Below are 56978 nucleotides of genomic sequence, written 5' to 3' on the forward strand. Positions count from 1 at the left end.
CAATCTCACATTTCCATTTTCATCTGGAATTTCCCTCAGGTTTATCCCAATTCCACATATATCATACCTTGCCATCTTGGCGAACTTTTGGTCATGATGGAACCAACACAAGCCACGGAATAAGAAAACTGAAAATTGTTTTAAGTTACAGCAGTATTGTTGTAAGTATAAAAAACCAATTCACAGAAGCAGACACTCAATTAAATAAGAACGCGAAGCATATTTTCCATTGGAAAAAGGAAGCAAAGATGAGAAAATGATCACATCAGCGTGAGGGAGAAAACGCGTGTAAGGGTCTCCCAAGCTCGCCAACATTCGTCTAATGATATCGTGCGCTCTTGATCGCGACTGAATCGAACCGCCTAAAAATCCTCCTTCTTCTTCTACATCACAACAAAATTAAACTCAATCAATCGCAACCTTGTGCAAATAATTGAGAAAAACGGCTGAGATCTTTGGCTGAGATAATCAAGGAAGTTACCATAACAAACTTATTTGTGAATCCCAATTTTGACCTTTTCAATTTTTTTAATCAATTAAATTAAATACATATGGCATTAATTTGGGCCATCTGATCTTGAAATTGAATGGCCAAGATTGAGAAGAACAATAGACCAAAATATGTAAATAGGAAATGAATACATCCCTATATATATATATATATATATATATATATATATATATAAATTTTTTTGTTCGTTTGGATTTACAAAATGGGTGTTGACATTTAATCAATGGGTGTTAACATTTAATCAATGGGTGTTGATAAGTTTTGGATAATGGGTGTTGATAAGTTTTGGATTTACAGAATTCATAAGTTTCTAATTTTGATTGACACAGTTTTTCGATTGAACCAAGATTCAAAATTGTTTCTTCATTTTCATTTTCATTGCAATATTTGTATTTTATTCTCTAGATTATGTATTGTTTAATTTGTGGATTATTATAGCTTGAAAGTTCTGGGGCATTTTCCATTTTCAAACGTTTTTCGTACACTTTTTTTTCTTCTGTTTTTTCGGGGTAAAACCCTAGTTCTTATTGTTGGTGGTTTTTTATTTTGTGGCTATTTGTAAGGTGATGTCGAGGTGTTGTTTTTTGGGTGGTTATTTATGCTGCAAGCAGTATACATAATTGACATAGTTTAGTAGTATTGTGAATTTTTGTGGATGTTGTGTTGCTGACATTCTGAAATATATATGAAAATTAAATTGACATCGTGGTTGTGTCTTTGATAATGGGTGTTGAAATTTGTTGTTGACATTGTTCTAAGACTTTGATGTTGCAATTTTGTGCTGATAATTTGACTGGGAGTGCTTATAACATGTTAGTGAGTTGTTTTGTTTTACGTTTTATTGCTCGTATTGGCATTGCTTGGTTTGGGGTGTATGTTGTTAGGAGGATGATATTTAGCCGGTGGGTGATCTTTGACATTGTTGACTTTGTTCTAAGTCCCTGATCGTTTGCAATTTGCTGTTGACATTGTTGAAATTTGCTATTGACATTGTTCTAAGTCCCTGATCTTTTGCAATTTCGTGGTGACAATAACATGTCGGTGTATTGTTGTTACATGTTGCTATGTTGACATATGAATGGAATGTTATACTTGCGTTCTCCTTGACATTACTTATTGATGTTTTGATATTTGATCAGCAAAACGTCAATCAAAGGGTAAAGCGGTAGATGAAGGGGAGGGGAGTGGGAAGCGGAATAGAACCGCTGGACAATAGCCTACACCTGCCAATAGACCAAACCTACAGATCAAGAGGACAACACATTTTTTCATGCGCATCCTGAAGTCTCTCAATGAAAAATAGAAAACTGTTGTCTGGCAGCTCGGCTTCAGTGGTCTTCTCGAGTACGTCGTGGCGAGTATTCCAGCAATGTTAGCTTATTGGCTACTGAAGCATTTTAACCATCTGCGATGCAATCTTAAGCTGCCTAATGGTGATGAGGTCGCGATTGAGGCGAAAGATGTTGAGATTATTTTTGGTTTACCAAATGGGAGGATTACATTTTGATAGAAGTGACAGAATGACTGGCATCAAATACCTTGAAACTGTACCACTTGAGGAGGATATTGATATACATGCTATGCAGACGTAGGTGTTGGAAAAGAGGATGCTGCAAGAAACTGGGGGGGTCCACTTTTCAAGAAAATATTTTTACTACTGATGGAAACTGCTCTGATAGAAATATCACCCTGCGGCTATGTCAAACCCCGAATTGTTGATATTCTCAATGATTTGCAGAAAATAAAGATGCATAATTGGTGTCAGTACCTGCTTGACCTCATCAGGACACACGAGCTGTGGGAGAAACGCAAGTCCAAAGTTTTCAGCGGTCCAGTTGTTTTCCTAGTTGTATGTTATTCATTTATTGCATTAATGCCATCGACTTGTTGATATTTAGTTGACATTGAGCATATAACATTGTTTGTGAATTAGAATCTGTTGTTGACATGTCATGACATTGTTGTTACATGTCTTGACATTGAGCATATAACATTGTTTGTGAATTAGAATCTGTTGTTGACATATCATTGACATTTTACGATTGTTGATAAAGCTACTTTGTGTTCATTCTCTTTGAAATTTTGTTTAGATTACCGCTGAACTTTTTTGCAGAATTTGGGATAGAAAATGATGGCTTGAAATTTTTTTGGCTTGTGAAGTTGTCATTTTTGTTTAATGAATCGTCAACATTAGGGATTTCTTTCAAGTTATGAAACATGGTATTGGTATTTTCTCGATTTTAATTTGTTAAATGTATTTCATTATGAACAGGTTTCAATATGACATTGTATTGATTGGTTTCATATGACATATTGTTGATATTCAGGTCGAATCTTTGTTGAGGGATATAATATGAAAAAAATTCCTTACTGTCCATATTCAGGTTTCGATCTTTGTTGCTTAAAAAACTTGAAAAAAAATTGAAACTGCATCAATTTGTTGACATTCGTTTCAGATAAAAATTTGAAAAATTTGTCGTGGGCAGAAACAGTCCATAGACGTGTTTGCATGTTGTCCATATCAGCGAAAAGTTGTAGATGTTGTTGTAGACGTGTTGGCATGGTGTTGACATCAACGAAAAACGTAGATATTGTTGTAGACTTTAAAAATGTAGATATTATTGTAGATTTATTGAAGAACTACGTCTCCGAAGAAATTTAATATTTGATGGCTGAATGATTAATACAATTTTTTGGCGGAATGTAATCTAATACAATTTTTTGGCGGAATGTAATCTCTTTCCACAAATGATAATAATGGCAGTTTGAGATATTGGAGATAAATTAGGGACGCATAAATGACTTTTCATGGCTTAAACTATTACATAATATTCTTGTTAATAGTATGGCAGATTGACATGAAATTAGGGAATGTTGTAACTAATGAAAAAATCGAATTCCATATACACCCTTTGTTGACAGATTTGTAGGAAATGTTGACATTTAAAAAATCTTATATCATAATCGTTGATTAATTATATTAAGTAGGTAGGATTAAAGTTTGTATAATTTATATTATAGAGGGTTTGTATTTGATCATACTCCTATGCAAATTAGGCATTTACTATCCTATTGCTTCTTATAAATATATTGATAAGCCCAGATAATGAACCAAAGTTTAGAAGCTCCATATAAAATTGGGCTTTAATTAGGTTAATTAGTCCGGCCCGTTAACCTATCAAACTAACGCAGTTCTATATAAGTTGTGAAAGGCTAGCTGTATCAGATAACCCTAATATTTCTCTCATCCCCTAGAATCTCTCAGTGTTTGTAGCGACGGTTGAAAGTAGCGATGAAGAGAAATACCTATATTGCGATTGCAGCAGATCTTGCTGCGGCGTGAGTTATACTCTTTGGTTCGTATTCACTGAGCAATGTGTTTCATTTCCTACTATTTTTCATTTGTTGAACTTCCAATTTGGATGATAAATTTCCACAATTAGATCGAAGGACCTATAGACGAGAGGCGATTATTAAATGCCGATTCAGTCAAGTTTACCTTCGGAGATAGATATTAATCTTCTGAATTTTGATCGCCGAACCGGATCTGTTTATTCCGTTTAGGTTCTCCATATCTTCAGATATTGCACATTTGTTAATTAATACTGTATGGAAATTTGATAGGTGAAGGTTCCCAGCGGAGAGGAAGCTGTCTCGAACGACACCTCTCTAACACTAAATCTAAACCTTCGCATATGGATTTCGGCCATCTTAAACGACGCTTCTCGAAATTTTAATTTTTGATGCGTTTTGAACCCTTTGGCTATATTTTTATTCTATCCCTAATTTTTCATTTTCAGATGAGCTTTACGCCATTCACAACGCCGGATGGGGAGGATGGGCTGGATCCCACCGGCCCGACTCTTGCGGCGTTAGAGTGTCCACAATGGGGGAGCCGCGGCCTGTGGCTCGGTGCACGGCCGCCCATTGCAGAGAGCCGAGGGTGGGCCGCAGCCTTCACGTGGCTGAGCCGTGTGAGCCGCGGCCCTCCATTGCATCGAGCTGCGTTTCGCGGCTGGGCAGCCGATTATAAATTTTTTTTTAATTTCGAAATTCTTTTATAAATATACACTCTCATTTTCATTTTTTCACTTCTTTCTACACTTCTAATCCCTTCATTTTACATTTCTAAACACTACAAAAAATGCAAGGTGGAGATGATAATTCCTCGGGGTATGGAGATTTGGGATACGGCAACTTCCCAATCAGACTTGGAGTCCGCAATCGCCCCAATTCTGGGTCCAGCCATCCCAGCAGAGGAACTTGGTTCGCCAACCATCGGGGTTTGGTGACTACTGACCGAATATGGACGCGATCAACAACCCGTCCCAGTACTTCCAATCCTCCCAATTTCAATACTCCCCGTCTCCTTTGTTTGAATCTGATAAATACACATGAGAACTAAAATTTAATATAGTTAAATTAATAAATAATATTATTAAAAAAAGAAAATAAATTAAATTTTATTTTTAGAGGGCCACATTTAGTGGCCCTTGTTATTTTTGTTATAATTTTGACTTTTATCATTGCAGAGGGCCACGTAAGAGCCACGAATGGTGGTCGGGCCATATTTAGTGGCCGTCAAGGGCCACCATTGTGGACACTCTTAGGACGCTCCCTTTTGCTGCCCGTCCTGGATAATCCTCCCATTGCGAACTTGCGTAGTGGATTCGAATTAAAATTTCAAAAATCTATAAATACATGCTCCATTTTTCTTTTCAATTCATTCCTCGTTCAATTTCTACCTCATTCAATTGCTGAACTTCACAACTTCATGTTGATCGTACTCAAGAAGAAGCTCGCTGAGAAGCTTAAGTTGAACGATGAATAGTCACTTTTTTCAAACGTTATTTTCTTATGATAAATTTTAACGAATCAATTATGCGTTATGTTATTTTCTACACTCTTACAAATTTGCGAACCCAATAAATTTTCGCTGAGAAGCTTAAGTTGAACGATGAATAGTCACTTTTTTCAAACGTTATTTTCTTATGATAAATTTTAACGAATCAATTATGCGTTATGTTATTTTCTACACTCTTACAAATTTGCGAACCCAATAAATTTTAAGCCTATAGGTCTGTTATTTTTTAAGTGAATTTGAAGTTTTTAATTTATTTATCAATTATTATCTTAATATAAAATCAATATATAATTTGTATATTTAATATAAAATTGAAAGTTATTTTTGTAGTTATCTATATTATAAAATTAATCAATGAAGTGTCGAATTAAGAGTAAAAAATAGAATAATAGAAATTTTATCGGGTTTTCGGGTCTAGCCTAACGGGTCGCGGGTTAATCGGATGTGGGCTAATCGGGTTTTAATTTAATCGGGCTAGAAATTTTCAGCCTTAACCCTATAAATTTAGCGGGCTATTCGGGCCAGTCCACGGGTTGCGGGCTACATTGACATCCCTAGAGCTCATATTAGGCGCTCAGCCTAACATTACTCGATATTTATGTACTACAAATTTAGTCTTAGATATATACTCAAATTTTGCGAAAGCACATTCGTATTTTTTACGAATGAAAAATGTCTTTATGCTTATCTTATTCTTACCAATGCTACATACATAGATTCCAAAAATACTTAACAAAATCAATTTTATTGTATTTGTTGTATGTTGTACGTATGTGGTATGTTGTGGTATTGCCACTGTTTAAATTTCTTAACGACCTACTCTAACTTGGCGGTGACTTCTTTAACTTTAATGAAATTCTAATTCTAATTCTAATTCTAATTCTAATTCTAATTTTGCATAGCTATTCATTTTACATTTTGAAAATATACCGAATTTATCGATTTTCAGTTGGTTGAAATTTATTATGTCTAGTTATATGAGCTGTATTAACCGCGTTCAAGTGATCGAGTCTATAGAATTTCCCATTATTGAACTTCTAATTTATATATTTGTAATCAAAATCCAAAATTAAATTACAATTAGTAAAGCAATCACTGCAAATAAAATTACTCCATTAATTATTTCAATCGTAGAAGCTATAGATAAAACAAGAAAAACTTAATGAATTAGGGAGTGTTGCTCATTTTTACCCATTAATTCTTGAAGAATCTATTGCATAAATAACTTGTACTTATTCCTTTGTTTCTCAAAAGTTTGCTATATTTTCGTCGGGCATTTACTTCCAAAGTCCCACACACCATCAATTATTATTACAATTGATGTGAGAGAGTATTGCTTTTCCTTTGCCCCCTCAAAGATTTAATAGTGACAGTTATCACTTTAAACTAATTTTATTTTATGAATCATATTATGAACTATCAGAAATTATTTTTAATTTTGTATTATCTCATCCTTTTTTCAACACCGGAAAGTTGACATGACTAGTCGAATATATGCCATGAATTGTTGAAAATATTTTTAACCACAGGCTATTGATCGCATAAATTTAGTAATGTGAAATTTCGTAAAGAGGAGTGAATATATTTAAAAAGTTCAGTGTTTCCTGCATTTTCATCACTCAGTGAAAAGCAGGATTTACCAAACACCACTTTATTTCATAAGAAAATACTTTTTGACCACATTCTTGAGCACTTTCTTCAAATTTAAATATATTTTTAGAAATTTCGATCCCTTTGAATGCTCATAATTACTTTTAATCAAATTAACTTTTTTTAGATATTTCCAAGCTTGGTGTTTGAAATTGCTTTTAATTATATTTAAATCTACATTTTAGATATTTTCGAGTATTTTAATACACGCTAAAGGAATTTTTTTTGTAGTGACTATTTATACTTATATTTATAGCTAGGTGCTATATATTTAGTAAATTTGTCTACTCAAATCGTTCTAGTTTCTTTTACGCTTTACTTAATTACTTTTAAGATGAAAAATAGAGCTTAACACTTGAAAACGTGACAAATATATGATAACTTATATAAGTGAAATTAAGGTGCTATAAACTAATAAATCTTTCAAGTAATTTTTTCATCTACATATATATGCTTAAAATCAAACTAATTATGTTTTACATTAATGAAGTATCATTTAACCACGCACATACTGTAAATAAAAAGTAAAAAAAATGCCTTTCTTTGACTATAATCATTTACCATAAGTATACCTAATGTTCCACTTCCACCGCATGCTTTTATTTTATTTTTTCCAATACTACTAACCTAATAAAACTATACCTAATCTTTCCACCAAATGCTATTTTATATTTTTCCAATACAAGCATGATAAAACTATTTAGGGTCCACTTACATTAGTCAAGAACCAATATATATGGTTCTGTTTTCTCACTTCTTTCAATAAGTTCTTTATTTTTGAAAATTTTCCACAGGTCGAATTTTGTTAAATATTTGATTTAATTTCATAAAAAAATCAAATTATTCTCTTTCCTGAGTTGTTTTTACGTGTGTATTGTAAATAGTAATGTTGAAGTGTCAAGACATGCATATTAAAGTTGCCAAGCCAAAAAACATTAATCAGCCCTTTGAAAGCCAAAATGAGACACCACAACATTGAGTAATGGTCCCAAAATGAGTGGACTTAAATTGGTTTTTCATTCTAGTTTCACACACACTCACAAACAAGTGTATGTCTTGAACCTCATGAATCACATCTTCTTGCAGCCTTTTGCTTCATTAGCCTCATTTGTGCCTCTTGGTGTGTTTTTTCAAGTGCAGAAAACAAAGGCTGAACGACGACCTTCTTCGACATGCTTGCTTCTCTGTCTCTGGTCCCCTAATCTCACCCAAGACAAGTCCTTGTTTGCACCAACTCAAAACGTGCAAACTTTGATTTTTCTTTTATAACTTGTCTTCATGTTATCTTGCCTTTTCTTTTGCCCAAATCTCATGAACTCGTTGTGTTTTTTTGTATGAGTTTAACAGTAAAAAAATAGTAGTACTAACATTCTATACAAATCTGATCCAGACTCAAGTTCTGGTCCTCTTACGAGGGAGGGCGTGGGTTCAAATCCCACTTCTGACATTATTATTTTGTTTCTTTTTGTTTATTATTTTTGCCGTTTGCATTTTGTTTATTGCTACTATTCAGGTAAATGTTTGCAACCATTGTCTAATTAAGTCGCAATGCAAATTTGGAAGGATAAATAGAACTACTACTTTATTATCACTTAATTAACCTTGGAGATTGAAAGAAGAACAGAGCATGTGTTCTATAAATTAACAATCCATAAAGTTAAATAATGGTTGGGCCAAGACATAGGCTTGCTCATAAGCTGCCAATTTTTCTAGAGTTTTAGAGTATCCCACACCCAAAATTATCAGAATAAAGTAATATTTTTTTGGTTGAGTTGAGAAAATTGGACCTAGAACTCGATATATCATTGTTAATACATAAAGTTAAAATCGCTTGAATGTTTCTATTCTGGTTAATTGTTGGTTATTTTAGTGTAATTGGATTAACTTGATTGATCAATATTATCATAATGAGACATCATATAAGTTTGGAAGTGCGGAGTGCACGCTTGTTTGAATTCATTATGATTAGACATGGGTTCGGGGGTAGCGCCCCCGAGTAGCGGGGTCCAAGGGGCAGAGAAAATTTTTTATTTCCATTAAAGTTGTTGTACAGAAAATTCATCCTAAAATATAATTTCCGATAATTAAAGGACTAATTTGCAATTTTTGAAACCCGCCAAAAACTGTTAAAAACAGTTATGAAAATGAAGAGACGCGACGTTTCATTTTCAGCCTCTTCTTATTGATCATTTTCTGGTTCAAAGAAGGATCGAAAGATCAACATACGAATCTTCTACAAACCTGAATTGTATCCAATCAAATATTGGTAGAACCACTAAATTGATTTGATCTGAAAGTATTTCACGCCTTTCAATATATCCAATTGTTCACATTTAGTAAATCTCCCTAACATTAATGAGTATGTAAGAAATATAGGTAAAAAAAGGAATGTAGCGTGTGTCTCTCTTCAAAAACTCATGCAAGACTTGAAAAAGGCGATTACAATATATGAAAAGGGCAAAGTTCTTGTATCGACAAACAGTATTTGAAGTTGAAAAACCAAAAGTCTTGACCATTTCCAAGAGACTAATCGACATATAATATACAAGAATATATCTCGAGAGAGAAAATTAACATACAGTGAGTAATGCATAGAAATCTTGACAAAATAAGTTAACTCTCGAAAACTCGATGTTGTGAAATTTTGAAATGCGTACTCTCCAAAAATAAAGTCTGAAGTGAATTTCATTATTTCAGCATGTATTTAGTCTTTCAACATTTTCTTCCTGGTGATTTGCTTTAATTTCCATATTTGTTATATGGAGTAAAATTAGGGCACAATTAAGCCAACGTGAGTGAGAAAATGATGTAATAACATTTAGCTAGGACAAGTAGGATGTATTGGAGGGGCTGGTCCCCCTATCTTATTCATGGCTAGTTTTTAAATACACATGAAACATCAAATCTTAATTAGTAGCTGTCCTGCCCTAATTCCATACATACGGTTGCAGTGAAAGACAATAAAATTTAGACCATATATATATAATATATGCATACAAAATTTGAATCGATGGTATTGTATTGGCATATCATGTCTGCATGGACCCCGCCTAGCTAATTGTCTGTCGTTGTTTTTCTTTCAACCCAATTACTTGATCAAGTTTGTATTGGCTGAGGATTTAGAAATCATTAATCATTAGTCTATCACAATGCTCTAATCATTAATCATTAGTCTATGTATAATTAATTCTTTAATTATTGTTCCTATTTGTAGCTACAACAAAAAGAGTCCCGCCATTTTTTTCTCATATTTTCTAAGCTAGTAATGAGCCAATATGATTCTTCTTATTAATTAGAACCACACATCTCAAATTAATTTGATGATTCTAAGAGTCCCATTTTTCTTTAAAACTGAAACATGTGACCCCTCTCACCATTAATAAATTGCAATATCAACATAGAAAATGCCAATAAATTAACCTATCTGATAAGAAACTGATCCCTTCTTTTCATAAATGGTGATATCCTCCTCCAAAACCATCTCAATTATTTCCGATTCAACAAATGGAAAGGAAAAAATATACTCCATATTCTACTGCTATTAATAGTATTCACATGTGCGAAATAATAAAATAAAATTAGGATCGACGATATATCAATCTCTCGAGTCCCTAATTCTCAATGCATGCATTATCTTAATTCTTACAACTCCGCCTTGCACAATTCTCCTTATTTTTCTGAAAAAAAAGAAAAAAAAACCCATTAATATGATAACGATAAATTGGAGACATGATAACAAGGAGTATATTTTAGAAAAAAACAAACCTATTGATTTTTTGCAATAGAGAATAGCTTCCGTGATTGAGTTGTCATCTACATCACTAGAGCGGCATGGGCTCATTGAAGTCGGACTCTTGTCTATTTTCAGACAATAAAATTCATCACCATAATCAAAATCACCAAACTCCGCAGCTGAATAAGCCGAAGAGCTTCGCCTCGGCGAAGCTTCTAGAACCTTCCGTTGAAGATCATCAACTCGGCTTCTCTTCCTCGAGCAACGTAGTCTCCTATGCACGTACCATAACCACTTGTGCAAGATCTTCTTGGAAGATCTCCGCCACTTTGAGAGGATGTAATAACGGTTTCTACCGGGAACGGAGGCCGCCTCCGTTCTCGGTGATTTGCCCATGGCATACACAGGCTTGATTTGCCCATCCGAGAATATGTCGCCCGCATTCACAAAGTCGGTAGATGTAGGGACGACGAAGCGGAAGTTGTCGTCTTCGATTTGTCTGAGGTTGGGAGATGGTGGTGGTATGTCTGTAAGCCAGCTGTAGGAGAAGCTCTCTGTGGCTAATGAGTTCTCCATTAATGGAAGCTTGATTTGTGTGAAGGGATGATTTGTTGAAGATGAATGATCAAAATGAGACAGGGTCGTGAGGGAGTGATCTTGGTATATATAGTGAGTTGAGCATCACCACATGGCATGTTGATTTGGATTTTTTGCTATTTTTATCGACATTTGACAAAGAGATATTGTCCATGTCAGTAAAAAAATATTTGGAAGTTAATAAAGTAGGCAGGGGTCAAGATCCTAGAAAGGAAATCGAGCCTTGCTAAATGAGGTAATTGAACTACATCATTTGTGCATGGGGTTTAATTAGAAATTGAATATGCCTTTCTTACTTATAGAGTTATAGTATTATACTTTCTTGGTGTGATAAAAAAGTAGAAGTAATATACTTTTTTGTCCCAACTCAATGAAGCATACCTCTATGGATTCTATACGTGATTTTCAAAATTGGCATTAGAAATATGGTCAAGTAGAAAAAAAAAACGTGACCTAATATATGCTATTACGTTAGGTATTACGTTCATTAGTTAATATATCATGAGATAGGTATTACGTTTATCGTTAAGTACTAGTTGAAATTTATAAATATATGTCAGAGCTGGCTGCAAGAAGAACTTCAACTTAAACAATAATACTATATTTTATGATCACACAAAAATAATTGATGGGGCATGGAGAAGATATTTGAATGAGGAGATAGGTGGACATATAAATTATTATTAAAGCCCATTTATAAAATATTAGTAAAACTAAAGGGCCATTGATACGATCATATCCATATCCCAATTATTTAGTTGCATATTTGATTTACCATATCTTTTTCATATTTGTTTAGATATTTGTTTCTTGTTCATTAAGTTAGTAGCATTATAAATAGGAGAGCTTGTTATCATTCTAATCATTCAATGAATATATTATTTTCCACAAACTTGTCTTGAGTAACAAGAATATCATATTTCGTTTCCAAATTGTTGTTCATCGGAGAACGTCCGAAAATCAGCAATTCGTGAGCTTTCCTTCGAGCACGTCGAAGGTTCGATCACCTTATCTCTCTGAGAAGTTAGCCATCCGGCCTCGTTACGGAGAACGTCCGTAACAACTGGTGCTTTCATTGACGTACTCATCCTCCATCTTCGTTCATCTATATTTCCCAAAAAAAAAAAAAAAAAAAAAAAAAATTCAGCCACAGCACTACCATCACAACCGCATCTAATCCACTCCACCGTACTCATGACGTCAACACACCATGGCCAATATACGTCGGAACTGCCGACGAGGGGGGCGACGCCGGCGCTGCAGATCTGCCCGCCGCGACACCCCAACACCGGCGACTATCGACCGGACCAAAGAGATCAATCCGGGAAGTCTTCTGTCGACCCAATCACTTTAGGGTTTGAAAAGTTGAATGCTCGCTTCGACAACTTGGATCGACGGTTGGACAATTTAGCACGGCAACCGTTCAACCGGGAGCCAAGGCAGACTCGTCGTCGCGACAACTGGGACCCACCATGGACCCGTCGGACCACTGCATATCAGCGTTCTTCATCCTACGAGCTAGATATGTACTCGCCATCACCGCCCAAGCGCCGACCTACCTGTTGGGACCCACCTGTCTATCGAGAGACACCAAGGCAACGCCCCTTCAACGAGGTCTCGGTGTATGATCAGCCGTTGGGCCATGTCCCTAACTCACGTCGGAATCAACCTTACACGGCGCGTGACACAGCGGCGCCGCTGTACACCTTTCCCAGAAGGTATTCCGTTAGAGGGCCCGCGTCTCGGCAGCCTCGTTCAGCAATCATAGCAGAGGAACCGATTAATGCAGAGTTAGATCACTTGTTGGAGGTATGGGACAGGAAGGAAACTCATGTCGATGCCACAGATGACCGAGTGAGCAAATTCCGATCATTATCGCAGCCCGATGAGCCAGTTGTTTCTTCGTCGCACCGGACGCTAGAATACCCTCCATCGAGAAATACTATGGCTTCTCGTGGGCAGTCGGGTTTATACCCCAATGTCTCATTGGCTCCACCGCGACACAGCACCACCGAGTCTATAAATCTTAGGCCGGATTTCCAACCACCTCAGGGAAACCCATCGATCCAGCGACGGCCGCTCGTATTTCAGCAATCGGATCAACCTGCGACTCGCCAGCCTTCATGTTTGGAATCACCTCTGACAACAACCATTTCGGCAGAGCAGCCCAACCAAAATTACCAACCGTCGCCGCCGCTGCCCCAATCAGATCGCCAGCTGCAGCGGCCGAGTCCTTTACCGCCTTTGGAGCTGCTACCCTACGCCGCTCCGGGACCTTTCCAGCCCTTGCACTCACTGCCCGTGACAACACCATTGGCGGTGTCTAATCTGCATCCACAAGCTGCTATCCCGAGCTCAATGAAGAAAAAATGGGTAACAAATATACAAGAAGGAGAAGAGATGATGGAGATTGAGAATATTATAGTTGAGTATAAGGCTGCACTTGAGACAACAAAATCGGACCTTATAGTAGAAATGGATGAGCTGAGATTAAAGTCTAAAGAAGTGGGTAAGAAAGGAGATGGTTCTTACACGAGTTTGCCCGTAATGGCTTGTGTCTGTATGGATTGGAATGTAGGTGAGGTTACAAGTATGATTCATCGATCAACCTCGCTCGATACCGATGCAAGGTTGATCCCTCCGCGCAATGACACGCCATGTTCGAACATTCTTGGAGGCGTGAACAACCTTTTCGATTTGGCAAGGAATTTTTCCAAAAAAATCGGGTCTCCTTTGTTGATTTTTGACAAAGGTGATAAATGGAGATATTCAGTTGTTCGATATGTGTTTGATCCAGGAGGAGACGCCTCGCCAAAGCTTTGGCTTTCAACTCTCATAAGTGGTTCGTGGTTCCCACCTTGAGGACAAGGTGTATTTCAACCGTGGGGGAGTTGATACGATCATATCCATATCCCAATTATTTAGTTGCATATTTGATTTACCATATCTTTTCCATATTTGTTTAGATATTTGTTTCTTGTTCATTAAGTTAGTAGCATTATAAATAGGAGAGCTTGTTATCATTCTAATCATTCAATGAATATATTATTTTCCACAAACTTGTCTTGAGTAACAAGAATATCATATTTCGTTTCCAAATTGTTGTTCATCGGAGAACGTCCGAAAATCAGCAATTCGTGAGCTTTCCTTCGAGCACGTCGAAGGTTCGATCACCTTATCTCTCTGAGAAGTTAGCCATCCGGCCTCGTTACGGAGAACGTCCGTAACAGCCATCCATGTCTATCGAAAAACAAATTGTATTATTTCCAGGAGGTTTTATGGGAAGAAAGATACTGTCAGAATAAGCCAAGGACCATGCTCCAGCCAATGGATTTCTGTGCCTTAAAAAATATCAGAAGCTGCCATTCACATGCTGCCAAGAATTCACCTCCTTTAATTAAACAAGGTTTTACAGCTGTGCCTCAACACTTGATGTTGGCTTGAATAAGCCAATGCCTTGGTCTCAAGCCCTCTCATGACCCTAAACCATGTTGATGAGGTGCGAAATGAATATTCGTAATATGTACGTGGATCACAGAGAAATGAATATTTTCATTACATTAAGTTAGACTGATTGATGATCATTGATGGAAATAGTCTTACAAGTGTTTGTTATCCCACAAATCTTGAAAAGTTTGTCTATGTGACAATTGATTGATTACTAATATTAATCCAAATCTTGAGACAAGAGAGAATGGAGACAGAGCAGCAAACCTAAATTATATGCTATCTTGTCCAACCAAGCAGCTGATTAAGCTTACAGGATTGAATTATCCCGATGGACAGACATGGATTGTATAAATAGAGAAAAAATACAATGCGAATTTCAAGTCATTCTGATATAGAAAACATTTTCGGCATCGTTGGTCTCAACTGCTGGAGCTGCATCAACTTGTTTATCTAATGGTTGATAATTAAACACAAAAAATGGGTATTCTTGAACACAAATACGTGTAAAGTAAACTCATGAATAAGACCATCACATGCATGAAACGCATTTGAATTATTATCATTTTGACTACCAAGACTTTACACAAATTTTCAAAATTTTCATGTGCATACAATAATATTAAAATAGTTGAATTTTGAATTTCAAAATGTGTGAGGAGACAGGGGTCCCTAGAGATGTTGGGTTAAGCACAAGTAAACGCCAGGAAAGGTACTAGGACCAACACAATTTAGTCGGAAAATCGACAATAATAATACTCCATATATATAGATATATAAAGGTCCCCTCCTATAAATAAAATCACAATTCTTAACCTAAGATGTGTATGTAAATTTCACCAAATATTTCGGCATCAACTTTTGTCAAATGAGATTCGATGGAGTTACTGTTGGGTAAAGAGTGGTGATCAAGAACTAATTGGAATTGACAACATCAATTACTGGCCGTTGAGAATTGCATATTTTGTTGTTTTCATTGTAGGATAAAATATCGAATCTATTGCCTTTTTGGAAATCACAATTTAAAAAATGTAGTAGAGTACTATAGAGCAATGAATCTATTAATTAATTTAGTTGTTTTATTTAAATGAACTTAGAACATAAACATATAAAACTAATAATCAATGAACCCTAAACAAATATGAACGAGTCTTATCATAGCTTTGAAGAATTCTAAATATAAAAAACTATTGGATATAAATAGACATAGGTAACAAATATGAATGAGTCTTATCATCGCTTTGAAGAATTCTAAACATAAAAGAATTATTATTATATAAATATAAGGAGATGTTAAAATAAAAACATTTTTATTGCAAAATATAAGAATCACTTTTAATTATTAAATAGTGAATATCTAGGTACGTGGTGTATCTTCATTGCTAGATGGATGCAAGCTTGGATTCGAATTCTTGTGGGAGCAAAAATTATAGTACTATTTCAGTGTAATTAAATTGCAAGTCCTCACAATAGTAAAATTTTATTTTAATCCACCACCTACATTTTATCTTAAAGTACTTGATAAAATAAATGGTTGAATGGTTGAATGCCATGAACACTTTTAAAAAATTTATGGTACAAGAACTGATAAAATGCCACTGTGCCCGATGGGCATTTTGATTTATTTATTTTTAAAAGTAAAAGTAATTGGTATATATAAGTACAGCTTTTATGGTATACCAAAGAATAAATTTTATAAAAAAGAAAATGAATGACAATTAGGATAACATTAGGGCCTCGTTTGTTTGATTTCTGGGAAGAATAATGCTATGCGGCCACATTATGGGCAGCCATAAATTAATTAAATAACAAAAAAAATTGATTTTTTTTCAAATTTTTGGTTTAATACTACTTGATTTTACTTTTATATCATCTTCATTATATGTTGCTCAACATGTTAGTGTTGTTCTTTCGTAGTTTTTGCTCAACTTATTACTACTGTCATTTCTTGATTGTTGCTCAACGTATACAGTAATTCGTGATATTAATGTATTTTACGTAATGGAATTCAAAGATAAGTATCAACTCACAAGTCCATTCACACACATATAAGTTTATATCGGTAATTCTAATTTTTTTATACATGTAAATGGACTAAATTAACTTTTTATGGCCGGCCACATTATGGCCATTTAGCATCACTCTTCTGGGAATATGATTTCTGGGATTTTGATTCCCAAGAAATATGAATAATGTGTTTGATAACATATTAGGGTTTCTATGAAACCAATATTTACATTTATAAATTAAAAAATATACTATTAAATACTCACATAATTAAATCAAATAATCTCAATTTCCACTAATCAAAAACCTAGAAATATACGATGCATTAAGATGTGATATTTGTCTATCGTATTATCGCAATCTATATAGACTTTGCTTCTACACAAGAGTAAATATTTCTAGAATGCCACATTAATAGGGATGAGAGCATTTCCATCCGTGCTCTTGCCAACGAGCATGGATGTGGGCCCAGACCCACTTTTACTCCCTGCTCTTGGGCAAGAGCACAACACCCACATCCGTGCTCTTCCGCAAGGACAAGCTCAAGGGTCCCACTATTCTATTATTCAATTTAAATAAAAACATTTCCACAATATTAAAATGCATTAAAATAACCGGAATAATATTACAAATTACAAAAAAAAAATTACATAATTAAAATCCTAAAAATTAAAATTTTCATAATTAAAGTCTTAAAAATTAAAAATTACATAAGTAAATTCATAAAATTAAAAAAACCCACTACTCGTGGCCGAATTTCGCCCAAATGTGTTTGATTAGGTCTTCTTGTAGCTCAATATGGGCTCGAGTATCGCACATTGTGTTCCTTGTTTCGATCCTCTCACCCACCGTCGTATGCACACCTCGGCGTGGGGGAGACCTCGTGGTTGAGCTTCCGGCTTCATCCTCATTGTAAAAGCTAGCCGCCATCGATCCTTCTTCAGCTATAATCATGTTGTGCAAGATAATACACGTGTACATGATGTCGACGATATTTTTCACGTACCACAGCCGAGACGGGGCCTTCACAATGTTGAATCGGGCTTGAAGGACCCCAAAAGCTCTTTCGACGTCTTTCCGAGCAGACTCTTGACGCTGCGCAAAAAGAACTCATCTCGGGTCTTGCGGGTTGTTGAGCGTCTTCACGAAAGTCGACTATCTTGGGTAGATACCATCGGCAAGATAGTAACTCATGTGGTATGCATTTCCGTTGACGGTGAAGTCGATTGCCGGTGCTATACCATTCAAAACATCATTGAAGAGTGATGAAGAATAGAGCACGTTCAAGTCGTTGTTGGATCCGGCAATACCAAAATATGCTTGCCAAATCCATAGGCGGTAGTCGGCGACCGCTTCAAGGATAAGTGTTGGCCGCCGCCTTTGTGGCCGCTTAGTATTGCCCCCTCCAAGCAGTCAGACAATTCTTCCACCTCCAATGCATGCAGTCAATGCTGCCAAGCATACCGGGAAAACCATGGACTGTTTCGTGAAGACGAAGCAACCGTTGGTGGTGGGTGCCAGAAAGAATTCCTCACCCAAAGTAGAACAAACGTCGTCGCAAAAATTTTTAAGGCAAAGGATTCCAGTTGACTCACTGACATGCAAATACTCGTCGAAGAGGTCAGCCGTTTGCCCAGTAGCAAGTTGTCGGATGGCACACGTATACTTCTGCAACGCTGAGAGACTTTGCCGACCGGTTGCTGAAGGGGTTGGCAGCGGAAGCGTGCGTTCTAACGGATCACATAATACAGATCTATTTAGCAGATTATTCAGACAAAATCTATTCGCGTAATTGTCACATGTATCATGCTCATAACTTGAATTTTATACATGCTTTAGCACAAAAATCTCTAAAACATGCTTGCTACGGAGTTAGCCAATTTACCTCGTTGATTCTCTAAAGAATCGTCGATTGCTTGCGCCTTCTCCACTATGATCTTCAATACTTGACCACAGATCTTCTGACTGGTGTTCCGAACTGTATTCCGACATCAGGGTGGGCTGATCTTATCGAAACACTAGGACTCGAATAAAGAAGACAGAAATTCTCACGGAGGAGGAGCTCAAGATCTCACGGAGGAGAAAATCAAAGAATTTTCGTCCCTCTTCTCTAATTAGAGAGGGACGAAATTTTCAACTATGTTGAATAATATTCTGTCTATTTTATTCTCCTATTTATAATAGTTCATATTGGGCTCAGTCAGGGCTCTATGGAAGGCTTTGGATATGGGCTTCCCCAATTAGCTTTTTACTAATTAAATTGAACCCACAATTTAATACAAGCTTATATTGGAATATTACGAGCAGCCACTACAGACGTAATATTGAACTCCCCATCCAAATCCGAAATTATAAGTATTCTGGGTTTCCATTTTGTTTATTATTTATTTCTCGCGCTTAAGATAGAAATGTCCATTAATTAATTAAAGTCTGCTATGGACTTAATTAATTAACATCTTATTAATTCCAAGAGTGGACTTAGCAAGAAACACTTATTTATTATTCATAGAGTAATAAAACTCCAACTGGCCAGTTTCCGAATAATAAAACCTTGTTCAAGCTCCTCTTGAGGACATTATCAAACGAGACTCACCTCGTGCGCGATTGAAGTGAGTGGGTCTTCGCTCGACTCTAATGTCAAATGACTAGACTCAGGAGTAAGCGAGTGTGCACATTTGAGAATTAATGCAAAGCTCGGTCCAGACACAACGCTCCTTAAATCCACTGGATCACTGGGTCTATGAACTCTAGAGAACTACAGTGTTTTTGTCGTTGGACACACTCGACTCCCCTTCAAAAATAAATCCCTCAACCCGAATACTATGAATTAGTATAGGGAAGTGGGGTCGATCCCACAGAGATGGATTCGTAAAGTAGTGCTAAGAGACTATGGAAACAAACGGCTGCTGCCACGCAAAGGGGTTGAGATTTAAACTACCACTAGATCTAGGCAAGAAATGTAAACGCTAGACCTAGGACACAGAAAACTTACTGGAATCAGACATCAATACCGAAAGACACAATTACTCCCTAGACTAAGCAAACGACTACCTAATCTAGCTAAACAGTAAGCAAATAACAGTGGGGACCATATTTCCAGAAATAGCAAGTACGGTAAAAAGCTGCAGATATCCAGCCCATGCTCCAACTAACTACGACATGCACCTTCGCAACTAAACTAAACTCGCAGATGAAGAAAACAGAGCACACTCCTAGATTCAAACAGAATATAAAGATTTGGACGCCGGAAACTTGCTATGAATCGGAAATACATCAGATCTACATAAACTAGGAGAAATGAAATGAAAACACGTAAGCTAGGCATAAAATTAAAACACTCCAGCTCAGAATCACTTCAGACGCTTAATCCACTCCGGATCCAAGCCATCCGAACTCAACAACCAACAAAATCAACTCCATAACTCCGATTCTCACAGATCTGCTCCGATCAACTCCAAATTCCAATAATCACAAACAACTCCACAACATCAGCAAATCAAAACCCCGATTCATCCACAAACAAACTCCATTCTTCCAGATCTCACCATTAACCTGCAATAATCCAGAAAATAACCACGAAAACAACCAACTCCAACAATCCAACTCCAGAATTCAAGTAAACACAATCAATCAACAAAAATCATCACGATCTACGTAAGCGAAAACGAAACTTGCATAAAAGTAGAGAAATATCCAGAAACAAAAGAGGACCGAGCTTCGAACAGCGAAGCTCGGCGAATTCAGCAGAAACAAAAAACAGAAATAAATTATTTCTTCGCCCCAAAGAAGGACGGTGTTACAACCCTCAAACACTATCGAAAAGCTAAATGTGAACCCCAGCGCGAACCCGAGATCCTTAGCGAATTAGAACCAAGTATGTGAAAAGTGAACTGAGCAACAGGCTGTTCGTGAGGCCTCCACCGAGAAAGTCCCTCCAGCTTGCATGCTTCTTCCTTTTATAGATGCGGACATAGCCTTCTAGAGTCTTCGTAGAAATCCCTATTCTACCCTTCAACTCCGAGGCTTCCTCCGTCAAGCAATTTCTTTCATAATGTCCACTCTTTCGCCAGTTTTCTAGGACTATGCAAGCGTCCTCTTCTTTTCCTGGATCTAGCGAAAACCTTCACACACCTGGCTTAAAACATGCGTTAGACCCAGTAATTTCACGAAATAAAACCCCTAGACCGATGCATGAAATTAGCCTTATCAAACTGCTCACACTTAAACCATGCTTGTCCTCAAGTATAAAAGACAAGAGAAAGAAATAAGGCGAATTTCAATGCACGGTCCCCAAGAACGACTTCTACAAACAAAAACAAAAACAGACACCTGGACCTAGACAACTGGCAAAATAAAAAAAACAGACTTATAAAAGAAAACAACACAAAGAATCAAACACAAACACGCATGAACCAGGTTCGACTTTTAGGCAACCGTCCCCACAAGCTTAAGTTCAATCCGATCGTCTACAGTCTTCAAATCTTCCCCCTTCCCTCTTCTACCTAAACGGTCCGTCAGTTCGTCAAGATAGCCTATTGACACCCCAGCTGTTAGGTTCGCTCGATCGCTCATTCCTCACCAGGTATGTTAGGATCAAAACGCTCCCCAATTAAAGTTATGCCACTGATGCGTTGGGTTATGAGAGTTTTACCCTTCTTACTTCTCTTTTTTTTCCCATTGATTTTCCTGGGTCAGGTTGAAATTGCTTCCTGCCCTTGAGGATACTAATATTATATTTATTTATTTTTTTATTTTTTCCTGTATTATATCCCCTTTTCCCCTGGACTTCGTCCAGCTTATACCTCCAAATTTTTTTTTTTTTACTCCTCCCCTGGACTTCGTCCAGCTTATTCCACATTTTCCTGAACTTCGTCCAGCTTATACCTCCGAAACCCATTTTTTTCTCCTTCATACTCTACTCCCTAAGCATCAAGTGGCAGCCCAATTTACATGTTAGCACAAAAAAATGTTTAGGCTTATAACTCGCTCTTATAGTAGGGCTGCACAGCTGGGTTATCTAAGGCTTTTTCCATCGTCCCAACTTCATTCAGACCGCCTTTGGTTTATTAAGGAAGAAGGTGTCAAAGTTGACATGCATTCTCTCTTCAATAGCTCTCACTAAGGGAAACCTGCCTTATTATCTCACTAGCTCATGCGAAACACACATCCTAAAGACTCTTAAAACAGAAAGAACACAAACACCATACTTACTCCCCCCTCCCACTTCACACAAGCTTGTCCCCAAGCTATCCTAGTGAAGGGGGGAAAAGGAAGTAAGAACAGCAGACAACAGACACAAACGCAAACAAAGCACAAAAACAAAACAAACTTCTCACACTTAGACCGAACATCGAGCTAAGTGGGAGAAAGCGCAACATACAAAACCAAAACAAAACAACCCCTTCTCACACTTACACCAAAAATTGGGCTAAGTGTAGGAAGGTATAACACATATATACAGAACGATGCATGCTGGCACATAAAAACACAAGCGAAAGAAAAACGAAAAGTAAAAGACAGAAAAGTAAAAGTTACTTGGTTCTGGCGGAAATTCAATTCGGGTTCTGGCCCCTGCGGGAGCCAGACTTGGGTGGCACTGTCTGTTGGGTCATTTTAACTTTCTTTCTTGCCGGTGACTCCGGCGTCTCCTTCTGATCTTCTGTGGTTTGGGGTACGGTTTTCTTCAAAAGCACGGGCCTGGAGGAAGACGGGGTGGTCTGAGGCCTTTGGGCTTGTGGCGAGCAGGCAGTTCCGCACCGCTGGCACGGACGGACGGACGGGTGTCCACTCTCTGCTAGGGATGTCAATCGGGTCAGCCCACCGGGTTTCGGGCCAACCCTATTCGGGTTGCGGGTCAATCGGGTGCGGGCTAATCGAGTTGTTATTTTTTCGGGTTATAAAAGTTCAGCCCTAACCCTAAAAGCTCGGGTTTCGGGCTAGCCCATCGGGTTAATCGGGTTGCTACCGATAAAATTAACATGCGATCAATCCAATAAATAATGGTGAAAATTAGTTATATTTATAAAATGTAAAATATTTAATTATGATAAATTTGAGATATATGCGTAAACTCAAATATTAACATGATCAAATACCAATATTTGAGATTTATGCCACATAAAACATAAACATCAAGAAATTTTAAAGCATGTTTAGAAATTTTAAATATATTTTTCATTTATCTATTATTATATTAATAAAAACTTGATATATAATTTATATATTTAATATATAAAATGAAAAGTTATTTTTTTAGTAATCTGTATTATAAAATAATCAATGAAGTGTCAAATTAGAGTTAAACAAATAGAACAATATAAATTTTATCGGGTTTCCGGGCCAGCCCATCGGGTTTTCGGGTCTGGCCATAACGGGTTGCGGGTTAATCGGGTGCGGGCTAATCGGGCTGTAATTTTATCGGGCTGGAAATTTTCAGCCCTAACCCTATAAATTTGGCGGGCTATTCGGGTCAGCCCACGGGTTGCGGGCTAAATTGACATCCCTACTCTCTGCTGCGGATGCTCCGATGCATCGGATTTGTTTAATTAAATAGTGGTCTTTGTTCATTTAGTATGGATTGATAATCTCTTCTTTGTGAGATGGTGTATAATAAACTTAAAATAAAAAAAATGGTAATAATATTTTTCTCCATAGCTCTCAACTTTACTGTATAAAAACCAGCCATCATCAACAACTAATTTCATGAACAAGAAAATTTCAGTAATAGAGAATAGAAATATATCAACTAAAAATTTAAGTTTCCAAAAGTTTTGCTGAAGATTGTAGAATATGGGAAGCAATTGTGTGAATCTGTAAACTCGAATAAGAACTGGGAAAAATAGTTATGAATAGGTAGATAGAAAGAGAGGTGAATGAGAAAGGGTTGGAGACGTTCCAAGAGAGAGAGATGAGATATTTGAGGAGTGGAAGAGAACCGTTTTTTAATTTTTGGGGAAAAAGAATACCTAGGTTTATTAGAGGAAAAAGAATCCTTAAATTAGTATATAACTTGGAAAATCATATTACTTTCCACATTTTTGCCAAACACAGGAATCTAATAAATGGGAATCAAATTACTTTCTCAATCCACAATCTATGTCAAATAAACATGGCTTAGAAGAATAAAAATACATGGACGTGGTAAGATAGACAAAGAATAAACTATAAAGTATAGTAAAAATAAAAAATAAGTAAATAAGAGTAGATATTTTTGGTTGATTAAAAATTAAAAGAGTAAACTAAATAAATGGTATGATCTTTCACTTTCGCACATAAATGATACATAATTTTTATTTTATATCTTTTTTGGTACCTATAAATCACATTTTTTGTACGATGAGATTTTCACCCCAAAATGCCACATAAATAAATGCATTTTGCCATTTGTGTCATGGAAGATATTTTGGGCATACACAAAACTAGTACCAAAAGTGTTAATATAATATCTTATCTCATTCTCCTCACCCTTTTATACTATTATTACTCCCTCCGTTCCATAATAATGGAGACGTTTCTTTTCGGCACGGAAATTAAGAAAAATTGTGTTAGGTGAGTTAAGTAAAAGGATAATAAAGTGGAAAATAAAAAAGGTAGAGAGATGAAGAGAGAAAGAAGTAAGAGAGAGTAAAGTAGATGTGGAAAAATGTGTTGACTTTTATTACAAAGGAAAACGATTCTATTACTATGGAACGTATTTAAATGACAAAATGACTCTATTACATGGAACGGAGGGAGTATTAATCAATATTAATATTATTATTTTGAAGTTATAAATTAATAATTAATTTATATTTTAATATCATTCAATGTACTTAATTATAATTATACTTAATTATAATAATAATATTATTATTATATTACTAAAAATTAGTAGTAATTAATAAATGATTATAGTATAATTATTTAAATTATGAATCATATAATATAATAATAATAATAATTATTATTATTATTATTACTATTTTATATTAAATTAATAACTAATCAATATAGTCTTAATAAAAATTTAAAATTTTGAAATGTAATCTTAATATAAAGAGTTTAATATTTTTAGTTAGGTGTTTCAACCCTAAAACAAGTATAAAATAATTTAATAAAAAGTATTCAATTAATTTAATTTCTTTAATAATTAATTTAATTAGGTGTTTTGTTCTTGGTTTATATTATAAATACAATTAAATGTATGTATAAAACACTAAAAAGAAAGAAGAAAAAGAAGAAAAAAAGAAAGAAAAAGTGAAAATGGAAAAACGAAAGTAGAAAAACGAAAGTAGAAGAAAATAAGAAGAAAAAAATAAATAAGATAGAAGAAAAAAAATCACATGTTTAGTATTATTTGATTGAAATTTCTAAAAATATCCCCCATAACAAATAAATCACATGTTTGGGTACCTGGAGTTATTTTAGTCATGGAGTACTAAAATTATATAAAATAAAAATCATGTACCATATATGTGTGAAAGTGAAATATCAGGTACCATTTATGTAGTTCACTCGTATTAAAATTATATTGATAGGGGCCGAACCGGCCTGAACGTGAAAAACACCACATCTATTCCTTATTCTATCTGGCACATTGAAGGCCACGATTTTGATTTCAACAGTTAACCAAAATTAGCTGTCGCCTTTACCTTTTCCATCCACATATAAACCATTGTTTTTAGTCGTCATTAAATTAATTAATTTATCCCACCGTCAAACTTTATTTATTATCTCGTCGAACTTTTCTTATTTACTTTCACGATTTTATCGCCAATGCTGACTTAGAGTAGCGCATTAATCGCCTACTTAGATTTCGATTATTAACGTAATTTCTAGGGTCAATATTAAATTGAACCTATTTAATAATCAGATTATTGTTATTATCGTCACAATTTATAACTCACGACGAAAATCCAAATCGGATTAAAACAATAAAAAATGGAGTATGTTGGAGTACATATCTTTATAATTTATGAAATAAAGGCCTTTCCCTTTCTACATAGAAAAAGAATAAGATTGAGATTATTCGATTTCTTGTTTATTTAGTGAGAGGCAGGCAAGGACTTCTACAGCTTCCACCACTTCGCCGCATGCTTCGCTGTCCACGCGCATTCCACTATCATACGACCTCTTCTCTTCTCCTCTCCCTCTCTCTCTCTCTCTCTGTATATTGATATACTAGTAATCAATCGATTTCGTTTCGGCATTCCAGATTCAAACGCAGACGTTGATAAGCTCTTCAATCTGATACTGGCGGTGACTGTGTTTCACAACGTGTAGCGGATTCAAAATAGGAGGAGAGAGAAAGTGGATCTGCAGTCGGTTATCTGATTCCAGATCTCATCAGGTAGCGAGAGGTGGCGCATCGATCAACAATGGCCGCCGCTGCCGCTGCTGCTGATGAGAAGAAGTACATCACCTCCGAAGAGCTAAGCAAGCACAACAAATCCGGTGATCTGTGGCTCTCAATCCAGGGCAAAGTCTACAACGTAACGGATTGGGCGAAGCAGCACCCCGGCGGCGAGGTTCCTCTCCTCAATTTAGGCGGACAGGACGTCACCGATGCGTTCATCGCCTTCCACCCTGGCTCCGCCTGGAAACACCTCGACACTTTCTTCACCGGCTACCACCTCCGCGACTTTCACGTCTCCGACATGTCTCGCGACTATCGCAACCTCGCGACGCAGTTCACCAGATCCGGAATGTTCGAGAAGAAAGGCCACGGCGTGATCTACAGCCTCTGCTTCATCTCGGTGCTCCTCGCCACCTGCTTCTACGGCGTCCTCCGCTGCGACGGTTTCCTCACACACATTCTCTCCGGAGGCCTCCTCGGATTGATCTGGATGCAGGTCGCCTACCTAGGGCACGACTCCGGCCACTACAACATCATGATTAGCCCTAGATTCAACAAACTGGCGCAGATCCTCACCGGTAACTGCCTCACCGGCATCAGCATTGCGTGGTGGAAGTGGACGCACAACGCGCACCACATCGCCTGCAACAGCCTCGATTACGACCCCGATCTCCAGCACCTCCCGATGCTCGCCGTCTCCACCCGCTTCTTCACCAACCTCACCTCCAAATTCTACAACAGAAAGCTCGAATTCGATCCAATCGCCCGATTCTTCATCAGCTACCAGCACCTCACCTACTACCCGGTGATGTGCGTCGCCAGAGTTAATCTCTATCTCCAGACATTCCTCCTCCTCCTCTCCAACCGCAGAGTCCCCGACAGAGCCCTAAACATATTGGGAATCATGATTTTCTGGACATGGTTCCCTCTCCTCGTCTCCTGCTTGCCCAATTGGACCGAACGCGTGCTCTTCGTGCTTGCCAGCTTCTGCGTCTGCGCCATCCAGCACATCCAATTCACGCTCAACCACTTCGCCGCCGACGTCTACGTTGGCCCCCCCAAAGGGAACAACTGGTTCGAGAAACAAACCGCCGGGACCATCGACATCGACTGCCCTTCTTGGATGGATTGGTTCTTCGGTGGGTTGCAGTTTCAACTGGAGCACCATCTCTTCCCCAGGCTGCCAAGGTGCCATTTGAGGAAAGTTTCCCCCATCATTAGAGAGCTCTGCAAGAAGCACAACCTGCCCTACCGGAGCTTGACCTTCGTCGAGGCGAACAAGTGGACGCTGCGAACGCTTAGAACTGCCGCGGTTGAGGCCCGCGATTTCTCCATGGCTCCCAGGAACTTGCTGTGGGAAGCTGTCAACACTCATGGATGAGAGATTTCAACCACATTTTGTTTTTGTTTTGAAATTATTTTTGAAAGAAAAGCTGATCAATTATCTCGAACAGCTTGTGATAACCCTACGTGTTTGAAGTTGTTCTTCCGCATATTTATACGTATTTATATCTTTCTGCATACAATCTGTTTCGTTGGTTTACATATTTAGAGGTGGAGGGGCAACCTATTAAGTTGAATGAGTGCTCCACTGTTAGTAGTAGGTGTTTTTGGGGTCCATTTACAGCGACGTTGTCAACTTTGTGCTCATAGATCTTGTCATATTTGTCAAGCTTGTACTCTGAGGTGCCGTCGAATCTGCTGCGGCTCTTCCATGGACCTCGAGGGATGCCATGAACGATCCAATGCACCATGATCGTATTCTTGTCCACGGGCTGCCACACACTCACTATGTCGACCCACAGAGCCCGGAAAGAGATCCTCCCGTGAAACCTCAAACCCCACAACATTGATTTGTAGTTCTCGATGCCAGCAAAAGCGTTCATTGGGTCTCTGAAGATAATATCTTCCCTGCGCAAAACACAATCAAGACTTCATATTTGTCCAATTTTGAATTGTTTGGATTGGAAAAACTGAAACAATGTCCCTTGGCATGACATATGACATAGAACAAGTTAGAGGGAGGGTGCTACACAGCATTGACAAAGACAAACATTGGAAGTCTCGCAGCAAATTTATTCATATAAAACGAGTTTGGTAACGGTAGTAAATTGTATTATCACTTTCAACACCCTACTCAAGAATACTTTTTTCTTTAGAGCATCTACAGCGGCGAGCACACGCTCGTCCGTCCGTCCGTGCCAGCGGCGCGGAACCGCTGTCCGCCACTGCGCTCTTGCCGCTGGCACAGCACTGCTCGATGCATCGAGCACGTCCGTGCCAGCGAGCAGCGTACGTGGCAGTTTCCTATTGGCCAACGGCGTAGCAGTTGGCAATTTAATTTTTAAAAAAAACCAGATTTTAATTAAAAAATCCGATTAAAAATATAAAAAAATATTTTCCTACTTCTCAAAAAATTATATCCGTTTTCTACCCACTTTTAATTTATTTTTCAACTTTTTTCCCCAAAAATGCACATTTTCATTTATAAATACTTCCACTTCCACAACAAAAAATTCACACCAAACTACACAATTCTCATCTACATTTTCTCATTTCCATTCTCAATTCTCAATCTTTCTTTCACTCTTACAACAACACAATGTCCGGCTCCGACGATGACCCATCCGGCTCCCACGGTTGGAACCCCGATTGGTTCGGTTCACAACCGTTTCCTAGTCCGGAAACGGAATATTCAGCCCCTCCTCAAACCCAAGGTTCGCAAGTTCCAGGTGGCTATCGGCCTTACACGATCGACGACCAAGATGCCCCGAAGGGCAATATGGGTGACACACGAGCCATCCGTGCCTAGAGAGGGAGGGAGCGGCCCCTCTCAACCTCTTCCTCTTCCTCTTCCTACTCGCGGTGTCCGCACCCCGTACACTCCGGGGGAGATGGAGCAATTGTTCAAAGCGTTCTTGTCAATCTCCGAAGATCCGGAGGTTGGCACGAACCAATTCGGTGACTATTATTGGTGGCGCATTTGTCGCCGGTACAATCAAAACCGGCCAGCTGGAACAATCGAGCGCAACGAGAGTATGGTGCGCAATGCCATATACAGAGCCAACGAGGAAATCCAAAAGTTCCAGGGGTATTACCTCCAGGAAGAGCGGTCGGCGGGGTGCGGCCGGAGCGAGCTTGACATCATCAGTTCCGCCTTGGCAACCTACCAATCCATGAACTACAAGCCGTTCAAGTACCTTAACATTTGGCAGGAGACGCGGTCGCATCCGAAGTATAGGGGAGACGTAACATCCTCCTCTAGATCCTCCTCCAAACGGACGAGGTCGGTATCCCTATCCGACGCCGGCTCCGAAGATGTGACTAGCCAACTTGCCGGAGTTAACTTGGGTAACCCCGACGCCTGCCCGAGCGGTTCCCAACGCCGGCCGCAAGGAAGGAAGAAGGCGGCGGCCAACCGCCGTCGCACCGCGACTCCATCCGCACCCGCTCCCGAACCCGCTCCCTAACCCGCTCCACCAACTCGTTGTTGGGGATTTTGGCCCAACTCATATAATTTTGGCCGATAGGTCAAATATGACCCCCCGAGCAACTTCGATCGCATGTGGCGATGGTACGGGGTCTCCAAAGAACATTGGGGGTAGAGCCGGATGAATAGTCATCCACGGGGGTAATTTTTATTTTTAGGTGTTTAATTAAGTAATTTTTAATTTTTTAAATTTTAATTATGTAATTTTTATTTTTAGTATTTTAATTATATAATTTTTAATTTTTTTGTAATTTTGTAATATTATTTTGGGTATTTTTAATGTATTTTAATATTGTGGAAATGTTTTATTTAAATTGAATAATAGAATGGTGGAACCATTGAGCTTGTCCATGCGGAAGAGCACGGATGTGGTTATTGTGCTCTTGCCTAAGAGTAGGGAGTAAAAGTAGGACCGGACCCACATCCGTGCTCGTTGACAAGAAGCTATAAAAAAAAGAAGTAAAGAAGAAGCTACAACAATGTCCACTCACTTTCACCCCTCATAATTCTACCCCTACTTTTTTCATCACCAAACTCTGTCTAACTAATTCAGGTTGATGATGGCCTCACTTTATTTCCACTACAATCCACGCAATCCATCACTTGGCTATATTCCTTTTACAAATGCCCCATTACACTTGGCTTGATTTCAATTTGGGTCTTTACTCTTCACACTACGATCTAATCCTAAATAATGGTATAAAACGAGCAAGTGAGGGTGACATCAATCGCATAAAAATGAAGGAATGAAGTTGGCCCAATTAAGCAAAATAAAGTAAAAGCAAATAAGAGTATAGACAGATAGATATCAAAGCTGAGCTCTGAGGTTAACAGGTCCGGAATCTCGTGACGGAGGGTCCGGATAGCGTAATCCGTATTGAGATAGTAATCCAGCTTGTGTTCCTCCTTCGCCATACCATTACCCTGAAACGGCGCCGTATCCCTCTGCTTCGCCTTCACCTCACGGAACACATACTTATTCTAACATTATTTCTGCTTCTTGTTTGTGGACTCCATCGAATTGGAGCTCCTCTTCCAGTGAAGGAAGAAATTTCCAGCAGTAGAGCCATTGGCGATGATCTAAGTCTAACAGGGTATCTGCATTTGCCTTTGCATTTTGTTTGAATTTCATTCTTACTCGCCCATACCTTGTTGGTTGGCCGTGCGAGGGATGAGGATAAGTTTTTGGATTTTGGATAATTCGGATTATAAATTAAGCATTGCAATATATACTGGTGTAATATTTCATGCTCCATGAGTTATATTTAATGATTAATTAATAATGTAAGAGAGATAGAAAAAAAATTAATTAAAATATTATTAGTGGAGATTGAGTCCACTTATCAGTGAATTATATTTTCCTAACCAAAAAAATATACTATATAATTTTAAGAAATAGACTAAAATATAAATAGTTTATTATTCCCTCCGTCCCACATTAAGAGTCTCGTTGACTTTACCATTTCTCCACTTTAACTATTTATTATCATTTTTATAAAACGAGTGCAGAAAAAGTTAACGGGACTCCTAATGTGGAACGGATGGAGTATTTTTAAGGACAAATAGAGTATATACAGTACTACCTCCGTCTCTAAAAGTTTGTCCTATTTTTCCTTTCCGTCTGTCCCCCAAAGTGTGTCTCATTTCACTTTTTACCATTTTTTATAGTGGACCCCCACTAACTCATTCATACTCACATTTATTATAAAACTAATATATAAAAGTAGGACCCACAATCCACTAGCTTTTTCAACTCACTTTCCATTACATTTCTAAAATACGTGCAGGGTCAAACTGGGACAGTATTTGGGGGACGGAGGTAGTATTATATTTGAAATTCAAGAAAATAACTATCCAGAGTGATGAGTTAGAGCATCCACATCGGTGCTCTTGCCAACGAGCACAGATGTGGGCTCGGACCCACTTTTACTCCCTGCTCTTAGGCAAGAGCACAACACCCACATCCGCGCTCTTCCGCAAGGACAAGCTCAACGGTCCCACCATTCTATTATTCAATTTAAATAAAAACATTTCCACAATATTAAAATGCATTAAAAATATCCGGAATAATATTACAAATTACAAAAAAAATTACATAATTAAAATCCTAAAAATTAAAATTTTCATAATTAAAGTCTTAAAAATTAAAAATTACATAATTTAAATCCTAAAAATTAAAAATTACGTAATTAAATTCATAAAATTAAAAAAACCCGCTACTAGTGGCCGAATTTCGCCCAAATGTGTTTGATTAGGTCTTCTTGTAGCTCAACGTGGGTTCGGGTATCGCGCATTGTGTGTCTTGTTTCGATCCTCTCACTCACCATCGTATGCACACCTCGGCGTGGGGGAGACCTCGCGGTTGAGCTTCCGGCTTCATCCTCGTCATAAAAGCTAGCAGCCCTCGGTCCTTCGTCGGCTATAATCATGTTGTGCAAGATAATACATGTGTACATGATGTCGGTGATTTTTTTCACGTAGCACAGCCGAGACGGGGCCTTCACAGTGTTGAATCGGGCTTGAAGGACCCCAAAAGCTCTTTTGACGTCTTTACGAGCGGACTCTGGGTAGTACATGGTAGTAAGGATCCGTCCCACATAGATGGACATGGTAAGCAAGTGTTCAGAGTACTTGGAAGGGGTTGGCTGCTGCCACACAACTCATGGGTTAATACTTGATTAACTACTAGACTTGGGGGAATTAAAGGTGACTATCCTAGCTACTAGTCCTAGGAACAGAAAGAGAACGTACGCATGCATGAGTATCAGAAATGAAGTTTAACTAGAAAAATATTCAACAACCAAACTACTAGACCAGGTAAACAGATTTCCAAAAAAACAGCTGGGCAATACGTAACATGCAGTGGGGACCATTTTCTCGAATTGGTTATGACGACAGAAAAGCTGCAGAAAGTAACAACACCAGCAGAGATCCGACTCCTAACTAACTTCTACCTTCATCTTCTCCAACAATCTAACTTAACAGAGGCAAAACAGAGTATCAAGCATACGAAAACAGAGTAATCACAAATCCGACTTCAAACATTACGATTAAACATGAAATGACTAGATCTAAACTACTAGGCCGAGCAAAACAAGCAGAAAACAGTAAACATCCATAACCATGCAAAATTCAGAACATCACGACTCAGATCCACAACTCCGTTTAACAATTCAACTCATATCAACCAAAAACAAACTCCAATACGTCAAACCCATACTCCTCAACTCCGATTCAACTGATTCAACGACAAATCAACTCCTATCAAACCGATCTCCACTCCAAATCAAACATCAATTGCAAAAAGCATCCAAAATAGTAAATACCAACAATCAAACATCAGAATCAGCTGAACAGAAAAACATAAACTTCCATAACTACGATATTTAAGGTTCAACACTGAAACAATAAATTGCTTAAGTGCGCAGAGAAATATGTGTGTGAAGTGATGAGCTAAGAGCGAAAAGTGAATGTGATGAGTCATCCTCTCTCTTCATGTTGTGTCTCTATTTATAGTTGAGGCTCGAACTTCTAGGGTAATTTCTCTACTGATTTTTCGATTTTGCCCTCCTAGAAAGTCCTTCAAAAAGATACTTTTCCGCTCACAGCTGCTTCCGCAATCTCCTGGGTCAGGTTACAGCTGGCTTCTTCACTCCATTTTCCTTCAGTTTCCTCTGCCTGGTAGATTTCTCCTTCCGTTTCCTTGACCTGACAGATTCTCTGCGCACCTAAACTTAAAACGTGTATTAGTTCGTAGAAATCATAGAATTTAACCCCATAACCTATGCATGAAATTTTCCTTATCAATTACTTTGAAAAGTTAACAAATTTTATAGATTATGCTTTAACATATAAATTATTTTGACATTAACATACTTAACTACAAATGATTTTATTTGTAGGATTTTAATAACAAAAGCTCTTGAAGAACCAAGAGAAGTATTATACATAATAATATTAGCACACTTCAATCAGAATATGTACTATTCTTATTTATTACTACACTGTTTCAGTTCTACACAATTCAAGTTCAACATTAGATTGAATCAAATACATTAATAACTACATTCTTTTAAGATTAAGATACTAATAGACAAATGATTTCATTTGCAGGATACGTCTTCAAAAACATTTGCTCTAATAACATAATTTTTTCAAGAAAAGGTATTAATCTAATTTATTACTCTACACAGATAAGTTCAAGATTACATGTTTAAAATTAGCACTGACATATATTTATTACAAAGCAAATTTCGAAATATGCAACATTTCAGTGGCCAATAAAGTGCTATTTTGGATTCTGAATCCATCTAAATTTATAAGAGGTATGAACTTCTTTTCTTTTTATTAATTGCACATGAATGAATCATAAAAATATATATGCATCAGAACTGACTTATGAGTTATACATTATAAACATAAAACCATTACAATGTAAGAATAAAAAATCATACTCTACAGATTCTTTCATACATGATTCTCCTCATCAAATCCAATAACATTATTCATTAATTTAGATAAATCTTTTCTGAGATCGTTGATATACTCCTCATTCTGTGTTTGTTATTTCTCTTAATGCTACATGATAATCAAATTTGCATACTTCTTATATGACTTTTGATCAAAAATTTCAGATTTTCTATAACTCTAGATGACTTCCAAATTAATTAATTTTTTTGATGCTTTCTATTGACTGTTGATATACTACTCATTCTCTTTTTCCTTTTTTAAACTTTGCTATATGATAAACAAACTTGTATGGATTTCATGTATGACTTATACTTATGCATTTCATATTTGCAATATCTCTAGGTGACTTTCAAAATTCAAATGTACATAAAGTTCATATTATCCTGTTCATATTACAGTTGTAGAATTGCAGCTACATAATTTCCACTTCATATTTTAGTTGTACAAATGAAGTTATATTATTTTTTGCTATGGTTCATGTTATATATGTATGAAAACTAATATATTTTTTATGTGTGTTCAGGATTGGAATTGCATTGGAACCTGGTGTAATTATGTATCTCAATTCCTATTCAAAAATATGTATATATGTAATTTTCTATAATATCTCTTTATTTGTAATAGAATAGGTTTAAGTACACAAACCAATGAAACCTATAGATAAAAAATAAAAAATACTACTAACAGACTACAAATATTGGAACCATAAATTGCTTTTATATTGAGTGTAAAAATAGAAACAAAAATGCATCAAATAAGCAAAGGAAAAATAAAATAAAATAAAAATGAAACAACTTCATTTTCTCACCCAAATCAGTGCTATATGACAATCCAAAACACTTGAACTTTATATATGTATGTAAACTCCTATACTATAGATAAGAGGAAAATACAATTGATGTCAAGAGGACTCGAACTCGGCACCTCATGCAATAATGTCTAAGCTCATTACCGCTAGGACAAAGACTCTGGACAGACGTTGTTTTAAAATATACTCCATAAAAGATGCCACTTTGGTTTATGGATGTGAAAATAGAAATATTGAAATTTAATAATTTATTTTAAAATCTTATATGATACTATATAGTAGGATTATGTTAAGATGTCAACCCTTTTTAAAGTGATAACGTACTACCAATCTCGTGCTGCCACGTGTCACGCTATCCAACAATATTAATTTAGTATGCGTTTACAGATTGTATGATAGTAATAGGTGGATTGTTGTGTAGATTGTTGAGTATTGATGTATAGACATAGAATGTTTCAGTTGCAGTATGCATATAGCAGATTGTTTTTTATACCGTTATTTTGCTGTATAACTAATACAACAATACTCAGCACTCCACACAGCAATCCACGTAGTACTATCATGCAATCTGTAGAAATCCATCTAAAACGCTTACTATGATATTGCTGGATACGTCCCTAATATTGCTGGATAGCGTGCCACGTGGCAGCACGAGGTTGGTGGTACATTGTCACTCTAACTATAGTGATATCTTAATGCTCCCCTATATAGTGATATCTTAATGCTCCCCTATATAGTATATTATAAAATAATCATACTTCATTATTTAAATGACTATCTATTACGTAATACATAGTACTCTATCATGTTATTTATACACTAGGCCTGTGAAAAACTCTAGAAGGAATGGATGGATGAGAAATAGTCGAAGTTAATGTACAAATCTATTTTTAAAACATACGAGACTAGCTAGGTTTTGATCAAATTTAATAATTTATTTAATAATTTACTCTCAATTTTAATACCTTAAAATTTTTATTGACATCATTATTGTTATAAATTATGTAGAAATCAGAATGCAATCTGTTCTTTTATTCATATATTCTAAATTATGAAGAAATGGATAAATTGAAATTTGATTTTTTTATATAATCTGTAAAACTAATAACGGTAATAGTAGTAATAACTTTTGAACTATTAAAAGAAAAATAAATATAATACAAACATAAATTAAACGAAATTAAGACTTGTTGACAATATTCATATACATCGAGGCTCGAGCAACAAAATCTAACTACTGAAAACCCTACTATGCACATAAAATATTACCACTATACACCAACGGAAGATAATCATTTCTGAATTCGGGCTTTGCATATTTATAATAGAATATATTGAAGGCGAATATTCAAATTTTTATTTATGAAAAAAAAAATTTAATCACTATATTTTAAACATATATTTTTTCTTATAGAATAGAGTTCTATATTTTAGCTTAGTAGCTAGTGTTGAATGGTTAGATTCGTGTTCTTATTGTGGAATGATTTAATGTTTTCTTTATGACTACTATCATTACATTGACATGAGATCAAAGATTACGATTCCTCGTTCAATACATGAGATGAGAGTGATATTGACATTGATTAATTTAGTACTTAAACACTATGAATAATCTGATTAATATTGCTACGTCATTAATTAACATTTTATATGTTCAAGCCAACTACTCCATCTATACATAATTTAATATCTCATTTTGATTTAATGTGAATTTTTAAAAATATAATGATATATGAATCTTATATATATATTTGTATAGTTTTACTATGATATGAATATAGTAATAATTTAGTGGAGTGTGATGTTCACTGTAAAAAAATAGGAAAAATTAAAAAAAAATTTAAATCTTGAAATCTTTGATTGCTATTCCATATATCCTAAGATGAATGGGGTGTAGGAGTATAGTTTATTGGAACGTCCAAATGAAATGATACTCCATATTTCAATCTTTTTAATAAAAATGAACTTTTAATTTTCAAGTACTTTATTTATTTTTCTTTATTCTACCTCATAGTTCCTTAAAAATAAAGATTTTATGGACTATGCAAAGTTTAATGTAAATTTAGTTAAGTATGAAAAAAAAGAATAATAAATGAAGAAGTGTTTATGAATAGTGAGACTCAACTTAAAACTTTTAAGTAGTGTAACGTGTGGTGATTTTTCTTTAAATTGATCAATTTTGTGAGACAATCTAAAATAACAAAATGAGACTATTTTTGAAAGATGGATGAAGTACATTATACTTCATCTCATATTTTATTTAAAAAAATAAGGCCATAAACTATTATTTTTCATTGAATTGGATGGAGTATATTATATCTCATATTTTATTAAAAAATAAGGCCATAAACTATTATTTTTCATTGAATTTATTAAATACGGAGATCTGTACTATTTTTTTTAATTTCATACTACTTCATTCTCTTAAAAATAGAAACTATTTTCATTTTTGGTCGTCTCTTAAAAATAGAAATTTTCTAAACTTTCTATTTTAGGAAGTTGACCCCACAATCCACTAACTCTATTTCCATTACTTTTTCTCTTCATCTTTCTTACTTTACTCATTTTTTCACATATGTTATTTTATCAATTCTTTTATTTTATTTTACTTTATTAATTGTGTATTAAAACTCGTGTCATTTCAAATGTTTCTGTTTTTAAAAAAGGAAGTAGTATCAAAATAAAATGCATCACATAATGTGAACTTACGAAATACAGTAATATAGTGACGTGTTAAACGTCTAAATACGCCGTATTAGTGGTTAGTAGGTCAACAACTACACAAACTAATTAATGAAAAATAGCTTATGGCCTTAATTTTGAATTGAATTACATATATGATCTTCATAATACTGCCGAATGTTAAATTAATTTTGCAAATATTGTAAACTTATTCCTATTGGATTCGAGTTTTTATGTCAAAATTTCTTGACTATTGCCTGTTTATTTAATCAATCAAGAATCCACAATTACGGCTGATTTTGCATCCCAATTTTATTTTTGTTGGCAAATAATTCCATCCATTGCAACCCTCTGTCAACACTCAACAGTAGTATTTAAATTACTATTGAATAAATGATTATTTCCATATGTATACACTTGTCTTTATTAGAAAATGTAACAGCTAAATATGTCAGATATATATTGTTTAAAAAAATTATTTAATAAACAATTAACATTCCAACCTTCTTTACAGACAAACCCATCTCTAGATCTAGGTCTCTCCTCTCCTACTGGCCAATAAATTAATGTATATAAATTAAAAAAAAAGGCTTATTTTCTCTCCCATCCAATAAAAACACATCAATAAAATAATTACTACTATTTGATAATCTATATAGCACGCGTATGACTAAAGAATGAGTAATCAGTCACGTCAATAGATTAACTCTTAATCCTAATTTCTCGATTAAAGAAAAATCCAAATAAAAATTAAAAACGGAAAACTCGCTTCAGTCCACTGGAATTCTTGCGAAAGAGGAGAAGAAAAAAGAAAATAGGCAATCCACAATTCCAATCCAGTCAAAATATATAAATACAGCAAACCCATCATTTTTATCATCCCAAAACGCTGTTTCTTTTTCTCTTTTCTGCTTATTTTGGGGGTAAATCTTGCGTACCGACATTATTGAAACGAGTATGTATATGTGGAAGCGATTTGAGCTATAAAGATTTGAGTTCTTGGTGCTTCTCTTTTATGGGAGTGTAAATGGGTTCACTTGAAACTGCGCTCGCATTGAAGAGGGACCATAATTTACAGCGTTCTTCATCTGCTCGGAGCTCTAACAGTATTGGATTTTCGGGGCAAAGGAGCAGATCAAGATTTGCAAGAGCTTTCCTTTTCAAGAAAATTGATTATCTCCAGTTGATCTGCGCGGTTGCTGTATTCTTCTTCTTCATTTTCTTCTTCCAGATTTTCTTCTTGCCGGGCTCGGTAATTGAAGATGGAAACAAATCTGGGATAGCCCATGACTTGTTTCGGAGGAATTCTGGTGTAAATTCCGAGGAGTTTTCGTTCCTGAAAGAGTTGGATTTTGGTGAAGATTTGAGCTTTGAGCCTTTGAAAATCGCTGAGAAGTTTCGGAAGAATGATACTGTTGCGAATGAGAGTACATTTGTGAGATTTGGATACAGAAAACCGAAGATTGCTTTGGTGAGCATTGTAAAGATTTGATTTTTAAGTACTTTATTTTGTACGGGGTTAGTGAATTTTCTTCCTGTTTATATTGGATTTTTTTTTTGGGTTGACTGTGAGCATGTATGTTCATGTTCTTTAGTTTTTATGTTTGGTGAATTGAGCTAGTAGCTTGGATGTGTAAGCAGTGTAGTACAAATGGGCAGCTTTGACATCAATGTGTGTTTTCGTAGGTTTTTGCTGATCTATGGGTTGATCAACATCAAATACTGATGGCTACTGTAGCTACTGCTTTGCTGGAGATTGGATATGAAATTGAGGTGATGATTAATTTTTTCTTTGCATTTTATACTTCTTGTAATCGAATTTATGTGTACAGGAACCCGTGGAGTTCTATGTTATAAGTTTATAGTAATCAAGATGGAATATAGATGTCTTTGTGCCTATGCCACTTGAATGGTAGTAGAATTGACCCTGGTCAAATTAATCGAAGATTATATAGTTTTTTCTGATTATTTCAGCCTTTTTGCTAATAAGACCGTTCTTACTATGCATCAAGAAAAATGCTGTAAGAATTTCTTGCACATGTTTGCTCAGTAACCTTAATTGAGCTGAGATGGAGATAAAATCAATAGTTTTACTATGGATGATCTATGTCAATGATGTATTCCAACTAACCTAACCTTGAATTTTTCTGATGCTTCTGAGTATGTTTCTTGAAACCTTTACAGTTCTACTTATTCTATTTGATGCTAACTTGTATGGAAGATATTTTTGTACTGAATGATTGCAGCCTCTAATAGCTTTAGAAACTTGCCAGTTTGGAATTTGGTCTATGATTAAATCCTTTTCTTGGACAAGTAATGAAGAATACTACTATTGTTTTGGAAACGTTTGATAAATTGGAAGTTACTCTGTTTTAATTTGGCTGGAATCTGCTTAAAGTTCTGTATTGAGCCCTGGTGTTGGAGGGAGTGGAACCTTGGGTTCAATATTTTGGCATATGAAATCAACTTTGCTGAATATCATCATATGCTTAGGTGGCAGTTTGGATAAAAGTGGTAACAATGCCACAAAGAGAATCTGAGACGAAGGAACTAGAAATCAATATTTGTGGATTTATGTCTTATTTGTAGTTGTCACTGTTGCTGTTGTTTCCCTTCAACTTGTGTCACAGATTGAGGTGAAATAGCTATTAATGGACCCTTTCTTTTTTCAGGTATTCACTCTGGAGGATGGCCCAGCACATGCTGTCTGGAGAGATATAAATGTTACTGTCAATGCAGCTGACAAGGATATGAAGTTTGCTGTCGATTGGCTGAAGTATGCAATTTCCCTCAACATTTCATGCCAATAAATTCTTTTGTTCTGGGATTCAACTGCTATAATATTTGAAATTTATGACTGTAGTTAAGCTTGACTCTTCCTACCATTCCAATGTCTCTAAAACAACTTATTTTTGTGTTCTCCATTGGCAAAGAGATTCATCATAGACAAATTTATATTGATTATAATTTTTCTTGCATTTTTCCTTTTCATAAATCACTCTTCATGTAGTTCTAAGGTTACAATTTATCTTTGTTGTTTTATGTAAATATAAGGCCTTTGGGTTAAGAGCTTTCTTGTTGGGGTTTAAAATACATCCTCTACATTCTTGCCCCATTGCACAGCTTACATTCCCCAACTACCTGCTTACTTATTCAGCTCCAGTCGTAAAAGGAAATTTAGGGATTTGGGAGAGAAGGCAAAAGATGATGGCATACATTCTAATCTTTTGCTTCTTTTGTAGCTATGATGCTGTTCTTGTGAATTCGATTAATGCTGTGGGGTTCTTACCTTGGTAAGTGACATAATTTCATTTTCTCACCTATTTTAATTTATTTCTTTACGACAGTTTGCCTTTTTTTGTCGTTGACTATATCTTTTGCCAATGACATAAAAGGGTTTACTCCTTACAGTCTTATGCAGGAACCTTTCAGAAGTGTTCCTGTTGTATGGACCATCCACGAACAAACACTAGCCGACCGATTAAGACAATATGTTTCAAGAGGCCAGAGTGAGCCGATTGATATGTGGAGAAAATACTTCAATCGGGCCACGGTTGTTGTCTTCCCAAACCATATCCTGCCGGTAACCACATGTTACTTGTTATCTTTGTGTGGTATGCGCATTTGTTTTTTTGGTTATTATATACCGACTTCTTTAGACATTGCTAGGAGTAAACTTGTAAGTTTCCCCCTTTCCAGAAGTTTCCGGTGATACAAAGCCTGAGAAGAATTTGTTGCCATGTTTCTGATTCTCATGAACACAAATTGTTGTTGAGTGCATCTATGAGAGGATGTTACAGTGATTTACTTGACCAATGTTTTCATACAATGCAGATTGCATATTCAATGTGTGATCCTGGAAATTACTTCGTCATCCCTGGCTCCCCCGAAGAAGCTTGGAAAGCTGATAAGCAAAAGGCTTTAGGTAGAGAGAATATACGCCTGAATATGGAATATGGACCAGATGATTTTGTTGTTGCAGTTGTGGGCAGTCAACTATCATATAGAGGATTGTGGCTCGAGCATGCCTTTGTTTTAAAGGCTTTATACCCGCTATATATGGACTTTGGAGATTCACGTTCTCGTCTTAAAATCATAATCTCAGCTGGCGACTCCACTAGCAACTACAGTAGTATTGTGGAGGTGAGAGTATAATTTATCTTCAAACTGCTTTCCCATTGTAACTGAAGTTAGCATTCATTGAAACCGTGCAAGGCACAAGCCTACACACATAAAACAAGAGAAGTTACAGCCACACTAACGTAAACCTGTCATCGTTGAAATGGAGGGAGGCTCCCATTTTTTGGTTCCTTGTATACTAATGGACTGTGAATTTCTTGCTGCAGACCATTGCTCTAAATTTCGGATATCCAAATGATACGGTGAAGCATGTTGCTATGGACCAAAACATAGATACTGTGATAAGCACAGCTGATCTCGTAGTATATGGATCCTTCCTTGAAGAGCACTCTTTTCCAAGTGTTTTGCTGAAAGCTATGTGCTTCGAGAAACCTATAGTAGCTCCTGATCTACCTGCAATAAGGAAATATGTAAGCATACTCAATATGATTGAATCTATTTGGTTAATAATAATATAACATGAAAGCTTGCTTGTTATGATATTTATCTTGATTGATGGATTGAACAAAGTATATAATATATATTCTCTAATTTGACCTTCTAACTGGATTCGTGAATATCTTAGGTTAGTGACAAGGTAAACGGCTACCTTTTCCGAAAGGATGATATGAGGGCTCTGACACGGATCTTGTTGCAAATGGTCTCAAATAGTAAACTCTCACTGGTAGCTCAGAATGCTGCATCGATTGGAAAACATACAGCTAAAAACTTAATGGTCTTGGAAAGCGTGGATGGATATTCTTCACTATTGGAAAGCATCCTCACTCTCCCGTCCGAAGTAGCACTACCCCAAGCTGCCAAAAGCATTCCCAACAAACTGAAAACTGAATGGAGATGGTCTCTTTTCGAAGCTATAGCGGACACCCATTCTCCTAGCAAAGACGGTGTGGAATCTGTGGACAAGATTGAGAAGCTATTTAATCATACCAACGGAGAGAACTCTGTGGCTTTGATTTTACCAAATGAAACTTTTTTGTATTCCATATGGGAAGAGCAAAAGTACATGGATATTGCTTACATGAGAAAGAAAAGAGAAGATGAAGAGGTAAGTAAATCTGGTTTTTGCCACCTTCTATGAAATTAGGCATGGTAGATTATGGTGTTTGAGCTTCTTTGGTTTGATGACTCCTTTTTTCGGTGAAACTGATGCAGTTGAAGGATAGAACAGATCAGCCTCGAGGCACATGGGATGAAATATATCGAAGTGCCAGGAGGAGTGATCGTACGTTGCATGAAAGAGATGAAGGAGAACTTGAAAGGACTGCCCAACCACTATGTATTTACGAACCTTACTTTGGAGCAGGAACCTGGCCCTTCTTGCACAACACTTCATTATATAGAGGGCTTGGGCTGGTGAGCATTCGACTCGTGCACAATGGAGTTTTTCATGTTTCCCTAGCTTACTAATATTCAGCTGATGCAATGTTTGAATGCATTGTCTAGTCCTCGAAAGGTAGAAGACCTGGAGCTGATGATGTTGATGGGCCTTCTCGTCTCCCTTTGTTGAATAATGCCTACTATCGAGAGGTCTTAGGAGAATATGGAGCCTTTTTTGCAATTGCTAATCGGGTTGACCGCATCCATAAAAATGCTTGGATAGGATTTCAGTCCTGGAGAGCAACAGCACGCATGGTACCTTTATTCTGCTCTTTAAGCATAATGTGGCTATCCCTTGTTTCGTCACTAATTTTTTTGCAACTCTAGATTAACCAGAAAGTACTTCGGTTAATTGGAGACACATATCATGGTTTGTAATTGTTGATTGTCATGCAAAATAACTTGTTCAATGGTATTCATTGAAATGATGTTCCAATAAGAAATGGAATAAATGTCTTCGATTTCAAATATGCTACCGAGATGTTTGTTATTACTTGCTTTATCACTTTAAATACTCTTTCGCTTGTCAACTCTAACACAAAGAAAATATTTATGAAGCATTTTGTGCGGTTTGTTCCTCAATAAATACCGATCCATGTCTAACATGAATAACGTAACAGGTATCTTTGTCCAAGACTGCTGAAAGATCATTGTTGGATGCTTTAGAAGCACGAAGACATGGGGACACTCTGTACTTCTGGGCCAGGCTTGACAAGGACCCAAGAAACCCATTGAAACAGGATTTCTGGTCATTCTGTGATGCTATAAATGCCGGGAATTGCCAGTAAGTATTCTCGTGTTTATTTTATCATTAAAGTTCATCTCATCCCACACAAGGCAGGAGAAATAATGTGCTTAATGTGATATTGGATCACTCCTACCATATGTTGCACATTTGCTATTTTCTCAAAATGTTGGCACGGGGTTTAAATTTGTATGTGTGTTTGACCTGCTTTAACTTGTTTTGTGGCTATTAGGTTTGTGTTCTCGGAGTCTCTGAAACAGATGTATGGCATAAAACACAACTTGAGTTCTTTACCCGTCATGCCTTCGGGTGATGGCACTTGGTCGGTCATGCATTCGTGGGCTCTTCCTACCAAGACCTTCTTGGAGTTCGTCATGTTTTCAAGGTTTGAACTCTTTAATTCCTGTTCTGGTAAGGTTCTAACAAATGAACATATCTTTTAACAAACTATTGTTTTGCCAATTTATAGAATCTTCGTGGATGCACTTGATGCACGATTCCACGAGGATCACCAAAAACGGGGGATCTGCTGTCTTGGCATATCAAAGGTACTTTTCCTTTAATCACATTCAGTAAAGAAACAGTGAATTCTTTGTTGTAAATATCCTCTCAATATATATATTATCTGAAATGTGTCAGGACAAGTATTGCTACTCTCGTTTGCTCGAATTGCTAGTAAATGTTTGGGCATACCATAGTGCAAGAAGAATGGTTTATGTCGATCCAGAGACGGGTTTTATGCAGGAACAGCATGGGCTAAAAGGCCGGAGGGGCCAGATGTGGATCAAGTGGTTTCAGTTCTCCACTCTTAAAGCCATGGATGAGGACTTGGCCGAGGAATCTGACATTGACCGCTCATACAAACGACGGCTGTGGCCATCAACTGGTGAAGTAATATGGCAAGGTACCTATGAGAAGGAGAGGAATCTGAAAAATAAAGAGAAGGAGAAGAGGAGGAAAAAGAGTAAAGATAAAATTCAACGAATACGGAGACGAACTCATCAAAAAGTGATCGGGAAGTATGTGAAGCCGGCGGTGGAGGCGACGACGAATGCAACAGATCTTGGTCTGAGGTAGCACTAATATTTTCATACTAATTCTTTTGGGTTACCATTTGTTTCTATTCTTTTAGGATCAAGATTTGTGTCCAAGATAATAGATTGCATCCTTTTGATTCTTTTCTTTCTCTTTATTTGGTCATTTTTTTGTGGCTTGTAAATGGTAGGTTAGTTTATAACTACATTCTATATTATCAACTCTCCCCATCATGGAGATTTGGTATTTGTTGTACCTTTAGAGAAAATTTGAAAAGGGAAATTCTATTATTCTAGGCTGCTTGTGTTGTAATATTAACTTCTCTTTATTTTTGTGCTATCGAAATTTATGTATCGTGTTAGATCTTCTTTAACTAAACCAAGCAAGCATGAGTTATAAGCTAAACTAAAATATGCATTCAAGCTTGTTATAGAGATTAAGAAAATCAAAATTAGTAGTACCAGTCTTTAGGATTCATATGTTTTTTTTGGATGAGTAAATAAATTTAAATTTATAGGTCGCACCACGAAAGATTTGAACAAGCATTAATCTCTCTACCACCTAGCCAACTTGCACACACCATATGTTCTTTTCTAGCATGGCAATATTATCCTCGGAATTAATAATTTTATATTATATCTAATCATGACAAATAGTTTTATTATTTTATTTTGGACCTACCAACAAAATTAGAGTACTTGAGTATATATTTTGGTAACGTTTTTCTCTATAAAAGGCAACGTATTACATAAAATCAACAAATTTTTCTTAACTAATTCATCTTAGAAATTGTAGCAATGTGCATTAACACAAAGTGACAAAATATAACACAATTACAAAAACATCCAAAAGATTCAAAAATACTCAACTAGCATAAAAAATAGTTAACCAAGAACGAGCTATGAAGTGAAAACACAGCTGTCTGATCAAATTCAACATGTACAAGACAACTTATAACATCAAGAAATTAAAACTCTCAGCATCTTCTCTACGTTTTATTGATGCATAACAAGGAAAGATTGGATGATATGATACAGCAAACTGCTAGCTAGTAAACGATTGATTAAACGAAGATGTCCATATTGACAGCTTCTAACCAGATGAAACATCTAACACGGTCTAGATTACAGTTTGATCAAGGAGTTATGCGCCCGTCCTCAATTTTGGAGTCTTATGCTTGACGAAGAAAGCTGAGAGGACACTTCTACTGCGAACAGGGGGCCTAACTATTTCTCTTTGAGTAGGATTGTCAAATGACCGGTATGGAGTCAGAGGTTTCGATCCCTCAAGAAGATCCTGCATGTGAATGCAATTACCTCTTAAGTATATTAGAGGAAACAAACAAAACCAGTAGATGCATGTTGTTTAATAAGGATCTCATTTCTGGCAGGGTTTGAGATAAATTGGAGTACGAAAATTGAAAGCCAACTGATTCTAAGCCAGAAGCTCCATGTAATCATTAATTGTGGACACATTGCTGGACATAACACAAGTCCAGTTGGTCTAATTGCCCAAAAAGAAGAAATCTATGAGATCAGAGCCTGAGATGACCATGTGCAGTGTGAAGAGAACTACAGTTAAATATAGAACATTCTGGGGTTATTTTAACTTTACCCGTTGTACAGCACCCCGTGTTTGCATTTCTACACTTGAAGCCAGTGTGGATCTCATCCATGCATTCTTTTCAATATCTAGCCGATAAAGAATAAGTTTGACAAAATAAACACTTCTGCTAGATAATGTTACATTAACCAGAGGAACAAGTTCCACTGTGATATTTGCCTACCTAACATGTTGACTGCCCCTGAAGTTTTCCCATATGTTTGCGAGTTCTCATTACTGAAAAAATAAGCATATATTAGCGTTTGACCACTTGTTTTTCAGGTCGAGCATTTATAAGTCAAATGAGATTATAACAAAAAATCTAGGACAAACCTTATAATACCACGTACAGAGCCTTTCAGAGTCGACTTGGTTTCAGATGCTAAATGCCAAGAGAGAGTATTCGCAGCTGTAGCACCTAATAAAATATGTGATATAGACAAGTTAACCTAGTGGTTATATTTATTCCACAGCTGAATGTAATAAACAACCATTAAATGCAAAGAATATCAGCCACCTGGAGGATAAAGACGGGCTCTTGCTAGTGTAGGTTGCCTAGGATCAGTTTGTATATGTGGGTTAAAGTGCACCTTCTTGTTCACAGAATCTGGCCCGGGTAAAGCCAAGGAAAATTAATAGGGAGAATGAAAAGGAATAGAAACTTAACAGATACAGTTATTCTAGAATACGGTTATTAGTCTTACTTGGCAATATATAATGTTTGTGATGCCTTGGGATGATAGCTAATAATTGCTGTTGCCTAAGGCCTTCTTTTTCGGTATATATTTGACCTGTCAGAAGTTGCTACAGAGAAGACACAAGTCTGAGCCTCAATAATGTAGGTAATTATTATCAATAGAATCTTCTCCTATCTACCTGATTTAGACATGTAACTTTCAGCTCCATTGATGAGATGTTCGATGTCTGTTGTTCCAGGATATCACCCAACTTGTAAGCAACTGTACCAAGGTGGTCGACTGCATTCACTAGAGCACGTACAGTATAATCCTTAAGATTGTCCAACACCCTTAAGCAAAATAATACTAATTGTAAGTTAAAACATTCATGGTCAACAGAAAGCAGATCCAGAACAGCTTTTCTCTATAATGTACTACTTTAAAAGAAAAAAATCTCATTCTTGAGTGTGAGCCAAAGCAACTCACACTGAATACAACAGCAATCAGCATTCCATACTGAATCAACACACACATGACACATATATATAAGAGGATCTTTAAGAACATCAGAAATTATGGATTGAGCTTGGTATGATGGATTTGAAATATGATGATTTGATATGAGTGGGTTTAAATTCCCGAATCCAAATCCATTCTCAAAACCTTCAAGCCAAACACAAACCTTAGATAAGATGGCATTGGCAGTGGACTCACATTTGCTTTTCCTCACTGTGAAGGTAAGACTTCTCACAGTATTCTGCAGCAGAGTATAGTTGGGGCCTTAGGTTCTTGAGATCCTGCATAGGTTTAGCATTACAAACAAGAACAATTAAATGGAGTACTTCACTAAAAGTAGTAAAACCATGAAATCAATAAAGCATATAGCACATTCATTTATACAGAGAGACGAGAAAGTGATGCCTCTATGTTCCATTTCCGAAAGCAATTCTCTACCCGGCAATCTCAAGTAGAATTTTCGAAGAATTCATCTAGTACATCTTTCAATATTTAAGAACATGTATCATAACAATGCACATTATATACGATAAACATCGCTGCCCACTTGCTCCTAGTTTTACATTAACAAGCAAAAGTACCAGCTGAATCAAAGTTTAAATTAATGAAATAGTATATTGAATTTCTGTAGCTTAATTTCTAGAGTCAATTCAGATTACAGCATCTTACTCATTTCTATTCTTCCTCTTTCTCCACCTCAAGGTAAAAGGATGAAGATCAAATACAAAAAACAAAACAAAAAAAAATCCGCAAAAACCAGAAGTCAACCAGAAATCACCAAGCAAGCTCACAAACCACCCCGCATGTAGAGCGCAGTTGATCTCAGATCTGATCTCACAATCTCGAACCAAATCTAAGAAACGAACAAAACCTTACCTGCAATGCAGTAACAAAGCTCTTACTTCTCTCCATTGAGACCTCATCAAACTTGAGGCTCCGGTTCTCCACTCGAGCTCCCTCCGCCTCCATTAACAACACAGATTCCACTCAGCTTTCGAGAGACTTCTCCTGAAACTCAATCATCAATTCCTCAACACACACAGAAACATAAAAAGTGATTGTTCACCGCCAAAAAGAACCTCCGCAAACAGAAATGCTGAATTATTACGCAATGATTTGTGAAACAAGTGGAATCGGTATGATTGAAGGCGTGTCAAATTTTGGTGAAGCAACGGTAGTTGAACTGAATTCAATGCCTGTGGATTTTAGTCTCTTTTTTCTCCAACTATATTATAGGAGGAGTAAATTATTAATCATCTTCTTCGGAGAAAAAAATTTGTGTAGTGTTTCATGAGCTAAAATTTGTGTACAAGAGATAGAGTCATTTCTAAAAATAAAAAAATTAAAATGTCATTAACAAATTTTAATGTGTTAGAGTAAAATAAGCAACTACTACAATATGAACAATACTATATTATACATATGACTACAAATAATATGTAATAACTGATAACAAATTCAAACTTGATACTAACAAGACCAAAATTAGGCTAAAATTTATGAGTTTGTTTTGCCAATTTACTCATAATTATTGCTCTCTTATCTCACTTCATTTATGAATTTTCTTTTCTCTACTTTATTTTTTATTCTCATTCATCCTCTTATCCTTTCTTTTGCAGGTCATTCTTAATTTGTAACTGTATATTATGCTAAAGAAGAGTCAACTTATAATCATGCAATAAAGTAAAGTTCCTCACCTTCTCACTTGCCCATGCTTAAAAATTAAATTTACTTCCTCACCTTATTAATATTTGGAAAATATATAAGTATACTTGTTAATTTATTTACTTATTTTAGTTTTGTTACTTCATCAAATCGTTTGACTGATTATTTAAACTTCCAAACTTTTCTTGTATCTATATATATTTAATTTTATAATATACATGCAGTGCATATATGATGCCACTGATAAATAAAATGTGGTTATACTATTTATTAAGAATGTAATCAAATGCAAACTCTATATATTGTGCACATTTCAAATTATAATCTGGATTATTGGATTTCAAGATTTGATACTCTATATATTGTGCACATTTCAAATTATAATATGGATCATTGGATTTCAAGATTTGATGTTAATAGATGACAAATAACGTCAATAGAAAATGTCAACACAACGTAAACATTGTCAACATATTGGTATTTTGTTGACATTTTCTGTTGACATCAAATCATGAATCTAAAGATCCAGATCATAGTTTGGAGTTTACAGAAAAGATACTATTTATATTTTATCACTACCCATACTTATTATATCTATATTTTAATAAAAAAATTTATTAGCATGCTTTCCTAATGCAATTTCTAATATTTTATTGCAGCTTATTTCATACTACTAAGTGCAAAATTCATCTATCTCACTACAAAAATGGCAATACAATAAGTAAGTCAACACCTATGCAATTAAGGAAATAATTATTTATCTAAATATAATATACTGATTAAAATATAAGTCAATACCTGAATTTGGACTATTCATTAATTGTGGCACTCAGAAATTTTCAAATCTTATAGAAGTCAATAGATACTTTTTTTTTCTTTTCTTTTTACTGAAAATAAATGATAATGTAGTATTTCAATGAAACTTAGCTTTATTTTATTAAATTTAAATTATATACATGTATATTTATCATCTAACATTATATATAAAATTTATTTATATATGCAAAAAGTTATCCCTAAGAGCATCCACACATACTGGGGGTTGCGGGTGGACAGGGATGGGTGGGGGACATGAGATATGCCCTAGGTAGGGCACTGCACTGGGCGTTGGTGTGGCGTGCCCCGGGTCGTGCATTGTGGAGCATAGCACCAAGCCGCAACAATTATTTTTTAATTTCTAAATCTATAAATATCATCACAAATCTCATTCATTTCATTAACAATCTCACACTTGTCTTGTATTCCTCCAAAAATCTCACACTTCACCAAAAAAATGAATCCTCGACCAAACGAGAAAACCATCTGCAATGACATTATCAAGAATTTTCGAAAGTCATACCGGCAATCTAAGCCGAAATAGACAATGAGGTTGCTCGCTAAAAAGTTGTCGTTGAAGGCTTGAAGCTACCGCTGAACCAGATATACGCTACTTTGTGGCTATTTAAAGATTATTTCTTGAAGCACTCGATGGAGTGCTTAGATGTTCTGCCAGAAGTTCCAGATGAGAAGATCGCTGTTCAAACGCATCGTCAAAGTAGTTGTTGCTTGTGCTCGTCAGCTCGTGGCTAGTACTTCATGCAACGTAATGGTGCGTTAGGATGACAAAGTCTGTCGACATAGCAGAAATGCACATCGGAAATGTAGAAATCCCACCAGTTGTTGATTATGGTGTTGGATCATCTACAAGAGTTGAACATATGAGCTCTGACTGTGGTATGAATGAGCAAGTAGATGTTGCAGATGCTGCTGATGTTGGATTGAATACTCAAGAGAATGCTCAAGATAATGTTGATATTGATGTTGTACGAGGCAACCTTGATCCACCATTGTCGTCATCATCATCTGATGATATTTTAAGTGATGATTCTCCAGGTGATGGTTCTAGTGATGAGGAGATAGTGTGTAAACCCGTCGTGCAAGGTGAACAACCACTTCCACAATACGTTCACAGTGGGTTGAAATATTTTCGCAGACTACCGAGTGTTCCTTTTGAGGTACCTGAGGTGGGTAATGAACACAATACTATGTATTGGGATGAAGCTCACCCGTATCGGATTAATGCGGGAACAAAATTTGATAGCAAGCTGACATTTTGGAGAACAATGCAATGGTGGGCAGATAGAAAAATAGAAATACAACATACCGAAGGTCGATTAACCCTGTGGGCGAGGGACAAACTTGCTGCGTATGATGCGAAAGGACAACTACATTACTGTTCAATACTTGACCGAGAACTGGGTCATTAACAAATTCTAAGCCATCCACGTTTCGAAAATGGACAGGCAAAGAGCAATAACAGACAAGAGGTCGAGTTTTTGGATTCAAAGTGCACTTGTGGGAAGTGGCAGATGTGGAGAGTTTCTTGTTCACATGCGTGCGCCGTTGCTAGAGATAGAGGTAACACTATGTTTGACCTCATTGATAAACACAACCACAAAGCTACATGGGAAGCACAGTACTCTGGTGGCCCATTTCACGCACTAAGACACGAAGACTATTGGGCTAAACCTGGATGGAAATAAAGTATCACCCCTGAGCAGTTGCTTCCTCAAAAGCGCGGACGAGGCAGAACAAGGAGGATTCCTAATCAAATGGATGTCCGCGAGGAAGATGAACCGAGAGCTCCCCGCAAGTGTAGGAATTGCGGCGTAGAGGGGCATGACTGAAGACATTGCTCAGTCGGTCGTGTTATGTAGGAGCTCCCCGAAGACGAATATTGTTCTGATGAATTGTAATTTCTTTAGTTTCAATGAAAGGTTGTCTCTGTTTACTCATTGGTTTGAGTGAGCTGATATGCTTTGAATAATAAATTTATTAGATCCATCCAGCTATTTTAAGTTGGATTGTTACGTACATGCTTTGAACTGTTGGATTGATTTATTATATTTGTGCCATAATATTGCTACGTACATGCAACGTTATGCCAATTGCTATATTGTTGTTAAATATTTTAGTAATACTAAACAATTTAACTGCAAAGTCATCAAATTACTACATTATTTTTGAAACAATTTAGCTGCAAAATCATCAAATGATCAGATCATAGTACTTGACACAAAATTGTCTTCACAATCACAAAATCAAACAAGCTATGAAGTCTCAAATAATAAACAGTACAATGACACCACCACAATGCCTATATTGCTCTCGTTGGAAGCTGTGGTGCAACCTTGTGTTTGCTCAACTACTTCACACCTTATCGTTGTCTACTGCTCTTATCGTTGTCAGTTATCGTTGTCTGCTGCTCTTATAGTTGTCAGTTATCGTTAAACACACAATTGTAATTAAATTAATTCATCTAATTACTGCTCTATTCCACAAGAAATAAAGGGTTAAAGCTATATATTAAAAAAATGAAGAAACAGACCGGCCTCCTTCACCAACTTCACAACCACATCACTAAATATTTTACTTCATTCACTACTTATACGACGATGGAGTGTATTTCGACGGTTCAACCCCCTTATTCTTCCTGGTTGACAATCTCTTGTACACTTTGCTCATGATCTTCCCCACCCCGCCGCGTGATGAACCCTCCGCAACTAGTCGAGGTTAGACATGGATGTTATGAACAACCTCTTCTTCCTCATTTTCCTCCTCTCTTTCATCATTTTCTTCTTCTCCTTCATCGTCATCTTCTTCAGCTTGTACATGAGGCACAAACTGATAATTTTGGAAGAATGAGTCGACTGATGCTCGGGCTCCACTCCATTACGACACATCTTGGTTTTGTGAATAGGGGCGACGAGTCCAATCAGGCTCAGGCTGACTTGGAGAATACAAGGGACGGTCCCACTGTGATTGGGACTCATGCACCGGATACGAAGACCACTGAGGTGGGCCATGCTCTGGATTCATCAGCTCTGGTATTACGTAATCGGGATGCGGCTGCGACATCCTAAACTGCTTTATGAAACCGTGTCCACCAGTTCGAACATCAGGCACTCCACGACGTTGTGGAATTACTTGTGGTTGATAAGGCATGACCACATCTTGATGTTGGGAAGCCGGGTACTCCATGAGATCGGCGTTGTTCGTCGACTGGAGGCAACGCCTAGCAATTTCTCGAATCTGGCGCATTCTTGGGTCCATTTCTTCTTCAGTAGTTAAATGAAAAACCTGTTGAAAACCCTCAACCTAGACAAAAAAACATACAAATATCAATACGATACAACTATAACACATGAAAACATATAGTTTAATATAACAAACTTACAAGTAATCTCATCGAAGAAGCCGACTCGTTCATCCCAGTAGTTGACCGTACCTCAGGCTGAGTCAGGTACGTCACTGTAATCTTGGTGTACCACGCCATATACCCTGGACTCATAGGAATATTCATGGACATCGGTGCGGCGTCTTCGGTTGCCTGTAACCTTTCATACCTCAGGTCCCACCCCCCAATGTAGAACTGGTGCGTGTTTTTTCAATTGTTACCATTCTTACCACGCCGATCATTTTTGCCCAAATGATCAGCATTCTTTAGCATCCTGTCTACATATTGAGAAATATCCTAATACCGATTGAACTGTCGCCGCACTCGTCCAACCTCATGTGCCTCGACATAGGCCCAGCACACCAAGTAGGTATCGCACAAAGAGCATCCATTCACATCACTGCAGTAGTCAGGCAGTATACAATGTGCGTATGGCGTCCAGAGAAACTACAAAATAGCAATGCAATCGCCATATTAACTTCATAATAAATTCATAAATTAAGTCTAAATTGAAATAATATTCACCTGGTCAGGTCTAATCAAGGATATTTGGTCACGGTAATGCTCAACCGAGTATCTAGGAGCATTTCCTATTTGAGTTGTTCCTTTCCACCTATAAAGAAGATTGATGTAAAAAAATAACCAAGATGCATAAACAAATAAATATTTAACTATATACCTGGCGCCACATGGCGTATATGGCTCGTGCACGAGTGATCCTATGAACGACGGCCTCAATGAGGGCATTCTTTCCCACGCCCATAGCTGCAGAAGAATCATAGGCCCTCCCAACTCTTTCCTCTTATCCATGGAAGCCTCGCACAGATAATGATAAAGGTTGGACAAAGCCGCACTTCCCCAACTAATAGTCTGCACCTCTTCCGGATCCTCAAACGCATTCAACCCATAAATGGAACCTTACACCCCGTGGTGTCTGGTAGAATGAGACCTCTTAACAAAATTAGGGCATGGATACGTGCCATTTGGATGTATACGTATGTAGGTAGGTCATCACCCAAAGGTATCCTCGTCTGGTTGATCAGCGCGGTCATCAGCAAACCGCCTTGCTTTGTCTCTGTGGATGTATCCGGTATCCATCCCAACAAATCGCGGCACTTGCTAGGCCAATCTGGATAGCCGACATGATGGTCACGCCCTGTGAAAACGCGACCGTCCGCTCTGAAAGCCCCAAATGGCTTGCACATCTTCCAAGGTCACCGTCACCTCTCCGATCGGTAGATGGAAAGTGTGCGTCTCTGGCCTCCAACATTCAATCAAAGCCGTGATCAGCTCATTGTCGACCTTCATCGACCTCCCACAATCCATCACGCCTTTGAAACCAAAGGCGTCAAGCCAATACCGCACATTCTCATGAATGTCTACGCCCATGTCTTACTTTCTGTCCTTCGGACTTTGAATACTTGCGTTGTGCCCTCTTTCATTAGTTTATTTGAAAGGTGATGTTTCTGCAGATATAGCACGGACGGGTCTTCGGGTCCATATAATAATTGTCCCCTTGAACTTGAAGTCTCCATCTAATCTAATAACATATTCACAAAACAACAATTACAAACTCACATTTACAATACAAATAACATATACATTCAAATTCATCGTCAAAATAACAAAACATCATAAATCAAATGATTCGCTCCAATTCAACACGATTCATGATTTATAATGCCTAATTTACATGTAACTATTAAATTAGAAGGTTAAATTAAAAGATACATTTCAACCCATACTCCATTCTCCAATAACAACCAAAATCACAACACCAAGCATCTCAAACATATCAAAGACTATACAATAGAATGAATTTCACCAATAATATCCATTACAATTAACAAAACAACAAAACATCGGCTAAAATTGAGCAATTTGTTATAAACCCCAATTTACAAAATTGAGAGAAATCTAAACAAAATATGCAAATTAACAACAAATAAGGGAGGAATGTTGAAAGAATGAAGGAAACTTACCGGAATATGAGGGGAAATCGTCGGATTCGCCGGAATTGCCAAGGAAATCGCGTCTGTTTTCGCTGCCTCTCTTTCTCTCGTGTCTGTGGGAGCTACTGCCTCATTCTGTCGATTTTATGCGAATTAGAGACGCATGAGCCTCATGCGTCTCTCCCTAAGAGCATGACGCTCATGCGTCGTCCGTGAAATTAAAAAAATAAAAGACGCATGAGGGAGATGGGTCTCTTCCTAAGACGCATGAGGGAGATGGGTCTCGTTCAAAAAAATTGAAAAATTTGAAAAAATTGAAAGACGCATATCCCTCATGCGTCTTTGTGAAAGACGCATCTCCGTGATGCGTCTCATTAAAAGGAGACGCATGAGGGTCATGCGTCTCTCCCAAAGCCGGAAGAAAAAAAACTCCAGTACACTTATGGAATCTAAATTTTAGTTTAGAACAAGAAAAGAAATACCCCGAGCTTTATACAGTCCATTTAAGGTTGTTCTAGTTAAGCAATTGCCTGATCGTCTCACATTATCTCCAACACAAAATTGTGTGAGAAGTAACCGAGATTCTTTACATATATGTATTTTTCGAGGAGTTTGGGCTCTTTTTAGGATATGGGATTCAATTTGGAACTCTCTGCTTGATACTTACGGAGAGCACTCCTATGTGAGGGTGGAGGTGCTGTTAGATAAACGTACTATGACTGGCTTACGAGCTTTTCACTTACGGAGAGCACTCCTATGTGAGGGTGGAGGTGCTGTTAGATAAACGTACTATGACTGGCTTACGAGCTTTTCACTTGGCTCAATTGGGTGGATTTGTAGGTTGTGCCAGCAAAGGAGTATGTATTTTTGACCCTGGAGATTTTGAGAGTACTTCCACCTTGGACGAGACACTCATGTTCTTATTTCATTACCCACCTTGAGGGCAAGGTGGTTTTCTCAATGTGGTTTTCAACAGTGGGGGAGTTGATAGGGTCCTCGATTTAGTGAATCTCGCCGAAAATCATCTCCAGTATCTTTTATTTTATTTGATTCAGTATCTTTTATTTTAGTTAGTTATCCTTATTTATTGTAATCTTTTTTTATCTTGCTTGATTAGCAAGATATTTTTTAGGGTTTAGAATTCTATAAATAATAGAAAATAAAATAGAATATCAGGTCCCTAGCAACTCTCCCACCGTTGAAAACCACCTTACCCTCAAGGTGGAAGTCAGCAAAATAATCTTCCATCTCATTGTCGTTGTCTTTGTTTGGATCTTCGTCTGCAAATAAAATTGTATCGTTTGGGACCGCAACAAGTGATGGAGAAATCATCTTTAGGCATGAGATCTCTTTAGCAATCATATTTGGGCATGAGATCTCTTTAGCAACTTGACTAACATAAGCAATGATGACCACATTAATTTTTGGGCTATGAGAATTTGGAGGAAATTTAGTTTCCA

The 56978-nt window shown here is 36.7% G+C and overlaps 4 protein-coding genes, 1 long non-coding RNA gene and 1 other non-coding gene across 9 annotated transcripts; 4 read left to right on the forward strand and 2 right to left on the reverse strand.

Annotated features, from left to right (window-relative positions):
- Positions 1 to 3758: 3758 nt before the first annotated feature.
- Positions 3759 to 5605, forward strand: LOC121751198. Of its 2 annotated transcripts, XR_006040022.1 has the most exons (3): positions 3759 to 3867; positions 4136 to 4842; positions 5044 to 5605. It is a non-coding gene; the product is annotated as an uncharacterized LOC121751198 (long non-coding RNA). The 2 variants fall into 2 exon arrangements; XR_006040021.1 differs by lacking the exon at positions 5044 to 5605 and having other exon boundaries at positions 4136 to 4941.
- On the forward strand, positions 4134 to 4284 carry LOC121758258. Its single transcript, XR_006041393.1, has one exon. It is a non-coding gene; the product is annotated as a small nucleolar RNA snoR145 (small nucleolar RNA).
- A 4775-nt stretch (positions 5606 to 10380) lies between the features above and the next one.
- Positions 10381 to 11570, reverse strand: LOC121750991. The gene is made up of 2 exons (XM_042145699.1): positions 10791 to 11570; positions 10381 to 10702 (listed from the first exon to the last, which is right to left on the reverse strand). The coding sequence occupies exons 1-2, from the start codon at positions 11332 to 11334 to the stop codon at positions 10695 to 10697; spliced, it is 552 nt and encodes a 183-aa protein (XP_042001633.1). The 5' UTR covers positions 11335 to 11570; the 3' UTR covers positions 10381 to 10694.
- A 14197-nt stretch (positions 11571 to 25767) lies between these two features.
- Positions 25768 to 27664, forward strand: LOC121750502 (delta(8)-fatty-acid desaturase-like). The gene has a single exon (XM_042145044.1). It carries the CDS (start codon positions 26166 to 26168, stop codon positions 27522 to 27524), a length of 1359 nt encoding a protein of 452 aa, XP_042000978.1. The 5' UTR covers positions 25768 to 26165; the 3' UTR covers positions 27525 to 27664.
- Positions 27665 to 38365: 10701 nt separating this feature from the next.
- Positions 38366 to 45185, forward strand: LOC121750183. The gene is made up of 14 exons (XM_042144667.1): positions 38366 to 39064; positions 39280 to 39366; positions 40266 to 40369; positions 40836 to 40886; positions 41005 to 41176; positions 41428 to 41736; positions 41940 to 42143; positions 42299 to 42778; positions 42886 to 43086; positions 43177 to 43365; positions 43731 to 43894; positions 44088 to 44240; positions 44325 to 44403; positions 44495 to 45185. Exons 1-14 carry the CDS (start codon positions 38621 to 38623, stop codon positions 44930 to 44932), a joined length of 3075 nt encoding a protein of 1024 aa, XP_042000601.1. The 5' UTR covers positions 38366 to 38620; the 3' UTR covers positions 44933 to 45185.
- A 555-nt stretch (positions 45186 to 45740) lies between these two features.
- Positions 45741 to 48996, reverse strand: LOC121750799 (protein ABIL1-like). Of its 3 annotated transcripts, XM_042145421.1 has the most exons (10): positions 48794 to 48996; positions 48562 to 48693; positions 47884 to 47966; positions 47369 to 47519; positions 47197 to 47296; positions 47010 to 47099; positions 46826 to 46910; positions 46677 to 46729; positions 46505 to 46581; positions 45741 to 46186 (listed from the first exon to the last, which is right to left on the reverse strand). In XM_042145421.1, the coding sequence occupies exons 2-10, from the start codon at positions 48652 to 48654 to the stop codon at positions 46034 to 46036; spliced, it is 885 nt and encodes a 294-aa protein (XP_042001355.1). In that variant the 5' UTR covers positions 48655 to 48693; positions 48794 to 48996; the 3' UTR covers positions 45741 to 46033. The 3 variants fall into 3 exon arrangements, with proteins under 3 accessions (XP_042001355.1, XP_042001348.1, XP_042001361.1); XM_042145414.1 differs by having other exon boundaries at positions 48562 to 48995; XM_042145427.1 differs by lacking the exon at positions 48794 to 48996 and having other exon boundaries at positions 47852 to 47966; positions 48562 to 48626.
- Between the last annotated feature and the right edge of the window lie 7982 nt (positions 48997 to 56978).

Source organism: Salvia splendens, chromosome 1 (genome assembly GCF_004379255.2).
Source record: "Salvia splendens isolate huo1 chromosome 1, SspV2, whole genome shotgun sequence".
Classification (NCBI taxonomy): Eukaryota; Viridiplantae; Streptophyta; class Magnoliopsida; order Lamiales; family Lamiaceae; genus Salvia; species Salvia splendens.

Coding starts and splice junctions, on each gene's coding strand:
- LOC121750991 (XM_042145699.1), bottom strand. CDS start 11,334: ATGGAGAACTCATTAGCCACAGAGAGCTTCTCCTACAGCTGGCTTACA.
- LOC121750502 (XM_042145044.1), top strand. CDS start 26,166: ATGGCCGCCGCTGCCGCTGCTGCTGATGAGAAGAAGTACATCACCTCC.
- LOC121750799 (XM_042145421.1), bottom strand. CDS start 48,654: ATGGAGGCGGAGGGAGCTCGAGTGGAGAACCGGAGCCTCAAGTTTGAT. Junction 47,520..47,883: donor CACAGTGAGGAAAAGCAAAT/GTGAGTCCACTG, acceptor ATTTTGCTTAAG/GGTGTTGGACAATCTTAAGG. Junction 46,187..46,504: donor CACGGGGTGCTGTACAACGG/GTAAAGTTAAAA, acceptor ATTCACATGCAG/GATCTTCTTGAGGGATCGAA.
- LOC121750183 (XM_042144667.1), top strand. CDS start 38,621: ATGGGTTCACTTGAAACTGCGCTCGCATTGAAGAGGGACCATAATTTA. Junction 39,065..39,279: donor GAAAACCGAAGATTGCTTTG/GTGAGCATTGTA, acceptor GTGTTTTCGTAG/GTTTTTGCTGATCTATGGGT. Junction 42,144..42,298: donor TACCTGCAATAAGGAAATAT/GTAAGCATACTC, acceptor TGAATATCTTAG/GTTAGTGACAAGGTAAACGG.